At 44.7% G+C, this 57,350-nt stretch overlaps 1 protein-coding gene across 6 annotated transcripts; it reads left to right on the top strand.

The window, feature by feature from the left end:
* The first annotated feature begins 11,312 nt into the window (after positions 1-11,312).
* PATL1 (PAT1 homolog 1, processing body mRNA decay factor) lies at positions 11,313-45,683 on the top strand. Of its 6 annotated transcripts, none has more exons than XM_027562220.1 (20): positions 11,313-11,574; positions 13,507-13,618; positions 19,390-19,607; positions 19,854-19,934; positions 20,752-20,946; positions 21,328-21,399; positions 21,879-21,980; positions 22,437-22,526; positions 22,766-22,986; positions 24,562-24,651; positions 26,796-26,976; positions 27,436-27,559; positions 28,357-28,454; positions 28,894-28,953; positions 29,979-30,127; positions 31,549-31,708; positions 35,279-35,434; positions 37,297-37,388; positions 37,484-37,633; positions 37,947-39,539. In XM_027562220.1, the coding sequence occupies exons 1-20, from the start codon at positions 11,560-11,562 to the stop codon at positions 37,966-37,968; spliced, it is 2,388 nt and encodes a 795-aa protein (XP_027418021.1). In that variant the 5' UTR covers positions 11,313-11,559; the 3' UTR covers positions 37,969-39,539. The 6 variants fall into 6 exon arrangements, with proteins under 6 accessions (XP_027418021.1, XP_027418024.1, XP_027418025.1 ...); XM_027562219.1 differs by lacking the exons at positions 11,313-11,574; positions 37,947-39,539 and adding exons at positions 11,773-13,415; positions 45,467-45,683; XM_027562218.1 differs by lacking the exon at positions 11,313-11,574 and adding an exon at positions 11,773-13,415.
* Positions 45,684-57,350: the final 11,667 nt, after the last annotated feature.

The raw sequence follows: 57,350 nt of genomic DNA on the forward strand, positions 1-57,350 counted from the left end.
ACAGTTCAAAAGCATCAATTCTTTGGGGCTCAGCTTTCTTTATAGTCCAACTCTCACATCCATACATGACTACTGGAAAAACCATAGCCTTGACTAGATGGACCTTTGTTAGCAAAGTAATGTCTCTGGTTTTTAATATGCTATCTAGGTTTTTCATAACTTTTCTTCCAAGGAGCAAGCGTCTTTTAATTTCATGGCTGCAATCACCATCTGCAGTGATTTTGGAGCCCCCAAAAATAAAGTCTGACACTGTTTCTATTGTTTCCCCATCTATTTGCCATGAAGTGATGGGACCGGATGCCATAATTTTAGTTTTCTGAATGTTGATTTTTAAGCCACCTTTTTCACACTTTCATTAAGAGGCTCTTTAGTTCCTCTTCACTTTCTGCCATAAGGGTGGTATCATCTGCATATCTGAGGTTATTGATATTTCTCCCGGCAATCTTGATTCCAGCTTGTGCTTCATCCAGTTCAGCATTTCTCATGATGCAGTCTGCATATAAGTTAAATAAGTAGGATGACAATATACAGCCTTGATGTACCCTTTTCCCGACTTGGAAACAGTCTGTTGTTCCACAAAGGTACTGATCTTATAATTTTATGATCAACCCTGGGCTGGTTTCTTTCCTTCCTTCCCTCTGTCTTTCCTTCCCCCTCTTCTTTCCTCCTTCCTTCTCTTTCCTTCTCCTTTTTTTCTTTCTTTCTCTCTTATTATTTGTCAACTTGATGGTTTTACAGCAGCAACTATTTATCTGGTTTCCATTTGCTTATTAATTCATCTTTTTATATATTTACAGCCTTTAAATTTGTGTGAGTTTTTTTAAGATGCTTAAAGAACTTTAAGATTTATTTTTGTCTTGGTATTTTAAGTCAACACTTTCTCGTATGTGTGAAAAATATTTTAAAATTTTGTTAATGATTATATATATACATATGTATGATATGTTTATTATTATGGAATTCTGTGTTTAAATTTGGAAAATTTTCCATTTTTACAGTAAAGACATCCTGACATTTTATCCTGAAATCATACAAATATTCATTCATTTTTGTTCTTGCTGCTTCTGTTTGAAATTTCACAGGGAACTGATCCATCATTCTGCTATGTGCTGCGTGTTTATTCTGGTTTATGCTGTGCTACAGGGTTAACTTTCCTCCCAAAATAAGTAACCACTTGCTTTAGTGTAATTTTCAAACCATGTTTCCTTTATCCGTTGAATTGAGCTGTCATCTTTATCACACACTAAAGGCACATTTATGTTACGTTCTTGGCTGTTTACTTTGCTCCATAAATCAGTCTGTATATTCCTGCACCGATACCACCTTATTTTCATTCTATTTTATAATCATTTCATTGCAACCCCATGGACTATAGCCCCACCAGGCTCCTCTGTTCATGGAATTTTCCAGGCAAGAATATCGGAGTGGGTTGCCATTTCCTCCTCCAGGGGATCTTCCTGACACAGGGACAGAACCCGTGCCTCCTGCCTCTCCTGCATTGGCCAGTGGATTCTTTACTGCTGAGCCACCTGAGAAACCCCATTTTATAATCATTTACATCATAATATTAGAATCTGTTCATCTTTCCAGAAAACTACCATGATGAAAAGGTCTGCAGTTTGCCTTCACATAGGCTGTGCTGGTTTTAAAATACATCTACAAATTCTTTGATATATCTCTCTTTACAAGGTGGGGCTTAATCCCACTCTCTTTGAGTGTCAGAGTGTACTTAACTTATTTCTAGCAAAAAGAATGTGGCAGAAATGATGACAAATGACTTCTGAGGCTGGGTCATAAAAGATATTGCAGCCTCACACTCACGTTACTCACTCTAAGAGGACCTCCTGCGTACTGAGGACAATCAGGAAGCCCCATGGAGACGTCCACATGGCAAGGAACCACAGCCTCCTATGAAGAGCCAGGGAGGAATCGATGTGTTTGGCCAACAGCCGTGTAAGTGAGCCATCTTCGGTCCAGATCCTCCAGCCCCAGGGAGGCCTTCAGAGGACTACAACCTCCTAAAACAATGAGCCAGAACCACCCAGCTAAGCTGCTCCCAGACTGCCAACCTTCAGAAGCTTTGTGAGGTAGTAAATGACTTTTGTTTTAGGCTACTCTATTTGGGGGCTATTTTTTATGCAGCAATAGATAACTAACATGACATGACAAATCCCAGTGTCTAGGGAGTGATTGAAATTAACAGGGCAGCCGTTGATAGGTTGGGTTTCAGGAGGATTTTATGTGCCCCTTGCCCATATGCCACCATGGAATCAGGGCATACACCTACCAGAGATTTAGTAAGCTCCCAAATTACAAAGATTCCCCAGCCTCCTCCGAATATGTCCCTTCCTCACACACAGTTATAGTAAACACAGGTAGCGGTCCTGGTGGTGGTGGCAGTGACTTCATAAGGGCGGAAACATATTTGCCTTGTGAGATTTGACTTCTGTTTCCAGAGGTTTCTGAGCCTGTCTGATCCAAAGGGCCTGAGTTCCTACCTCTTAGTCCTTGTGACAGATTGTATTTTCCAAAAATGACCTTGATGTCACATCCCTTCCCACATGTTCTCCTCACATGATAATGTTGACACTTTTCCCCTCCAGAAATGGGGTCCATCTTTCCCTCCAACCTGGATGGACTTGTAACTAAAGCAGAAGTGATGTTTTGTGACTTTCTAGGTTGGATCATAAAAGAGACAAACCCCCAGCAGACCCTTCTGGGACACTTGCTCTTGGAACACAGCCACCATGCTGGGAAGAAAGTAAGAAACTGCAGAGAAAGCCCACAAATAAGTGCTGTGGCTGAAAACCCCACTGGGCCCCCAGCTGACTGGTAGCATCAAATGCCAGACAGTGAGTGAAACGTCAGATGATTCCAGCAACCAACCACTGAGTCACCCCCAGCCTTCAAGCAGTACCAACTGATGCCACCTGGAGCAGAGACGGTCCTGGCCAAACTGCAGGTTCATTAGCCAAATCAATCATGATTGTTGTTTTAACCCACTAAACCCAGGATGGTTTGCTACGCACGTTGTATAACCCCCAGTTCACTATCAAATCCTGAATGTCCTGTGTCTTATACCACACGTCTTGTGTTTTCTATTATAGGTATCCTCTCTTACTCAATAGGGAAGAAACGAAAGAAAACCGCAATGCAGACATCTTCCTGGTCAAAATGTGTTCCTGTCCACTAACAAGCGAGGGAAACAAGTGTGCCCGAGTGCTCAAGCACCCTAGTAACTTCATCAGGCTTCTGTATGATTGTTCGTGGACACCGCCAGGCTTTCAGTAGTAGTCGTGCAATGCTGGCAAATTCTCAGGCTTTGTTGAACAAGCTTCTCTTCCTTTTGTGAATTTCGCCCCCCAAAAGGAGATCCAGCCAAGGTCCCTCCAGTAACAACAGGCTCATGAAATAGTCTGAATCTCTCTCTGCTTCTCCCATGTGTCCCCGGAAAAGGCCGGAAACTAGCAGCTAACCTAGCCCTCCTCATTTGTTGCTGTTGTATAGTCACTGAGTCCTGGGACACTCTGTGACTCCACGGACTATAGCCTGCCAGGCTCCTCTGTCCGTGGGATTCTCCAGGCAAGAGTACTGAAGCGGGTTGCCATTTCCTACTCCAGGGACCTTCCCGACCCAGGGATCAACCCCACGTCTCCCGCGTTGGCAGGTGAACTCTTTACTGCCGAGCCACCGGGGAAGCCCAGCCTCTCTCATTTAGGTGTGGGGAAATATGGGAGTCTAATGCCAGAAACATGGTACCACTAAGCTCGGGCCTAGGAAAGCCAAGGTATCGGACAGGAAGTTAAGAGTAGGAGCTGATTAAGCTTTCATGGGATTTGCTCCCTCTCTCCTGACCCTCCCCACCCCCATTTCTTTAGCCCTAGCTATCGCCAGTAAAATGGGCAAAGCTATACTTTGAATGGGATGCTGCCATCCAGTCCAGTTCTGACGATTCTGCAGAAACCACAAGAAATCAAGGGAAGGAGGTAATACTAAGGGGCACTTGAAGAGCACCTGGACCTACAAGGTAGAGTGTGTGAAGACACTGCCTATGAACCATCTCTTTTCTATATGTTGGTTTACAACCAAAAAGAAGAACTCAGCAGTGTTTGAACAATTACACAGTTAGGTGCTGAAGCAGGTGCTGTGGAGAGAATGGAATGCTGAATAAGAAACAGTTTCCGGGAATTCCCTGGCTGTCCAGTGGTTAGGGCTCAGTGCCTTCACTGAGTTCAACACGGGTTCAACCCCTGATCAGGGAACTAAGATCCTGCAGACCAAGCAGCAAAAAAAAAAAAAAAATATATATATATATATATATAGGGTTAGGGTTAGGGTTATATATATATATATCATTCCTTTCCTGAGTGGTGTAAATCGGGGCTCCCAGCTGGACGGTCCAGCAGGAAATGACCAGCATCCAGTGAAGAAGCTGAAGCTTTGTCTGTGTTTGCAGCTGCTCCCCAGAGCTGTTACCACTGAGCTCTGCCTCCCATCAGATCTAATGAGAATGTAACGCCTGATCGTCTGAGGAGCAGCTGAGGCAGGGATGCTAGTGCTGGGGAGCAGCTGCAAATACAGATCATCATTTCCAGAGAGGCTTGACTCACAGGGACCACCATAAACCAGCTGCTTACACGCTTGTATCAAAACCCTATCAGTGAGTGCGAGTGATGGTGAGTTGTACAATGATATCACAATGTAAGAACAATAAAGTACACAATAAGTAATGCATTTGAATAATCCCAAAACTCTCCCCCTCTCCACCAGTCTGTGGAAAAACTGTCTTCCACAAAACCTGTCCCTGGTGCCAAAAAGGTTGGGGACCACTGGTGTGAATGATGAGGGGACTAGTACTCAGAGCCCCACCTCTGCTCTGCAGTGCTCAGCGTCAACAGGAAATAACAGGAGCAACAGCACTGTAAGCGCCCCCTTCTCTCACCAGTTCGGTAAGAGAAACATGTACAGCAAGACTGACTTTCTGCTGTCTTATCCTCTAATGCCATGGTCTACCCCAGCAAACCATCACATTTCCTCACCTCTAAAAGCCAGCCACTCACAGGAGATGTCTCTACAGCCTGTTCTTACTGCCAAGGCCTTGTCAGCACCAAGCTGCCCCTTCCGGGACCCATGGCCGGAGGGGGCGGGAAGCCTGCCTGTTTCCCTACTCATTCTCGATTCTCCTTTCAACGTCCCTCATAGTTCCACCTAGTGAAGTCTTTTTTTCCATCTTTAAATAGTATACAGAACCAACACTTAAATGTTAAAATGTTCACTATACCACCAAAAATCATTTTGGATACCCAACAATGGTTCACATATACCACGTGGGGCAGGCTGAAAACTGGTCTCCCAAATGGTTCCCCAGGTCCTAACCCCCAGAACCTGCATGTACTTTATACAGTAACAGGGATTTTTGCAGATGAGATTAAGGATCCTGAGATGAAGAGACTACCCTGGATTATGAATATGCAGTCCCCCCGCCCACTGTTACCACAGATCACTTTATAAGAGGGAGGAAGGAGGAAGGGAGAGAGAAATGTGACAACAGAAGGAGAGAGAGACAGATGGAGAGTCTGGGAGAAGCCATGCTCCTTGCTTTGAAAATGGAGGATGAGGCTACAAGCTAAAGGATGCACCAACCTCTAGACACCAAAAAGGTAAGAAAACAGATTCTCTCCTAGGCATCTCTGGCAGCAAGAACACAGTACTACAACAACTCAAACTACATTTGAGACTCTGACCTCCAGAACTGCAAGAGAATAAATGAGTGCTGCCTTAACCCATTCAGTTTGTGGTAAGTTGTTACAGCAGCCAGTGTAAACTAGTACACAACCATTCAGCACTTAACTCATGCCTAATAAACCACTCAGGCCATGATCAAAGCACAGCACATAACAGATTCTCAGCTTCTTATGTAATAAACTGTCGAATGTATCACAAGCTGTCACTAAGAGCACACGATCATCCGGAACTGGCCTCTGGAGACCGGATGCTCCACATCCCCTCCTCTGTACTCAGAAGGTACCTTCTGCCCACCTTTCCCACAGTGGGACCTATTTTTAAGGACAAGAGAATAGGATGTTGTTGAGACCACCTGGACGGGATGCATGACGGGACTCTGTTCAGAGCTCTACATCTTTTAAGATTCTGGAAGGTGAGTGCAGTGACCTATTTGTCTTCTGACTGCCCAAGACAGACTCGGTATGTAAGTTCTCCTGCTTTGTAGGTGCTTCCTACCACCTACCAACCTGCAGTGACTCTCTTCAGTCTCTCCTCATCCTCCGTGTCTGGGGACCAGTCTGTGAACCAATATGAGTATGGGCCATTTATTTATCTCATTAATGAGAAAACCAGCAGAATGGTAAGGCTGGTTTAAAACAAATACAAGAAAACATGTACCAAACCGAGTAGAGAAAAGAATGCTGAATAAGGCTCAAGTGTTAAATATACCAGTTAATATCTGAGGAGGCAGTTAAACTGTCCCCTTTGGGATTACCTTTTCTATCAAAATGAAATCATCTCAATTGGACAAAAATAATTTGCAATTTAGCAATCTTCTACAAAATAACATCTAATTTGTACCGAGTTTGGCACCTCACTAACAGTAAATACTAAGTCAAATAAAATTACCTCCCCAAGAACTTCAAGTTATCCTTAAGCAGGCTCATTAGACAATGTTCTTGTTACAACACAGAAAGGGCAGATAGTAACCTTTTCCCTTATTTCCAAGTTTGGTGTAACTTTTCTAAAGAGAATTCCCAGGTACCTATTAGTAGTAATAAACCACTCCAGAATCTTGTGTTTTAAACAACCATTTTATTGTATCACCACAGTTTTATGGGTCAGGTATTTGGGAAAGGCTCAGTTGAGTGATTCTTCTACTCCACATGGGGTTGAATGGGGTCACTCAATGATACTCAGCTGGTAGTTGAGTTGGTCTGGAGAGTCCAAGACAGCTTTATTCATCAGTCTAGTGCGACTGGTGATTTGGTTACAGCTGGACCCCTCTTGCTCTCCATGGAGTCTCAGAGCCTTCCCATGTGACCTCCTCAGCAAGGTAACTAGGCCTCTAACGTGGACCCACAATGTCAACCTTCTTAGAGACTAGACACAGAGCTGACACAGCATGCCTCCCCCCACCTCTCCATTGGTCAAAGCCATCACATCCAGTCCAGATTCAAGGAATCGTGGAAACAGAACTCACCTCTTAATGAGAGAACAGTCAAAGAATCTGTGGGCTCTTTTAATTTACCACAAGTTTTTGTCTTATACATTTTTATTTTCATTATATTGCTAATCTTTTTGTCTAAGGTCTGCTGCACCAAAGGTTCCCGTAACTTTCTAGAATGTCCGTTACAACTTTGTTGACTATGTAAGCAATGACCCTCTGGGCAGCCCACCACTCTTTTTCTCCCTCTCTATAACCCTCTGCAAGCACTCAAGGGTAATAAAGCAGTGGTTCTCAAAGTGTAGTCCCAGAACCAATAGCATCTGCATCACTTGGGAACCGTATAACTGTAATCCTTAGGTCCTATTTCATAACTTCATAAACTCTGGTGATGGGGCCCGGCAGCCTGTTTTAATAAACCCTCTTGCTGAGGCTGGGAACCACTATTGTAGAGCTGTACATTACTTAATGAAAATGAATACAACATCTGAAACTAGTCTTACAAAAAAGTACATTTTTACCACCATGTCTAGAGTCTGTAAATACCACAGTGGATTATTTACAACTTCTGAACAAGGACAGACAATGCCAAAGCATGGCAGTTTTCACTAACTGATGTCCTCTCTCTGATGTCAAAAGCCTTTTTCATACACCTGGCATGAAGGAGAGACTTTTATTCCATCCACTCAAGGGACACTCTCCAGAGACCTCATACTGTATTTCCCCAGAATTACTTGTGAAAATAATTTGTACCTTCTCCATCTTAAGAATGGGCTTGTTGGGACTTCTCTGGTGGCCTAGTGGATAAGATTCTGTGCTCCCAAGACAGAGGACCTGGGTTCAATCTCTGTTCAGGGAATTAGATCCCACATGCAGCAACTAATGCGCTGCAAATCCAAATAAATAAATATTTTTTAAAAAGAAAAGAATGGGCCTGTTATGTAGTTCAAAAAATACACTATTCACCTAAAGGGATTCTCATGAACCTCCATTAAAGACAGGCCTCACAGTGAGAAAAACAGGTAATTTTATCCATGGTCTCTATGATAACCTTGCTTTCTTTCACTTCTGCTCTTTATAATTTTTTTCCTTATTCTTTGAGATTATCCTATTTTCTATATAAACTGCTTTAGCTGTATCCCCCTTACTCCTTGGAAGGAAAGTTATGACCAACCTAGATAGCATATTCAAAAGCAGAGACATTACTTTGCTAACAAAGGTCCGTCTAGTCAAGGCTATGGTTTTTCCAGTGGTCATGTATGGATGTGAGAGTTGGACTGTGAAGAAGGCTGAGCGCCAAAGAATTGATGCTTTTGAACTGTGGTGTTGGAGAAGACTCTTGAGAGTCCCTTGGACTGCAAGGAGATCCAACCAGTCCATTCTGAAGGAGATCAGTCCTGGGTGTCCTTTGGAAGGAATGATGCTAAAGCTGAAACTCCAATACTTTGGCCACCTCATGAGAAGAGTTGACTCATTGGAAAGGACCCTGATGCTGGGAGAGATTGAGGGCAGGAGGAGAAGGGGACGACAGAGGATGAGATGGCTGGATGGCATCACCAACTCAATGGACATGGGTTTGGGTAAACACCAGGAGTTGGTGATGGACAGGGAGGCCTGGCGTGCTGCAATTCATGGGGTCACAAAGAGTCGGACACGACTGAGCGACTGAACTGAACTGAAAAATCTTTCTATGTTAATAAGTTTATAGCTTAGTTCTAAATGTTTCCTACTTCCCATTATGTTTTCTCAAGCAGATCATTAATTAGAGGCATAGAGTTCTTTTAAATTTCTGATTTCTACTGTAATCATCAGAAAACAGGATCCACAACATCAGGAATCAGCAAACTGTTTTTGTACAGGCCAGGTAGTAAATATTTCAGGCTTTGCTAGCCAAATGGCCTCCACTAAGTATGCAACTCTCCCTTGGTTCCCTAAAGCAACCAAGAATATGTAAATAAATAAGGACGGCTGCATTCCAACAAAACTTTACTGACAAAAGCAGGCAGCTGGCCAGATTTGACTGTGGGTCACGATCTGCCAGGCTTCCCGGGTGGTGCAGTGGTAAAGAATCCTCCTGCCAGTGCAGAAGACTCAGAGACTTGAGTTTGATCCCTGGGATGGGAAGATCCCCTGGAGGAGGAAATGGCAACCCACTCCAGTATTTCTGCCTGGAAAACCCCATGGACAGAAGAGCCTCCTGGGCTACAGTCCATGGGGTTGCACAGAGTCGGGCACGATTCGGCACGCATGCATGGGTCTACATGGCACCAATTCTTTGATCATTGTTAACCCACTCCAGTGTTTTTGCCTAGAGAATCCCATGGACGGATAAGCCTGGTAGGCTGCAGTCCACAGGGCTGCACAGAGTCGGACACGACTGAAGTGGTAGCAGCAGCATATGACATTGTGTAATGTTGTATGAATGCTTGGATTCTAATTGTCATCTTATACTTAGCCTGCTCCATTTCAAGCTTTAGGTCTGGCCCATGTAAACATTCACTTGTAAAACCATCACAGTGATTAAGAGATTGGATTTTTGGAATCAGAGAGACCTGGTTGCCATTGCTATGTGTGGTTTACTGTTAGTCTCTCAGTCTTGCCGACTCCTCTTTGCAACCCCATGGACTGCAGCCCAGCAGGCTCCTGTGTCCATGAGATTTTCCAGGGAAGGATACTGGAGTGGGTTGCCATTTCCTTCTCCAGAGGATCTTCCTGACCCAGGGACCCAGAGACGCGGGTCTCCTACACTGCAGGCAGATTCTATGCTGACTGAGCTACAAGGGAATGGTTTAGGATAAATTATTTGACATCTCTAATCCTCAGGTTGCACATCTGTACAGAAAATAATAGTACCCATCTCACAAGTTCAGAAGGTAAAGAATCTGCCTGCCAATCCAGAAGACCCAGGTTCGATCCCTGGGTGGGGAAGATCCAAAGGGAATAGGAAACCACCGCAGTGGTCCTGCCTGGAGAACTCCAGGCACAGAGGAGGCGTCAGCTGTAACATGGGTTACAGTCCATGGGGTCGCAACGAATGACACAACTGAGCGATTAACAGTATCACTATCTCACAAACCGCAATCATGAGGAGTAGTATTAGAATCATCGTGCCATTGAACCGCTACTCTATGAGACAGGGATCATTAAGTGCACTTTACAGAGAAATTAAGCCTCAGACACGTTTAGGTAATTTGCTCCAAATCTAATAGCCAGTGACAAAGCACTGCCTCCCACCCAGAACTTCCTGTTCCAAATTCACAATTTCCACTCCTCAGACTCTGATTAAGCTGGTCATCCTAACACGCAAGGAATTTATGCCACTCCTAAGGCGAGGCTGCACTCTGAGACACCAGGAGAAAGGAGTTGCGAAACGCCCTCCTTAATTCTTGGAATTAATTCTTCGCTGTGCGAGTTTAATCCTCGAGGAGAGTCCTGAGGCCGAAAGGGCAGGGCGGGCCGCGCTAGTTGAGGTAAATCTCCCCAACAGGCTCCCGGAAGCACGGCGCCCCGGGCAAACGCCTTCCCGGGCTTGATCCTCTCAGGAGCTGGTGTCACCCAGCGGCGCACTCAGCCTCGAAGACCGTGCTGCCCACGGCTGGGCTGCCCTTCTCTGCTCTCCCACTCCGCGCGCCTGGGGCCTAAAAATACCTCTCGGGTGGAACCTCCCTAAACAAGTCCTCGGCCTTTTTTTTTTTTAACACCCTCACCACTTAGACACACATAAATCACAGCCCTGGCCTGCTGTCGGCTCAGCGGGTGACATGCCGCTGCAAGTGGCGACGAACGCAGCCCCTTCCAAAGACCTGAACGTCTCCCCCCGCCCCTCCCCCGCATTCGGCGCAAACGGTCAGTCGTGAGGACCGCCCGAGCAACTCGAAGACGGTGTCGGACGTTGGAAAGACAGTCTAGGAATCTCCGTTTTTCCAGCCCAGGCTAACTTAAGCCTGGGACTCTTCAAAGCCCTGTCCTGTGACAATCACAAGGCTTTTCTCCGCCCCGTCGGTGACGGAAAACTCGTGACTGGAACCTGAGCGCCGGGCGAACGCAGAGGAGCCGGAGGGGGCGGAGCTACAAGCCTAGACCGCGAGGAAGCCCCCGACGGGCGGCGCGTGCGCAGTCTCTCGCCGCGGGACCTCCTTCCCGCCGCTGAGACTAGGAAGCGGGACGCCAAATCTGTCCCCGCGCAGCCGCCGCCGCCGGGTGCCGAGCGGGGCGGCCGCCCTCTCCGAGGCGCGCCTGCGCACGTCCCCACGCACGCTCCGGCGTACGGCGGCGGCCAGGGGTCGCGAGCCGGTGGAGGACCCGCGCACGGAGGAGCCCGGGGAGTCGGCGCCTCTTCCCTCCCTCTCCCATTCCCCTCCCCGCTCCCTCTCCCCCCCTCCCCAAGAATGTTCCGCTACGAGGTGAGCCGCCGCGACCGGAAGTGACCCCTCCCTCGGTCCCGCACAAGCCCAGCTCTCTTTCAGTCTCTCTCTCACGCGCGTCGGTCCCGCGCTCTGGGGAGGAGGGAGCGGCCGGGGGAACCCGCGGGACCCCGCGGAAGGCGTCGGTTTGGGGTCGCGGGTTTCAGCCGCGGGTGGAGAGCCAGCTTTGGGGGGGGGGGGGCGGGACCGCCCTGTCGGTGGCCGGCGGAGAGAGCTGACCTCTGTGTTGGGCTGGGGCGGGCCCGTGAAGTACCGTGACCACACAGCCCCCCGCCCCCGCCTCGGAGGAGCGCCGAGTAGAGAGCCTTGCACCCGCAGCCGGTGATTCCTGTGGAGGACTCACTCGGGAAAGGCCAGAGACGCGTTTCCCGCCCTGGACACGGAAGCGTCTCCCCCTCACAAACGGGCGATCGTCAGGTCCCGGGGGCCCGGACTTGCCTTCTGACTGGGGCCGAGGACTGTTTACTGAAGAGGACTGGGGGTTGGGGAGGGGCGTGTCCCGCAGGAGTTCATTGGGGGCGAGCGGACGGAGACGTGGGCTGGGGGAAGGTCCCGGGAATGCAGGACCAGTCGAGAGTCTTGGCGCTGTCGCTAACTCGCCGTGTGACCTCTAGCGACTCCTGATGCCTTGGACAGGGTTTCTGGGACTTGTAGAACTGACAGGGTTGGTCTAGGTGATCCCTAAGAGTCTCTCCAATTTGAGAAGCAGTGATTTGGTTCAGTAGACTTTCGTGATTTGCGAGTGCTTGGAGAAGTTGCCTCTGATGTGGAGGCAGTCGCTTGCTTGTTTCGTGTTGAGTTTGGGAGGACTTAAGATGGGTAGACTGGCCCTTGAACCTAACTTTTCGTTTGGGAACAGCCTCGCTGAGAGGTGGTCAGTCAAGGTATATCAGAAATGTGCCTGCAGAGAGAGTGGATTTCCGACCCTGAGTCTTTGAAAACTGTGGACACATAGACCTTCTATTTGATAGGAATGGCTCAAGATCAAACTGACTTTATGAAAATATGGAGAGAAGCGATGAGATGCAGTAGGCAAAATTCCCAAGAAAACTTGGAAAATTAATCAGCTGAAAAGTGAAATGAAGAGGGAGGGAAGGGAGTGTTTAGAACACACCTAGGTTGTTATGGTGATATCTAGCATTGTTTAGCAGTATCCAGTGTTTGTCTAAAACTGTGCCTCCTTTGAGCCTCACAACACCTCTGAAGGAGATGGTATTGTCCCTGCATTACCACTTAAAGAGACTGTGGTTTAAAGTCTAACACAGCCTGAGACACAATAGGTGCTCAGGAGGTATTGAATGAATTAATCAGAAGGGGTGTGGCTTGTCCAGGTTGGCATCTCTTGTAGGAGTAGAGACTGAGCTTGAACTCGTCACATCACAGTTTTTCAAGAGTTCACTGTGATTGAAAACTTAGCTTTCTCTTTTACCACTGAGTTTGAGCCTATAGGAAAACAAAATGTGTGAAGGAAAATGGAGAGAAAGCTTTAAAAGGGCTTAATAGTTGAGAACATGACATGAACATGGGAAAGATGAGAATTTCAGTGAAAAATAACTCAGGCAAAAAAAGTGTTCATTTTCAGTTGTCATTGTAACAAGTGATGGAAAGGAAGTTGCAGGCCTAATTTCTTGGTTGCATGAGGAAATGCTATTATTAGAGCCTTGATAAATAGAGAAATGGAAGTTTGGGGGGAAGAGGTTAAATAAATAGGAAAGGGAAGCTGACAGAAAAGGTACTGAATCTTCCAATGTCAGGGAAATTGGGGGATAGAAAAAATGCCATCTGTACAGAAAGTCATAATGAAGCTATTGTGTAGATTGGTAAGGTAAGAACATTTTTAGAACATTTTGAAAATGAGGTTGTGAACTTCCTGAATAGCTAATCTTTTTTTCTCTTTTTTTTTTTTTTAAGTCTTTGGAGGATTGTCCTCTGGATGAAGATGAAGATGCATTTCAGGGCCTGGGAGAGGAGGACGAAGAGATTGATCAATTCAATGATGATACATTTGGGTCAGGTGCAGTTGGTAAGTGACAGCTTTCTTTTATAATGTCTCGGTCTCCTGCTCTTTTCAAATGCTGTCTTTTATCAGCATTGATACTTTTGTCTTAGCAGGAATATCCTCATTCACAGAGTTGGCAGACTTCTATTCTTCACTCCAAGCATCTACCGTGCTCCTCTGGGCTTCTGTTTGCCTCACTTACAAAAACCAGGTGTTTTTCTAAGCCATGTCCCTCCCAGCTTTATGATCTGTGGCCCTCAGTTGACACTATGAGAAAATCAAGTGATTAGAGAAGTACACATTTTATAAAGGCTGAAAATAATCCTGCTGCTAAGTCACTTCAGTCGTGTCCGACTCTATGCGACCCTGTAGATGGCAGCCCACCAGGCTCCCCCGTCCCTGGGATTCTCCAGGCAAGAACACTGGAATGGCTTGCCATTTCCTTCTCCAGAAAATAATCCTAGAAGAAGTAAATATTTATTTGTGGAACATACAACTTAACTAGTGGACTAGGAGAAAACTCAGGTTTTGATATGTATGTTTTAAAATTTAGTTGATCAGTAGTATATAGCATGATCCTCTGTTGTACTGTAGTATATTCAGTTAAATAGAGTTTTTGATTCCAAGAATTTTGGTGATAGAAAGTCTTCATAAATTAGAAAAGTGCTGTGTACAAATGAGATTTTCTCATCCCTGGAGATAGATAATATTTCAGGAATTGGAAGAGGTTAAAAAATTAAAGAGCCAAACTAAACTAGAGGTCATGGTTATAATTACTGAGATGAGAAATTTAGGGGGCAAGTTTATATGATAAAGTTTGAAATTTGAGATTCTAGAACAAGCATACTAATAAGTTAAAATTAAAGTGTACTTAAAAGATGAATAGGTGAGGGAATTCCCTAGTGGTCCAGTGCTTAAGGCTGAACTCTCACTGCCAAGGGCCCCGGTTCCATTTCTGGTTGGAGAACTAAGATCCAGCATGTGCGAGGCCAAAAAGAGAGAGGGAGATGCGGCTATCTTTGCTTTGATGGTGTTGAAAAACAACAATGACCGCATTTACACTGGGATGTGTGAATGTGTGGAGTTTCTTTGAACTCTGTCTAAGCAACAAATATTCAAACTTAAGTAATAAGGAAGAAGAAGAGGAAACTTATCAGTATTGAGTAACCCCAAAATGTTGAATATCAAAAACAAAGAAGGTCTTTAAAAACGTCGTATTGGTTACTGGTTTTGCAGTGACCTAAATGACTTGTTTGTTTAAGCTTAGACTGAGTTAACTGGCAAAAATGAAAAAATGTTCTCTGTTCAGTCAGGGTTTAGAGAATTCACTGGAGAGCTAAAACTGCCACTTTTGGGAGCAGGAAGAGAAGTATTTAAGGTGGAAGCAAGGCTCATTACAAAAGGGAACTGAAGACCTTTTGGATTCCAGCCGTAGTTTAAGGGAAGACCTCGTCCCAGAGGATGATCTAAGATGCTGTTCTTTCTCCAGGGAGACCACAGGGAAGGAGGGGAAGAACAGAGAATGGCGGGAGCAGGGGGCTGATGGAAATTGCAGATTATATTTGAAACTTTAGTAAAAACCTATAGAATACAATAAAGCTCCAAACAAGTGTGTGCTTGCTTCTGGAACTCTTTCTCTCTTAAAATAGTGTACCGAATGTTACCATTTTGTAGCAAATTCGTCTGTATTAAAATGAAATATATTAAGACAGGACATAGCAAATGTCCTCAGTTTTGAACCTGGACTGGAGAGAAATAGTCTTGCCTTCTCCCTGACTTCCAGAGTGCTCGACAGTCTTTTTTTTTCTGAGTTTCTCCCAAGATAAGGAAAGTATTGCCCTAAAAGAATTTTAAAGTATGCAGAATTGTATTTTATGGGATGGAAAAGCAAAAAGTGCACACACATTGAAAAAGCCCCTAGGGTTACACAGTAAAAGAACAGGTGGTAAAAAGGTAAGAGCTGCGAAATCGCAGGTGGATAGGGCAGCCCGTTTCTGTACCCTGAGGCACAAGGATGGTTAAGGACTTCTTGGTCTACAGAGTCTGTAGTTGAGAAAAGATTTCTAAATGTGAGCCCTTAACATTGAGACAATTGTAAGGTTAAAATCCTAGTTCCTCCTAACACCTTGATATAAATAGTATACAGATTTATAAAAAGAACATTTCTAAGTCCACCTGTGACTTGTTTAATGTACTTCCACAGATGGGTAGAGAATTTAAACAAGGAGGTAGAATGTTAGACCTATGACATATGTTTTGACTTGATGGTTTTTAACTCAAGGAGTGAGTGTCTTGAGTAATACCTGTTAATACAGTAGTTATTTTAAGTCACTGGCTACAAATGCTCTGATGTCACCTTTCCGTAAGAAACTAGTCAGTGTCTTTGCATGGAAAAAAATATTTGCGTCATCTTTGAGCAATAAATGGGCCATAGTAACCTCAACTCATTCTCTAAAAACGAAAGCTTACACTTCCAAGGTACTTATTAGATGCTCGGGACCATTCTAAATGTTTTACATATATTATCAATCCTGATAGCAATCTTATGAGGTAGGCACTATTATTATCGTCATTTTAGCTAATGAAGAAGGAAAGTGTCAGAGAGGTTAAGTAACTATAAATACAATCAGTGTAAACTACAAGTTATGTTTAACAGTATTTGGGGAATCCTTGGAAATCTTCTGCCTCCACGTGGAAGGATCCTCATTGTTTCTTCCTCCTTTTTACTGATAACTGCTGAAATCTTTAGAGACTGAGATTGCTCTAAAGTTAAATTAACTCTACTTCTTTTTATTTTGTTTTTATTCAGATATATCCCAGAGACAGATTTGAAGGGAATTGCCACAACAAGTACGTGTTTATAAAAGCAGACAGGATTTTAGTAACTCACATCTGGGTATAGGTTAATTTTTTTTAACATTTGTATTTATTTGGCTGTACTGAGTCTTAGTTGCATCACATGAGAATCTTCACTGTGGCATGTGGGATCTAGTTCCCTGACCAGAGGTTGAACCGGGGCTCTCTGCACTGGGAGCACAGTGTTAGCCATCAGATCACCAGGGAAGTCCCAGAGTATAGGTTATAGTTAAAGGAAAATAGGTATCTCTTTCCCTTCATTTCTCTTGTTGTTTTCCCCTACCCTTTATCATTTTGGCGAGTGTGGGTTGAGGTCAAACAAACAAAGGCATGTTTAAGTAACTATATTTTTCAGTCATTCAAAGAAGATACAGAGTGAAGTGTCTTTTTACACCAAGGCCATGTGTGGCCTCTGACGTTGCTTCAGGTGATTTTTCACAAAACAGGAAATACATAAAATGATGATGGCGTTTTGTGGCATAGATTTCTTTACTTACATATTTGAAAAAGTAACAATTCACAACAGAGCCTTTCTTACAGAATATGGCTACTAATCAGTGTTTTTTAAATTAATTACTAAGGACAAATAGATAATCGTCTTTGATGAGACATATAGTAAAGCTTCCCTGGTAGCTCAAATGGTAAAGTGTCTGCCTACAATGCGGGAGACCCAGGTTCGATCCCTGGGTCGGGAAGATCCCCTGAAGAAGGAAATGGCAACCCACTCCAGTAATCTTGCCTGGAAAATCCCATTGACCGAGGAGCCTGGTAGGCTACAGTCCGTGGAGTCGCAAAGAGTCGGACATGACTGAGCGACTTCACTTCACTTCATAGAAAAGTTAGTAAATAGGATTATGAGAAGTGAATGGAAACTCTTCTACATTAGAATTAATCCATTAAGAAATCAGTTTCTTAAATTTGGGTAATAAATGTTTTTAAAACATCCCATAATTAGGGATCATAGACTCTTTTTTTTTCCCCCCTTTTTTTGGCATTGTTGAGTCAATAAGGTTGGAAAAAGCAGTTGGTCCTTCAGAGCATCCTAGCTTACTCTTCTTTAGCAAAGATGACACCAAGTATTAATGTCACAATTGATTTTTGATTATGCTATTCCTTGTTTTTTTTAATAACTGATAATTTAGTACTCTAAATTTTCATCTAAACTAGATTTTTCCCTTACTGTACATAGTACATTCAGATCTATCACAGCCCTCCAAGACTAGACAGTGGTTCTGATCGTATCAGATATCCTACTTTGTGTTTCTACTTTTAAAAATTTAACATTCCTGAAGAATTGTGGGGAAGTTTTGCTGAGTTACATATTTGTATAATGTTTAAAATTTTTTTTTTAGCAAACATGTATTTGTAAACAGGAAAAAAGAGTAAAGATACTTTTAACAAGTTCCATATGAAAGTCTAAATCTTTTTTTGAAGTAGCTACCATTTATTACACCCTTAGTATATACTAGACACTTTTTTTTTCTTTGCATGTTGTTTCCAGTCCTTCTCCTTTCTTTAAACGAGATATATAGAAAAATAAAATGGGGAGGATTGTCATTAAGGACAGTTCTTCAGAATTCTGTGTTGTGATGTTAGTTATAAAGAGAATTACCTATTGTCTGTGTTGGATTTGCAGAACATATAAAACTAAAATAGGAATAAAAATATGTAATGTATGCAAGAGAATACATGGGGTTTTGGTGGGTTAGATGAGGCAAAGGTAAGAATTGAAATGAAAAGATTATTTAGAGAAAGCGTCAGTGAGGAGGGAAAGAAAGGTGTCTGAATTTGAATGCTAAAGGCGAAATAGTAGCGCTTTTATGATGGAGGTAGAAGGGAATGATGAGTGATGTGGTTAAGGAGCCTGGAATGAAAGAGGTGATGGAGATGAGGTCTAGTTCTGGAGAAGCTGATAAAGGCTTCTGTAGATTTTCATCTGTGAAATAATCCTCTGTCAGCATAAACAATGAGAAAATAACCTAGGATCAGTGATACAGACTCCATAGTAGTGTACAGAAACGGAGACAGTTAAAGAAGAGAGCTGAGCCTCACCTTTCCCCTGACGTACTGCAGTAGCCTGCTAACAGACCTCCATTCTTCCCGTAGTGCGACCCCCTTCTCCCCAAATCTGTTTTCAGCACAGCAACCAGATCAATTCTTTCAGCAAGCCCAGCCACATCCTGACTTCTCGGGGTCCCATTTCAGAGCAGCTCTAAAGGACCCCCGAGAGCTCCCCCCAATCCATGCCAACCTCATTTTTCTTCTCCCTTCACCCGTGTTCGTTCCAGTCCAAACGCAGTCCTTGCTGCTTCTGAAAATTGTCAGTCTCTCATTTTAAGTCCTCTATACTGACCGTCCTTTGCCTGAGACACGCTTCCCCTAGATATCCATGTGGTGAACTTTTTAACTCTTGAATTTTTGCTCAAATGTCACTTCCCTTGTCTGTTTCTTACAGTGATGTATGCCATGCACCTAGAACAGTGTTTGTCACATGATAGATGCTCAAAACACACTAACTGGATGAAAGGAATGGATTTAAAAGCTTGTAAAGAAGATGACAGTTATCTAAGAGAAAGTCGTATGCTAGCATGAGTTTTTGCCTAAAATGTCACAGAATCTCAAAGCCACAGGTTGTAGTACACATATATATCACCAATTTAGAAATCAGTTTCAGAATATAATCTAGATGCCATTGCTAATGTATTAATCTGTTACTCTAAAAGTTTGAATTTTATTCCTGATAGGATGTTTGTTCTCAATAGTGAGAAGCCCACTTTAAATGTGCCCCCTTAATTTAAATCTTATTTCATGTGTCTAGGTGGAAATTTAACTTCCCACCTGTCTTCTGGAGTTGGAATTGTTTATTTGGTTAACAGAAGAATTTCATGAAACTTTTTATTCCAATATGAACTCTGTTTCTTTTTCTGATTTCCTCATAGATGATGATTGGCAGGAAGCACATGAGCGCCTGGCTGAACTGGAAGAGAAGCTACCTGCAGCAGTTAATGAACAAAGCGGCAATGGAGAAAGGGATGAGATGGACTTGTTGGGTGACCATGAGGAGAATCTAGCAGAGAGGCTCAGCAAGATGGTGATTGAAAATGAACTTGAAGACCCAGCTATCATGAGGGCGGTACAGACCAGGCCCGTGTTGCAAGTAAGTGGCTGTGAGCTGATTTACCATACTGAGAGAATTACACATGCCATAGAAATTTGGTGATATTATTCCTTATGATAGCAGTTCTAGAGATGAAGTTGGGGTATAAGGTATTTTCTAGAATGCTGTAGTTTCTTTATCCTCAACAGTTGCAGCTCTTTGAGAGCTTTGTTCACTACAAACTGGTAAGTTCCCCAGAGAGCCTGCACTGTTCCACACTTTGTATGTGTTTTCCTTTCTTGCTAGCCCCAACCAGGAAGTCTCAATTCCAGCATCTGGGATGGATCTGAAGTTCTGAGGCGAATCCGAGGACCACTGCTTGCTCAGGTATTAAACGTTTTCTCATTATATAAAATTCCTAGCATCCGCAGCCTGGCTCCTGTTATTGCCCTTCCCTTACTGGAGTGATGTATAGATGTATGTTCTCTGCTGGCCTCGTGTTGGTCACATCGTCCAGCAGCCATAGCTGAACCTCAGACTCCATGGTAATGCTCACTTGATTGTGCTTTCCTTTGAAATGGTTGAAAGGGAGCCATTGGAACATGAAAATTTTGGCAGCTTATGATCTCAATTTCAATTAAAGTCATTTTAGGGGCTTCCCAGGTGACGCTAGTGATAAAGAATCTGCCCGCAGTGCAAGAGTTGCAAGAGACACGGGTTCTATCCCTGGGCCGGGAAGATCCCCTGGAGTAGGAAATGGGAACTCGCTCCAGTATTCTTGCCTGGAATACGCGGACAGAGGAACCTGGCGGGCTACAGTCTGTAGGGCTGCAGAGAGTTGGACACGACCAAGCGACTGAACGCACACAACACACACACACAGTCATTTTTAGGCACAACTGTCAGGACAGAGCAGACCGATGTTGGCCAGTGGTTGAGGGTGACGGGAGAGGCGACTGCAAATGGGCAGCGCTGAGGCAGTTTGGGGAGTGACAGAACTGCTGAGTCTTGATTTTGGCGGCAAGTCCGTGACTCTGCATTTATCAGAATTTAGTCCTATACGCCACAGAGGGTAAATTTTATTGGATGTGAAATAAAACTAAATAAAAATTAAAAAAATAATTTCTCAAGGTATTGGGCGTCTGTAAAGGTGATGAAGAGATTTCAAGCTAGCTAATTTTTTTAACACTACTTCCTCAATTAGGAAATGCCTACAGTGTCTGTGTTAGAATATGCCTTGCCTCAGAGGCCCCCCCAGGGCCCAGAAGACGATCGGGACCTTTCCGAGCGCGCATTACCAAGGCGGTCCACCTCGCCTGTCATTGGGAGTCCTCCTGTTAGAGCTGTCCCCATAGGCACCCCACCTAAGCAGATGGCTGTGCCCAGCTTCAACCAGCAGGTACCTCTCCTCAACAGGCACTCAGCCCAGGATACTGGGAATCTGGGCAAAACTCTTTGGGAAATGTGCTACTGGGAGGAGGGTGGAAGTGTGGGGTAGGCATTAGATTAGAAAGAAAAATAGCCGATTAGAGGAGAAGTTAGCACAAACAAGAGACACATTCCCCAATGCCCTTTGCTGGTGCTGCTCCTGTTGCTGCTGCCTTTTAATTGGGGGAGAAAAAGGGTAGTTAACCACATTTAGTGTAAATATCCGTTTTAAAGTGTTTTACTGGCTGCCCAAAACCTTGGCAGAGAGGTAGCTGAAAGCTGGGGGGAGTGGGGACACACAGCATTGTCCACATCCCTTTTTACCTTTAAGATATCCCTGCTTTCCCTAGAGCCTGTGCAGTCCTGTTCCATAGACTTCCCTCCACCTGAAACCAGCAGCTGGAAAGGAAGGCCAATGTGGAAGGTATGGGGGGAGGGTGGTGTTGGTATGGCCTAGTTAGGCTCAATATCCTCTGAAATGGTGGAGTCACAGTGGACACAAAAGAGCTGAGCATGGCGGCCATATCACAGGGGCTTCAGAATAGGACTTAGTTAATCCTCCAGCTTTCTTATTCCATCTCCCTCACTGCTACCAAAACATATCCTCTTGGAGAGAATTTGCAAGTCAGAGTATCTGCTGGTACCTCCCTCAGATAGCATGGAAGGGTGGGGATAACTGGAGAATTAGCTAAATCTTCCTCAGTTAAAAAGTGGCACGTTGCTTGATATTTGTGAGAGGAAGTGACCGAAGGTTCTACACGTGGACCAAAGCCATAGCAGTTTGCTTAGAAGTAGGGCTTCGCATTGAGTTCTGTGTCTCTGCCAGTACTCGAGGGGAGGGGGTACAGGTGGAGGGAAAACTGGCTTCACTGAGTGCAGTTGTATGTGTGCTTGTCCTTATAGATTCTGTGTCCAAAGCCTGTCCACGTTCGGCCCCCAATGCCGCCACGGTATCCTGCTCCCTATGGTGAGAGGATGTCTCCAAACCAGCTCTGCAGTGTCCCGGTATGCCGCTCTGCAGCCTAGTGAAGACGTGCAGTGTGTGTTTTCTGATCAGTGCCTGGTGTATCGATACCTCCTAAATGATACATGTTTTTCATAATCTCCATACTTGAATTTCTGGATCTTAAGAGTACCCAGGTCAGGAAACATGGTTCATTGTGTTCAGCTATTTCTTACCTCAACTCATTTCGTATCTTTAAAGATCTAAACTTGATATGATCTGGTTTCGTGCTGTTACAGTCCTTCGTTCTCCTGCTTCCTTTTCCCATTACATAATCCTAGTGGTTCGTAACTCCTAGCTTTACTCTCCCTCACGTCCCTTCAGTGGACAGCTCAGCTCTACCCTTTGGGAGTTTTCCTGTCCATGTCTATTCTGCGTTTCTAGTGCGTTCCCCTGTTATTTCTCTGTTTTTATGGTATGACTAATGTTTTCGTTTCCTTTTTTTTTTTTTTTTTAAGAACTCCTCCCTGCTGGGCCACCCTTTTCCCCCTAGCGTCCCTCCTGTCCTCAGCCCCCTCCAGAGAGCACAGCTTCTTGGAGGAGCACAGGTAAGCGTAGGATTAGCTCAGCCTGTAAAGAGCTCACCTAACTTTCCTAGCGTTCACTAGCTCACATCCCCCCCCCCTTTTTTTTATTCTCGCTACTAATCAATTCCTACTGCCTCTTCTTTCTTCCCCCCATTACTTTCTCAAGCAAAGTTATTGATGGAAACAGTATTCACTGTTCTGTGGATGAAAGTAAGGGGACCTGCCAATCAACTAAATCCAAGATCTTGTTCTTCTTGCAGCTACAGCCTGGACGGATGTCTCCCAGCCAGTTTGCACGGGTCCCTGGATTCGTGGGCAGCCCACTTGCCGCCATGAATCCCAAGCTGTTGCAAGGGCGAATTGGGCAGATGCTCCCCCCGGCGCCAGGCTTCCGCGCCTTCTTCAGCGCCCCACCCCCCACTACACCGCCCCCTCCGCAGCAGCACCCCCCTGGCCCAGGACCCCACCTGCAAAACCTAAGGTATACAGAGAAGTGTGATTGCCTGTCCCTGGTCCGCTGAGTCTCTTGATTGTTGACGTTTAGTGATAGAAGGTAGCAGTCTCCTTGCTATTTTCAAATGATGTATTTTGAGCTGTTATTTGATCCTCAAGTTGCCAAACACAGAAATGTTGGATGGTCTCCAAGGTTTCATATGAATCACATTTCCCTCCAGTCATGTGCTTCCTGGGCTTCCCAGGTGGCTCAGTGATAAAGAACTGCCTGCCAGTGCTGGAGAGGTGGGTTCCATCCCTGGGTCGGAAAGATCCCCTGGAGAAGGAAATGGCAACCCCTTCCAGGATTCTTGCCTGAGAAATCCCATGGACAGAGGAGCCTGATGGGCTGCAGTCCTTGGGGTCGCAAAGAGTAGGGCACAATTCAGCAACTAAACAACAACAAGATGCTTCCTACTTACATTTGCACGTTAATAATCACCTTTTTCATTTCTTCTGAAGTTTCTTATGTCTCACGTATCCATTCGACACACACACATACATGCGTGAAGTGCTGCTCACCTAACAAGACTTGTCTTACACTACGGAGCAGAGAGGGGAGTCCCTGATGGTCCCGTGGTTAGGACTCAGTGCTTTTACTGCCATGGCCCATGTTCAGTCAGGGGAACTGAGATCCAGCAAGGTACATCGTGCAACCAAAAAAAAAAAAGAGGAACAGAGAAATAGATGCTGAGTTGTCAGCTAATCTCAGTGCTTAGCTACTTGCTTGCTTCCACTGGGATTTTACGATAGAGGTTTAAGTTCCTGCTTCAGTGAAATTGTGTTTTATATATCACGTCGTCTCAGGGTTCTCCTAAGAAGCAGAACCAGTAGGATATAAAGAAGATATTTACTTTAAGGCATTGGCTTACATGATTGTGGGGCTAGGAAGTCCAAAATCCGTAGGGCAGGCCAGCAGGCTGGACATTCTGTCGGAAGTTGTGGTTGCAACCTGAGGTCTGAATTTGTAGGGCAGGTGAGCAGGCTGGAAACTCAGTCAGGCCTTCCCATGTTCCAGTCTTGAGGCAAAATTCCTTCTCTGGGAAACTGGTTTTCCTTTTAGGGCCTTCAACTGATAGGCAAGGCCCACCCACATTATCTAGGGCCATCTTTCTCTCTCTTAAAGTTAGTAATTGTAAATGTTAATAGCATCTACAGAATACCATCACAGCAACGTCTAGATGACTGTCCAAACAACTGGGTGTCTGAGACAAGTCGACATATTAAATCAACTGTCACAGGTATATTCTCAGTGTCATTTCCAAATGTGAACTTGAGTACATTAAATTTAGTTAGAGAGCTCTCTTTAACAGTTAGGAGCAAAGAGAATTAAACTCGCTTACTGCTGATTCAGATTTTATGATTGTCTTCTTGGGAGTTGATAATTGTCTTTTGTGGAAGATATGATAATACAGCTATGTCTTCCTTATGAAAGATCTTCTTAGAGTAGACACCAACATTCTCTTGGGTGAACCTGTGTGAAGTTATCCAGTTATTGACCACATTCTTTAAAGCTTCAGGTCATCAGAAGGACAGAACTGAACATCTTTCCCTTTTTTCTTAGATCACAGGCTCCAATGTTTAGACCAGACACAACCCACCTTCATCCACAGCACCGTCGACTTTTGCATCAGAGACAGCAACAGAATAGAAAGTAAGTACTTAACCTTCTCTTTTGTGGTTTCTTAATTTAGGTTTCATTTTTGACCTATCTAGCTTACTTTTTAAGTAAATTTAATCAATATTGAGCTTATTTCAATTGGCTAAGTCAGGTTATATGTGCTATTTTATGTAACGCACAAGCTTTGAATGACTAGAGCTTATCAACTTATTTCCAAGTTAATATAATTCTGAAATGCAGTTTAGATCTGGGGTGGGGGGTGGTCAACATATTATACTCACTCCTTATCAAATTCTTCCCATACTTTTAACTACATTTTTATTTACCATCTCGGCTCAGAGATAATCTTGAAGTATAGTCTCTAACATTACATTGGGGTCTTATGTAAAGCCAACAGCCACTTTATTTTTGCCTCTGTTTCATCCTCATTCAAATATATATTTATATATGTGGCCCCAGCTGTGTACCAGCTACTGTGGTCAGTTTGGGGGATTAGAAGAAGAACAAGACATAACAAGCCCTTGCTTTCATGGAGCTTATATTTTATTATCATTCTTATACATAAAATAAGAGAATTAAACATAACTTTGAAGTTTTTACAGCTTTCCCTTTTATGGTTCTTTGTGTATAATTTCCTTTTTCTTTCAAAAAAAAAATTCTGGAATATTTTTTGCAGAGGTAAAAAACTAGTATGGGCCTTTAAGACACAAAAAATAAAAACCATAAAGGAAAAGATTAATAATACATTGACTGTTAAAATACAAGCTTCTCAGGCCTGCAGTTGACATTATGGTATTGTGCATTTCAGAATTTAAAAGGGTAGATCTCATGTTAAGCATCTTATCCCCCCAACTCCTCAAAAAGGGAAGAAGAACAAAGGGACCCAAGGAGTGGGTGTATCCGTCTAGTGCCTTTTTTATACTGATGGCATGACAAGTGTTTGCATTTTTCCAGACTTACTGATTTGTATACATTGAATTGTATGTTTCTTTGTACAGTAGTTATCACTGAATAAAGGTGTTTACAAATATTTTTTATGAAATTGTAAAAATATATTAAATTTCTGTATAACAAAAGGCATCAAACATAAGCATGCAGTTTTCCAATAGAGGAAACCTACATGGCTCATAAAAATGCAAAGATTTTCAGGCTCACCTGTATTGAGAAGAGTGCAGATTGAAATTAGATAATCATTTTATATCCTCAGACGGCAAAACATGACGTCTCTCAACACTCTCGTTGTTAGCAGGAGTGGAATATATGTAGCCTTTGGAGAGAGAATTTGGCAATAAACGATAAGGGTGACAATGTAGGTACATTGAATCCTAACAGTTTCACTTTTCAGAACATACCTGGGGGTATGTTATCACTGTGGACAAGTATGAAACACATAATGCTGATTAAGAATCAAGGAGCAGAATTTCATGCCTGATTCCATTTGTGTAAAATGGAACACTACTGTATGATATTTAAAGGTAGATGTACCAGTAATACAAGTATAAAAATATTTCATGAAGGATATGTATCAGAGTTAGGATAGTCGTTCCTATAGGAAAGAAGGGAAGCTGGAAACTGTGCTCTCGAGGGGCACAGGTGTGCCTTCAACTGTAAATGTAGTACTGTGTTACTTTAATATCACTTTTTAAAAATCTGAAGCAAATTTGACCAAACAATTTTTTCATTAAGTCCAAATGGTGAATAAATGGATTTTTGAATGTTTGCTGGACCTTTCTATGTGTTTAAAGTATATCATAATTTTCAACAAGTTTCTTAAAAGTATGTAGACTTGGAGTCAAGTTGGCTTGTGCTCAGACCTCACTGCTGCTAGGTGTACTGCTTTGGGCAAGGCACCTGATCTCTTCTGAGCTCAGTTTATCGTCTCAAGTGGGGAAAATAAACCTAGGGACCTCCTAGGGTTGTTGTGGGGCTTACACACGAGTCCATAGGTGAAGGTGCTTAGCTTATGGTGAGGCACCGGATCTTAGCGTGGTCCTCTGGTTAGGTACTGCATAGCTCTTTCCTCTCAAATTTTGTTAAGATTCTATTCTTTTTCACTCCTTGTTTAATAAAAGCAAAGGGGAATTTATTTTTTAGTTGGCCTGGTTTACTCCAGTATTGTTACAAGGCGTAATTCATGTGTCCTCTCGGAGTGCGTGTGACCTGTATTTCTTTTCCAGTCAACATCGGAATCTCAACGGTGCAGGAGACAGAGGGAGTCACCGGAGCAGTCATCAGGATCATATCCGAAAGGATCCGTATGCCAACCTCATGCTGCAGCGAGAAAAAGACTGGGTCTCTAAAATCCAGATGATGCAACTGCAAAGCACTGATCCCTACCTGGATGATTTTTATTATCAGGTATGTACTCTGTGCCAGTCTGAAAGATAAGTTTTGTCACTTACCCTGGTGAAGGTACTCAGTTAAATACTGGTAGAATTTTCTTCTGAGGTAGTCTTCAAGTGGGTAAGAAGTTTGTCCCGTTTTTCAAGCTGAAGAATCTCTCACAATATTCGCTGAAAGGTTTGCATATATGCCTTTTATTTCTAAACTTTAGAGACTCTCAAACCAATATTTTCAAATCTTTTTGGCATCAGTAATCTGGTTCTTAAAATTAAGAATCTTGGCAGTCTAATGTTTCCATTGATGCTAATTTTGAAGGCGGGATTTTTTGATAAGTTCTTCACAATCTGACAAAAGTTAAAAGCCAGTACATATAGAGCACGAGCAGCATCGCTGCCACTGGTATAAGCCGCTTCATGGTAAAGAGCGGCCGTGTGCTGCGCTTGCTGCAACTGAAACCGTCTTCTCGTGTGGTAGAATTACTTTGAAAAACTGGAGAAACTGTCAGCTGCTGAAGAAATGCAAGGTGACGGCCCAAAAAAGGAGCGCACCAAGCTCATCACGCCTCAGGTGGCCAAGCTGGAGCACACCTACAAACCAGGTGAGGTCGCGTCCCCACGCCCACGGCGGGGAGGCGCGCCGTGCTGCTGGTGGGACAGTGCAGCAGCAGCGTGTGGATGATGGGATGCAGACGTGTAAGACCGATGGCACACGGCACCGCTGTCCTTGACAGACGCGGAGGCCACCGATTCAAGTGCGGAGTGGATATTTTGACAGATGACCTTTTAAGTCCATTTCTACTTGAGATTCCGTGACTTTTTAAAATGTTATAGTTTCTAGTATCCATAAAATAGATAAAGGGGAAGATACTTCAGACTTTTTATTATTACAACCAAAAAAAAATGGGAAAGGATAGATTTTGTTAAGACATTGCCTTAGATAATACATAGATTTTTGTGGTGAATTTTTAGGTCTGGAGTAAAGACTAGAGAACATAGGACCTCCCTGGCAGTCTAGAGGTTAAGACTGTGCTTCCACAGCAGGGGCTTGAGTTCCATCCCTGGTCAGGGAACTAAAGTCCGCACATGCAGCACAGCGGGGCTGAACCCACCTCCCGGTGCAAGGCACAGAGGAGACACGGGTTCGATCCCTGGGTCAGGAAGATCCCCTAGAGAAGGAAATGGCAACCTGCTTCAGTATTCTTGCTTGGGAAATCGCACGGACAGAGGAGCCTGGCGGGCTGCAGTCCATGAGGCCACAAAAGTCGGACACGACTCAGCAACTAAACAACAACAGGCTGTGCAGTGGGGCCAGAAAAGAGAGACTGATGATCTTCTTTGAATGCTGTCTGCCTGTGTTGCTGGGTTTTTACTTGTTGGCAATTTTTTGTCCTTGCAGTGCAGTTTGAGGGCTCTTTGGGAAAGCTCACTGTCTCTAGTGTGAATAATCCCCGAAAAATGATTGATGCTGTTGTGACGTCTCGGAGTGAGGATGATGTAAGTAGCCACAGAATTGTGTGTTTAAGGAAGTCTGGGTCAGCACTGCTTCTTTGACGGTCCCTGGGTTGGAATCCTAAGGCAGCCAGGCAGGACCTGGGGTGGCAGGAGCCTTTGAACTGGGTAACCCTGGCTACAAACAGCATTAGCTGTTGATTCCAGTTTTTAAAACTATCGTTTTCTGTGTGTTTAAGATTTTCCTATGATATCTTCATTTTCCATTGCATTCTCCAATACCTTTTGCTTATCTGTGAATTTAGTTAATAGTTTATGTGTGGGTTTATTCAGTCAACTCCGTGAGCTTTGTCCACGTTACTTTTGTTTGATTATTAATCTTCACAGTCCTGTCACAAATAGAATTACCTATAGAATTTACCAGCAGTAAATTATTCTTAACATGGTTAAAGAGTTCATATTGAAATGTCTTGTCTTTTTTTAGGAGACAAAAGAAAAACAGGTTCGGGACAAAAGACGAAAAACCCTTTTCATAATTGAGAAAGTAAGTTTTAGAATTGCTAAAGTTGCTGTAGTTAGTTTCAATTAAGAGAACTGTGAAATGTATGTGTGCGCAACACGTGGGAAAGTGAACAATCGGTCAGTGTCCTGTGATCTTAATTAATGCACATGGCTGTGTAAAGTGCCTATTGTGTACAGGGCGTGCTGGGAGGGAATGTGGTTTACCTCACCTGTGGCCTCATGGAGAAAGCACTGCAGTTACAATTAGAAGTCCTGGGGTTTTGTCCAAGCTTGTTCAGTTAACAGCTGAGTGTTTTAGGGCAGGGCATCTTTCTAAGAAAATGAAAAGAAAAATTGTTCTGCCTGTGAATGGATTGTCTGTTCAGTCAGTTCACGTGTATTTGTTGACCGTTCCCTGGGTGCTGGGCACTGTCCCGGGTTCTACGGAGAATCAGCAGTAGGCAGCTCGTGTTGGACCATAAACACCGTGTTGTGGGGCATGGAGTATAGGAGTTAAGAGCGCAGACTCTGAGAACAGGCTCCAAATCACGTCTTTTTCATTTCTCACCAAGCCTGTGACTTGGGGCAAGTTATTTAACCTTTCTGTGCCGTCTTTATCTTTAAAAATGAAAATGCTGAGAGTCTCTTCTCACTGGGCTGTGGTGAGTACTCCGTGAGTGAGTATCTGCACGGCGCTTGGAGCGGGGCCTGGGACCCTGTAGTCGTTAGCTGTTACGTGTTCACAGATAGAGGCATCACGGGACGCAGTGGCGCCTGTTGTTCACGTTACTAACAGTGCCGCTGCTGGAAAATTTGGAAAGTGGAGAATCGTTTCCTCACCATCGCCTGCTGGATTAGCGGTCAAGAAGGGACAGGGAACAATACCTGAAGGCGGTTGTCTTTTTTAAGTTGTTTCACAGTGTTTCTCTGGGTTAAGAGAGCAGGCTCTCCCTCCTGCTGTCACTTCCATGAGCTTTCACTCTTAAGTTGTTGTCTGCTCGTCCTGAACGGCCAAGCTGTTCACCTGATGTTCTGAGTTTGCTGAGGCCGGCTTTGTCTCTCCCTTAGACCTATAGTTTACTGCTTGATGTGGAGGATTACGAAAGGCGTTATCTCCTAAGTCTGGAAGAAGAGCGACCTGCCCTGATGGATGAAAGAAAGCACAAAATTTGTTGCATGTATGACAACTTAAGGGGGAAATTGCCTGGACAGGAGAGGTAAGAATTGTGTCCTTTGGTAAAAACGTTAGTCTCGCTAGATTCCTTTGGGCTTTATACATTCTACCCTTACCCTTCTTTACCATTTCAGTAAGCTCAGAGTCTTTCCTTTTGGCCTAACTCAAATGCCGCTCCATATAAAACATTTTAGAATCCTTTTGAGCCGGGGAGGAAAATCGCTGTATCTTGAGTTCGTTTATTTAGCAAGTACCTCTTCAGTATCTGTTAGGAACTGTGCTGGACACTGGAGACAGTGGGAAACAGTATTTAGTTTCTTTTGTTGAGCTTAGAGACTGTATCTAGTTTATGCTTGTGTGTTGTGTGTGTGTTAGTCACTCAGTCGTGTCCGACTCTTTGCGACCCCACGGACTGTAGCCCACCAGGCTTCTCTGTCCATGGAATTCTGCAGGCAAGAATACTGGAGTGGATTGCCATTCCCTTCTCCAGAGGAACTTCCCAACCCAGGAATCAACCATGTAATCTTTATGTATTTTGTTTCCTACTAAGATGGAAAGTGTAAACATTCATACTTTCTTGGGGTTGCCATACAATTCTTATTTGCTGTGGAAGCCAATCAGTCTTCCAGTGAAGACTAAACTTCTTAGTATGATTTCTCTGTCTGTCATCTCTCTCCTACCCAGTATCTGGAATAGAATCTTGCTAATGGTAAATGTTCTAGAAATCACAATATTTATTTGATAAATGCAAGAGGACACTCCCTTTGTCTTTGCCCATTCAAGAGAATTGATGATTCTTTTAAGCTAGGACATATGCAAAACAAAACTTTTTGAAAAGGACCTTCTTTTTAGCACATCTTTTCCGGAGTTGGACTGACAGGGAGCTTGGTTGAATAAATCTGGGTTTCTCCATAGATTGGACTGTTATGCAGCCAGTAAAATCTATAAAGTATTATGTATTGCCATGGAAAAGTGTTCATAAGAAGTTGTCAAGTGAAAAAAGTCAAGTAACAAGCCATATAAATTATATGGATCCCCCCTTTTTAAAAAATGAAAGATAAAAATATATAATACACAGCAAAAATGCCTTCAAAATGATAACACTAGTAAATTATCTCTGAGATTATGAATATTATTTTTATATATATATATTTCCAGATTTTGCTGTTTTAACTATGTCATTTGTGTAGTTACTTAAAAGTTAGTAAAGGAAATCAATGCCTTTGGTTTGATTAGTTTTTTTACTGTACAATTTTTGAAATGATTTTCAATATTCATGAAACTCAAAGAATTTACTTTTTATTATTTGGTTGAGAGTTGGTAAAGTAATTCTCACTGCTTTGTAGTACAGATCATTGCAGAGTGAAAATAAATGCAGTGTGTTCATCTAGTAACATGTAAGAGGAGAAAGGGGGTTTTTCTATTGTTCTTGCTGACCTAAGTTGGCATTTTCTTCCCCCACAGGCCGAGTGATGACCACTTTGTACAGATCATGTGTATCCGAAAGGGGAAGAGAATGGTAGCCCGGATTCTGCCTTTCCTCTCCACAGAGCAAGCAGCTGACATTCTCATGACAACAGCCAGGAACCTCCCTTTCCTCATCAAGAAGGACGCACAGGATGAGGTGACCCGCCACGTGGGGTCCTCTTTCCTTTGGGTCTTCACAGTGGATAAGATTTCTAGAAGCCAGACTTCTTATTTTTCCCCCTTATCCCTTTTGTGTTCTTTTACCTAATCTTTGGCTCAATCGTTTGAGTATTTAAAGCAAAAACTTTACTCCAAGCCTGTATTTTTAATGCCACTTCTTTATCCAACAGACCGTGTTCCTAAACATGAGGAAAGCAGTAATTCCATCTTATGTGGCACAGTTGTTAAGCTGTGATCTGTATTAGAACTGCTTTGGAAGCAAATAGTTCAGCCCTACCCCAGACTTGCTGAATTGGTGTTTACAGAGAGAAGACCAGGCCCCCAGCTGGGCCTGACTGCTCACTATTTGCCATTCATGATCCTGGTTACCTTATTGGATATAAAGTATCATTCATGGGCTGTTATTAGTGGCTTAACACTGACCTGTAGACTTGAATGGTGTCCCACAAGAACTGGGCCAGTGCTTTTAAGCAGTTTAAACTGGGCTAGAATTTGTGGGTTTCATTTTCTTTATTATTAATCATAGTATTTTAAATTTTATTTATGTTTGACTGTGCTGGGTCTTTGTTGCTGCACGGGCATTCCTCTAGTCGCGGCAAGCAGGGCCGCTCTAGTTACGGTGCTCAGGCTTCTCTTGTTGCGGAGCACAGGCTCTTGGGGGTGTGGGCTTCAGTAGTTGGGGTTCACTGTCATAGTTACTCCAAGGCATGTGGGATCCTCCTGCACCAGGGATCAAACCCACGTCTCCTGAACTAGCAGGCACAGTCTGTACTGCTGAGCCACTGGGGAGCCGTGGGCTAGAATCTGAAGCATGAGTATCAAGTTTGTAAGAACTGTTCTCTGCTTATTCCTATCACGATCCTTGAAAGATTAGCAAAATTCGAAATAGTATTAGAAGTTCAAAGCAAGAAATTGATACGGTTAGCGCAAAGGGCTAATATCATTAAGTATGAGATTCAAAGTAATAGAATTCATGCGAATGAACCCGAGTGAAATTTATTCTTTTACTCATTTATGAGTGAAAATTATTCTTTCTGAAATAATAGAATTGAAAGAATTTCTTTACTCAGCAAATACTAAGCACTTCTATGTCCCAGGCACTGTTATATAGATCCTATAAGTATAGCACCTAATTCTTGGTGCTAGGAGTTAGGAACCCAGAGAGGCCTGCTGTAGTGGAGCTTACGTGCTAGTGAGGAAAACTTGGTTGAATATAGAGGCTAAGATTTTACCTGTATGTGTTAAAGAGTAATAGACCACATCTCTAAATACTGTTTGTTTGAAGTAATAGCAGGTTCCAGGTCTGAGGCATAAAATGTACAAGATAATCATGGAGTATCATGTCAGAAACCAAGAAGGCTGAAAGATTACTATGGTTCTGTGTAAAAGACGCACAGACCAACTTGAAGGAACCTCCTTTCTGTCACAATGGGATAATTTGTGTCAGAAACAAAAATTAACACCAGTGGATTGCTGTAGATCGGATATGTTTAATGAGTTCATAATGATATGAAAAAAATGTAGAGATTGCTTGGTCATCAACTCATTATTCTGAAAAGTGGTAAGTAAAGGAAAAGAAACATTTATCCTGCCTCATTACAGCCAAATGTCAAGGAGACTAGAGTGTTGATATTAGGAAGTTCTCCTTTATAGAATTTCAGCTAATAAATTCCAAAGAAATGAGAAAATTGCCGTTTTACAAGCTCCTAATGGAAAAAATAGTCTGTCTCAGCAGCAGCCATTACTGGAGCTGAAAGCGTGGGCCAGAGGCGAATGGGGATTTTCTCATTTCTTTGGTTGGGGCAGGCTGGCCACACCTGAACCCCCAGACGACCGCCAGCCCCACTGAGGGGAGCAGTGCAACTGCGTGCTTCCTGACCCCGCGCGGAGGGAGCGCTTAGCTCTCCATGGGTGTCCTTGCTGCGCACCACCCTGCCCCCTCTGCTGAACTCGAGTTCAGTCAAACCTCTGATCCTAATTACTAGTTTTTATGGGGGAAAGACTGAAGATTGGGTCATTCTTAAGTGATACCACAGAGGTGCCATTAGCGAGATTCAAACAATGGGACAAATGACCCAGTTTCTTCAAATAAAATGGCACGAGAAAAGGAGATGGGCAAGTGACAGAAGACCTGTTAACAGATTCTAAAAGCCTTAGAGCCACCATGCAGCGTGTGGATCCGATTTGAATCATCGTTAGAACAAATCGGCTCCTAGACATTTCTGAGACAGTTGGACTAATTTGAGTTTGGAGTGGATATTAGATGATCATTAAGGAGTTAAACTTCCACAGGTACGATAATATTGTGACAGAATTGAACTATTGCTATTTATGACAAAGATGATGTGACATGGGAAGAACATAGATTTAATGAGGTTGGCACCCTGTTACTGACTGAATTGTTGAAGTTGGGTTGTGGGTACGTGGACTTCACTATACCGTTGTGTGCACTTCTGTGTGTGTTTGAAAATGCTCTGGGCTTCCCAGGGGGAGCTAGCGGTAAAGAACCCGCCTGCCAGTGCAGGAGACGTGAGAGACACGGGTGCAGTCCCTGGGTCGGGAAGATCCCCTGGAGGAGGGCATTCTTGCCTGGAGAATCCCATGGACAGAGGAGCCTGGTGGGCTACAGTCCATAGGGTCGCACAGAGTTGGACACAACTGAAGTGACTTAGCACGCACGCAAGAATGCTTTAATTTTTAAAGCTCTGTTTATTTAGAATAGTCTATCATGAAAAGGAGTCTTCTCTATTCTTGAATGCTACTTAAAGTAGAACCAGCCTTCATTTTTTATGCTGTGGACATTGAGTGCTGGAAGCACCCTTGATTTCAAGCGTCATAACCCAGTTAACACCAGTAGCTCTGTATTTTAGTTTCCCAGCCTGGGCCTTATGGCAAAGCAGAATGAGTGAACTAGCAGGCTGGAATCCAATAGCCTTGAATTCTGGTTCTGGCTACTAGCTTTGTAACCAAAGTCTGGGTTTCTGATCACTTAGCTTCTCTGATCTATAAACATTGATTGATCATTTCTCTGTTTCCTCATTGAGCTTTTATAAAGATAAATCAAGATACCATTAAGTCTGAAAATACTTCTCAGTAACTCTCTGACTCTAGGAATTTACCTATGTTAGACTGCCTCGCACAGCAGTTACGCTGGCAGTTTACTCACGGCTTCTCTGTGTCTTGGAGCCTGAGGGTCTGTCCTCTTCACCATGTGCTTTTAGCCCATAGTGCCGGTACAGTGTGAGCATCTGAGTACTTGTACAGTGAATACCGATGTTCTGTCATGTATCTTGCTCTGTATTTGAGAAGTGATTTTGCCCCCTTGCTTCACACAAGTAATGATGTTCCTGTACGAGTGGAAAAAATTCTCAGCAGTTACCGTGGAATCTGCTGCTGAGATGCTGACAGTATCTGCCAGACTTGTCAGGCTCCTTTGTTACATCTTGCCTGGGGCAGTGGGTACCCCTCCGTCCCTGCCCACTAATGGGTATAGCTGAAGTAGCAGTTAACCAGACTGTGATGGCCTGTCCGTTCTGTTTTTCGGTAGGTGCTGCCATGCCTATTGAGTCCCTTCTCTCTCCTCCTCTACCATCTTCCACCAGTGACCGTCACCAGCCTTCTGCAGCAGCTGATGAACCTACCTCAGAGTGCAGCGGCCCCAGCTCCGTCCAACCCGCACCTCTCTGCCGTGCTCCAGAACAAGGTGAGCCCTGAGCCCTGCGAGCCTTCTCAGTCCGAGGTATGGGTACAAATGATGGCCGCTGTGGCCGTCTTGGCGGGAAACAGGAGGGTGAGGGGGTTGGAGCTGTAACCTCAGCGGGGAGCTCCATTAAGCTCGTGGTGACAGAAGCTGGAGATGGTAGTGATTTTCACAAGACAGGGTGCTCTGTACCTCACATGGAGAAAACCCGGTGTGTGTCGGGGTACAGACTCCTTTGGTCCCCCGCTGTGCCATCCCAGCAGCAGCTGCCACGCTTGCGTCCTCAGTGGGTGTGGAATTTAGGGCTTCACTCTGCATCAGGAGAGGAGGGTTTAGAGGGCTGAAGGGTGTGGGGGAGCTGGCCTCCTCACTTGGAGCTCTAACCACCGACTTCTACTTAATCTCAATGGCCAGCTCTTAGTCTCACGCCACACCTGAGTGCAGGGAAAGCTGGAAACATCTCTGAGTTCACGCCATTGTCACCACGGGTGAAGTCAGATCTAGTAGGAGGAGAGAGGATTAGGTAGGTAATGAGCAGTCTCTGTCATAAGACATCCCAGTTCATATTTCGTTTATATCAGATTAAAGATCCAGAGACTCCCAGGGGAAGCATAAATATAGAAGGAGAGTGATAAGCTTTTAGACAGAGCAGGTTTCCACTCCTCGTCGGCCGCGTCCTAGGTTTGTGACCATGAACAGATCATTTTGCTTTGCTGAGCCACGGTTTCCTGATCTGTAAAGTGGAGGTGATGGCAGCGTCACTTAGACGAGCAGGCAGCTGTGAATGTTGCAGTTTAATGCTGGGTACACAGTGGCGCTCACTCGGGACCATCCGTTAACAGTAAAGGGAAAAGGAGACTGAGGTGGGTTTTCTTCTGGCACCTGAAAACCTGGAGAGCCTGGCTCGAAGGGCAGTGAGCGCCTCAGAGACTGAGAGGGTGGCGGTGCCTTGGGACGCAAGACAGGGGTCCCAAAGTTGTGTGCCTTCCTCGTTATTTGGTCTCTTGGCTTTAATTTTGATAAAGGCAGTCAAAAAGCCTGAAGTCAGACGAGATTATGTAACCTGTTGTTTTTCTGACAGTGACATGAAGGGAACTTTGTGGAAAGGCAAGGTTGTCCTCTGTGAGGTGAACTCAGAAAGGGGGGGTGGAATCCCAGAATCTGCCCAGCTTCTCGTCACGGGCCGCGAGAGCCACGATTCCCGCGTTTAACCTCAGTTTTGGCCATGTTTGTGCCCCTTTAGGGTCCACGTTTTCTGCTCTTACTGCCCACGGAGTAAAATAAATATTTATATATCTCTCTGCAGCATGTTGCTAAATTTTAACAGTCCTAGATATGGTAGATGAATCTGTTTATCCTCTCTCTTTTTTTATCTTTTAAACTCTCATTAACACCCTCTAAGCCTTTATATTTCCAGATACGTATGTCATTTTTTAAGGAAATGTTTTCTTTATAGCCTAATCCTTCCATTTCTTTTTATTTTCCCACAGGGCTTTAACACCTGTTTTCTTAATTCAAACTCTATTTTTTTGTTTTTTCTATATACTTTAATTTTCTGTATCAAAATTTGTCTTCATGTAACTTTCCCTTCTATTTCTGTTCTAGTAAATAGGAGAAAAGCTACCCCCTGCCCATCTTGTGGCAGGGAAGAGTCCGCTTTTCATCGAAGGGTGGGATGGGGGAGCCGTTGCCCTTGAGAGAGCCTGAGCTGCTGAGTCTGGAGGGACCCCTCTGGGCTCTGCACGGGCTCAGAGCAGCACGGCGAGGGGTGCCTGCATTCAGCGCCGCCCCCTCGACCGCCTGGCCCCCCGTCGGCCGGCGCGGTGTCTCACGCCCTCTGTCTCCTCTCCTTTCTCCTCTCGCAGTTTGGCCTGTCCCTGCTCCTCGTCGTCCTGAGCCGCGGGGAAGACCTACAGAGCTCAGACGCCGCTTCAGAATTGGCGCAAAGCAACCCATGGTCAGTCTGGGCCATGTTTCTTCTTTGAAGTTCTTTCAGGTCCTCTTTTTCATTCCTTTTCTTACATTATTATTATTATCGGTTTTCCCTGTTAGGACGGAGGTGATGTTTGTGGCAACCCGAGAACTTTTGCGGATTCCCCAGACGGGCCTGGCCAAGCCAATCTCTATACCCACAAACCTAGTATCCCTCTTTTCTCGTTACGTTGACCGACAGAAACTGAACTTGCTGGAGACAAAACTGCAGTAAGTTGGAAACAGGAGAATTCCACGTCTCACTGAAGTTGGCACTTTAGAAGTTACGTTGAGGAGGCTGGGGGTGGAAGGGGCATAAGACGTCATGAATCCAGTGGAAGAGATTAAAGACTTCTGTGAGATACACGAGTGTCTGCTGGGTGTAAAGCACTGTGGCCACAGCAGAACCCGCCCAGTGAAATTCCAGCTGGGGTCCAGATCTCTCAGTGACCGATAGGAGAGGTCACACGGGCTGGGGTTCTGGTGCAGATGACTGCTCTCTGAACTCATTCACACGGGTCTCCTCTCTCTCTTTGTGCCGTAGGCTAGTTCAGGGGATACGGTAAAGGCCTCCACGCACGCCCTGTGCCTCCTCTTGGCTGCCTCCCGCTCTGCTGCCATCACCCATGGAGTGTTGTTTTAAACGAGGGAGGGAAGGGAGCTCACTCCCCAGAGCGTCTGGTGGGACCGAGTCCCATTCACAGGGGTTGCCTCTGAATGCCAGGTACTCCCCACTGCTCTGTGAAATGTGGCTGGGTTCACACTTCTGCTGGTTTTCTTACCTTCCGTGTGACAGTCCTGCATGTCCCACCTTACTCGATTCTTCTCCATACTGCCTTTTCTTTGCCCTTGAGACACAACCATAACCTCTCCCTTCATCCCCCACCACCGCTCCAGCTCAGAGTAGGTTGTAGCCTGCCACAGAATTCCTTCCCTCATCGCCCCTTATTAATATGACTGTAGGAAAGCTGATGAAGTAGAAATATAAGTATATATGCGTGCACACACACCCCGATACGTATGTTTATGTGGTCTCCAAAGGGTCCTTAAAGAATGAGTTTAGACTGAGAAATTTACTTGGCACACCATCCCTTCTCTAACCACAAACCAGCTGATGTGTTTTTAATCTGTTCCTCATCCATCTTCTGATTAATTTGGTGGGTTCTACTTGTTCTAATAAAATGTAGGGTATGCAGCACGTGTAATAAACTCAGAGCTCTCAGTTGGCCGGTGCCCAGCTCTCAGCTGAGCCGTTCCTTGTCTCCTCCCCACTCGGGTTTCCTTCGGTTCTGTCCACCGCGGTGGAAACGGCACACAGTTAGCCTGGGTCCTGCTCCAGCCGCGGCTACTTGAGCCCGTGCCTTCAGGTGCGCGGAGGCTTGTGGGAGACGGCCGGCCTGGAGCTTCCACCGCGCAGCTTCAGCGCGCTCGTTCTGTCTTCCTGAGACCGCTGCAGTAAGCCATTCTCTGACGTCTCCTTCCCTGTTTGTACTTGGTGTCCTGGGGGGACCTCCGCACCTCCGAACGTGAACGCAGGCCGTCGCTCCGCCCCTCGATCCCTCTGCACCGCACGCGGAAGCGCTGCCCTAGCCCCTTGGTGCAGCCAGGGCCTGGGTCTGTGTCCGGCCTGGGCGGCCTGTGCCCCGGTCACCACCTTCTCCTGCTCCGCAGTCACCACCCTCTTCTTCTCCGCAGTCACCACCCTCTCCCCACTCCGCAGTCACCACCCTCTCCCCCCTCCGCAGTCACCACCCTCTCCCGCTCCGCAGTCACCCGGATGCGGGCCCGGGTCACTGGTGATGCCAGCCCTGAGCAGATAGCATCTGATTGATCTCACCGGCCTGTCCTGAGCACACCTCGCTGCTCTCACGTTTCTGAATGTAGGAGGGAGGGGGGCAGGTTATGGTATTTAATACGCGAATGAACGTTTTGCACATAAATGTATCCTACAGCAGTGAGGCCCTCCTGTTCTCCGCCTGTACTTCTCCCCGCTGTGCCCTGCGCGCCCCCTCCTCCCCTCTGCCATCACCCCCTGCCTTCCCTTCACAGCCGATCAAGTGAAGGCTCGATGATTATCTCTTCTCTTCTGTGCTTTTATCTTTTTTGTTTGGTTTTAATTAAAAAGTTTCTAAATTTACATTTTTATAGGGTATTGTAAATAAAAACAAATTGTATACTTGAAAAAAAAATATGTGCCAACATTCCTGCTTGTTTCTCCTAAACATGCCTTTTAATGTGTTTCTAGCGTACTTAGATAGATCAGCAGACCTCTTGGTGCTGGGGATTGGTGAGGATGGTATCACGTGATGTTTTTATCTCTTATTTTGTCATAAGGGAGACAGATAAAGATCTTAAGTTTACATAACTTTCCTTAAAAAACCTAGGGTATGGGCCTCCCCTGATGGTTCAGTGACTGAAACTGCAATTCCAGTGCAGGGGAAACGGGTTCGATCCCTGGTCCAATCCTGTGTGCCATGAATAAATAAATGCATATTTTTAAAAAGAAAAGCTAGGATGCTTTCAACAGTCACTGCCCTCCACCCCCAACTTTTAACTGCAGAGCAGAATTAGAAAATTCAGTGGATAGACCACAGTTCACCTTCCTCATCTCTAGGCAGCTGAGAGTTTAGTTAAGAAACTTCACAAAGCCCAGTTTGACCTTAAGCTGCCCTCATGGTTAGTATTTCCTTAGCTTTCATTTATATCTTCTCAGAAGAGGTAAGAAAAAATTGGTAATTCTTTTTTTTGGGGGGGGGGGTAATTCTTTGTAGTAAATTCATGTTAGCTATTTCAAACTTAACACAGCATCATTTGTAATAGGAAAATTAGAAATAACCTAAATGCTCACTAGTGGCTAAGTAATAATCTATGTGTCATGGACAGGTATAATATTTAATCATGAAAAGTGTTTACGGTCTAGTGTGGGGGAACGCAGAAAGTATATATGCTTGGAATGCAGTTCTTTTATGAAAATGTATATGTGATGGGGAAGAAATTGGGAGAATATGCTTCCCAGGTAGCTCAGTGGATGCAGGAGATAGAGATTGAATCCCTGGGTCGGGAAGATCCCCTGGAGGAGGGCATGGCGACCCACTCCGGTACTCTAGCCTGGGGAATCCCGTGGACAGAGGAGCCTGGCGGGCTGCAGTCCGTGGGGTCGCAGAGAATTGGACGCGACTGAGCGAGAGAGCGCTCCTGCAGGTGTTCCCCTGAAGACGTGCATCTCTCAGCGGCAGGACCACGGGGAGCTTCCTTTTGCTTTCTTTTTTCTCCAAATCTTCCGTAGAGAGCAAGCATTGCTTATATTCTGAGAAGAAATACTATTTTTGAAGAGCTTAGTTACATCAGAAAGCACTTGGAGTATAAAGTTGAGTGTAAGTAAGTCCCTTATATGTATATGACTTCATACGGGCACGGGGAATGGAAGAAGGGATACAATCCCGGGCGATTGGAGGGCGGTGGCTGCCTCTAAGGGGGAGGCTTGTGGAGAATTTAGGTGATGGTTCCTCGTTTCCATTGTCCAGATTGTCTTCAGTCTTCATGTATTGCTATTAGAACCAAAAGGGGGTTATTCTCTAAAAACTGCTACAAATCACAGCCCCCTACCCTCTAGTGAGAAGTGCTAGTAGGGCAAGAATGTCCGATACAGTTGTGCTTGATTTCAGAGCCTGTGTATTTGACTTTGAAAGATGAATGGGCTGAAAAAAGTGTGAAAGCAAGGCAGTTATCCTATGAGGCGTGGTCAGGTATTGCACTGTTAAACGCTTAAAAACTCCACTGTTAAACAGTTGAGGAATCAAAGGACCACTTTAAGTCCAAGCCATATCTCCCAGTGAGTTTCTATATTTACAGAAATTGCATTTTTTCCTCACTGACTGCTGAATCAAAATGGGTGGGTCTCAGCTCCATCCACACAGAAAATCTGCTCAGGTCCGTTGTGGCCTGAGTACCAGCCAGCTGGCTTTCACCAGAGCTACCCTGTCTGTCCCAGGAAGGCCACGATGACCTTCTGAGTTTGATGCAGACCACCAACTGCCCTCTCCCTGTGGAGAGCAGTGAAGTCCTTTGTGTAAAAAGTCCAAGTGGGGAAATAGTGGAAGACATCTTTACACTTCTCCTCACCCAGCTATGTTTAAGTATGTTGGCGTGATCCTTAAGAAAATAAAACGGGTTTCAGGCAGCAGGTCTAGTGTGTTAAGGCCACAGGTAGCGTAGTTTTGGCCATTAACCTTGAAGTAGAGGCGCAGTTGTGAATAGATTGCAGGTCACCTAACAGCCTCAGCTTTGCCTTTTATCTTGAGAATGTGGCATGAAAGACTTCCAAGGAGCCTGTTTACTCACTGTGACTCTAGCTCCGCAGTTCAGCCAAGTTCGAGCCAAGGTAACTGTTAACCGAAATCAAGCCCGAGACCTAGGAAACGTCTGGACGGGGACGAGGTAATCAGTGATGTGTGTACTTTCCCTGTTGTGAGTAGAGCATCTCTTAAGTCGCTTATGATTTAGTACCGATCTAAAGGATTCCACCCCCAGAAAAAGCCTGGCTGACAGCCTGATACGTTGTCCTCCAAGTGGTTTCTCGACGCACATGCAGTGCACATTGTGGTAGATGCTGGGTTTCCCTGATGCATCGTGGATGTGCTTACATGTCCACAGAGAGGCACCTCGGTTTATTTAGAGATTGCGCGGTACTCCGCCGCACGCCGTACTTTAACTGCTCCCCTGTTAACAGATTCCATCCTCAGGTAGTTTCGCCAACTCATTCTTGTTCGTCCAGCAGTGAGCAGAGGTAAACCCACCATGGCCGTTCAGTTGCTCAGTCGTGTCCGACTCTTTGCGACCCCATGGACTGCAGCACGCCAGGCTTCCCTGTCCATCCCCATCTCCTAGAGCTTGCTCAAACTCACATCCATTGAGTCAGCGGTGCCATCCAACCATCTCATCCTCTGTCGTCCCCTTCTCCTCCTGCTGTTAATCTTTGTGACACCAGGGTCTTTTCCAATGAGTCAGCTCTTTGCATCAGGTGGCCAAAGATATTGGAGCTTCAGCATCAGTCTTTCCAGTGAATATTGAGGGTTGATTTCCTTTTGGACTAACTGCTTTGATCTTGCAGTCTAAGGGACTCTCAAGAGTCTTCTCCAACACCGCAGTTCAAAAGCATCAGTTCTTAAGCGCTCAGCCTTCTTTGTGGTCCAACTCTCACACCCCTACATGACTCCTGGAAAAACCATGGCTTTGACTATGCAGACCTTTGTCGGAAAAGTGATGTCTGCTTTTTAATATGCTGGCCGTGTTCCTGTAGCTCTTTTTATAGTGTACAGAGAGCACTGACGTTCATTTTATAACTCAACTCTTCTCCATTACCCTTTGAAATATTAGAATGGGCAGCTATAATTGTACAGTACCCAAACGAGATTAGCAAGACCATCCAGCTAATAAGGGCTCCGGTTTAAGACCGGAAGTTTCAAACTCCATATCCAGCATCGTGGCTACAAGAAGGCTCCTGCTTCTGGATAAATGTTTCATGGAGCAGCAACTGAGAAGCTGCAAGCATTTAAGGACACATCTGCAAACTCTTCTGATTGGGTTTTAATGCCGTTATTTCCAGTAGGCAGATTAAATAATTCCCTCTCAGTAGTGTCAAAAATGTGATTCAGGTCTTAACTATCGGGGTCCATTACAATATACAAGGATCAGAATTTCAGAAAGGCAGCTGTCCAGCATCTGTGTGGTCCTTTTGGTTTAAGCATTTTGAAGAGGAGATTTTAAAAAAGATTTGCTCCCACACTTCCATCTCAGTATTTGGAAATGCATTGTTTATATGAGATACATTCAGCCCCAGGCAGTCAGTTCACTTGTCAGTTCCCTGCACTAATACGGGAGCTCCACGAAGGCACCAGTCCTCATTCCCTCCCGCACCCCAGTTCCCAGCACACAGGCCACACCAAGCAAGCATCCAGCTGACATCTTTTCATAAAATAGTTGGGCCACAAAGAAACAGCTTGACAGGATTATTCAGATCCTCAAAACCAAGAGGACAGACCTTAATGGTGTGAACTCACCTGTGTGTGCAAGGCCCATTCCAAACACATTGTCACTCACTTTATCACAGCAACCCCTAGGTCGGAAACGATGTGACACAGCAAGCAGACAAGCTGTTGTGAATGTCCAGCGTTACTAGGCACAGAGGTGACAAAGGCTCCGCTCTGGGGGGTCGTTGGTGCCAAGCGCTAAAAGGAGAGCGCAAGAGGATGGAAGAGTGGAGAGATGGGGCTCTGTACTGTAGACAGGCCGCGGAAGGCCTGGGCGAGAAGGTGACACTGAAGCGGACACATGGACACTAAAAGGAGAGCGCAAGAGGATGGAAGAGTGGAGAGATGGGGCTCTGTACTGTAGACAGGCTGCGGAAGGCCGGGGCGAGAAGGTGACACTGAAGCGGACACATGGACACTAAAAGGAGAGCGCAAGAGGATGGAAGAGTGGAGAGATGGGGCTCTGTACTGTAGACAGGCCGCGGAAGGCCTGGGCGAGAAGGTGACACTGAAGCGGACACATGGACACTAAGACGACGCCACGCGGAGGGCTGGGCGGAGCATCCCAAGCAGGATGAAGAAGGTGACCTCTTCCCGCTACGAGAATGGGTGGGGAGTTCTCAGGACCGTGACAGGTTAATGTCGCTGGAATGGAGTGACCACACTGCCTTGAAGGGCTTTACTCACATTGCCGCGGAAAGCCTTCGCAGAGTCTGTAAGGAAAAGCTTGGCAGAGTTTTTAAGGAAAAGGACAAAACTATTTTTAAAGTCACTTTGCTGGGTAGGGGCTGGGGAGGAATAAATTAGGAATTTGGGAATAACATGCACACTACTGTATAAAATAGATAAAAAAGCCTACCATATAGCATAGGGAACTACGTTCAATATCTTGTAATAATCCATAAGGGGATAGAATGTGAAAAAGACGTTGAGTACATATGTGGATGTGTATGTATGCATGTGTCACTGCTTCAGTTTTCCTGTGCTGCAGAAACAACACTAAGTCCCTACCATTCAACAACGGCCGCAAAGCCCAAGGTGTGGCCCTAGCACCCCGCCTCAGCGTGTGACTGTCTGGGGACAGCGCCTTTGACAAGGGGTGGAGGGGTAGTCAGGGAGTTTGAGGTGGACATGTACAAGCTGCTGTATTTAAAATAATAACCAACAGGGACCTACTGTTTGGCACAGGGGACTCTGCTCAATGTTCTGGGCCAGCCTGGATGGGAGGGCAGTCTGGGGAGGCTGGACCCATGGCTATGTGTGGCTGAGCCCCTTCACATTCACCTAAAACTCACATCATTAATCAGCTACACGCCAATACAGAATAGAGAGTTCAAAAGAACAAAAAAAGATGAATTTGAAATGAAGTCATAAGTAAATAAATGAAGTCATTAGGGTGAGTTCTAATCCCGTATGAGCAGCGTCTTTACAGGCAGCAGTGATGGGAGCACAGGCACAGGGAGCCTGCCTGTGAAGACCCCAGAAGACGGCCATCTCCACAGTGAGCCGTCGGGAGAAACCGGCGCTGCTCACACCTGGACTTCAGACGTCCAGGTGCCAGAACTGTGAGGAAACACACTTTCATTGTTTAAGCCACCCTGTCTGTGGTACTTTGTTAGGACAGTCCTGGCAAACTAGCAAGTGTCAAACATCTTATCATTGACTTTTTTTTAATTTTTAAAAATCCACAGGATAGTAGAAGAATATATATCCAGCTGTTAACAATGGTCATGTCTAGAAGGTGTGGTTAAGGAGAATTTCCTTTTCTATATTTGCATTTCTGAACCCTTGTATCTTTTATAATGAATAGATTTTGGTTTGTATTTAAAGGAAGGAAAGGGAGAGAGCATGGACATGATTTGTCCAACACTGTAGTGAGTGAGTGGCAGAAAAAGAAAACCTGAATCACAGTCATTTCCCAATGTTTCTCCATCTAACAGAGAAGCAGACACCTTGTATGGAACTTCCAAAAATGCTCCTTAAAAGAAAGGAAATACTTATTTGTCCTCCTTTCTTTCCTCTTCTTGCTGCCTAGAATGCAAATACAATGATTGGAGCTCCAGCAGCCATCTTGGGGCAAAAAATAATCTCAACGACAGTAACAGTGCACAGTGGAGCAGAGAGAAGGAGGCTTTGAGAAGACTTCAGTGAACTACCAAACCAATCCTGAGCTGCCTACCTCTGAATTTCTTTTATTATTATTTTTTAAATGTCTTTAGGTGTGAGAATAAACTCTTCTGTGTTTAAACCAACATAAGTTGGGCCTCTGTCCCCAGTGACTCAGCGGTAAATATCCATCTCCAATGTGGGAGGTGCAGGAGACTCAGGTTCAATACCTGGGTTGGGAAGATCCCCTGGAGGAGGAAATGCAACCCACTCCAGTATCCTTGCCCGGAGAATCCCATGGACAGAGCAGCCTGGCGCACTGCAGCCCACGGGGTCGCAAAGAGTTGGACACGACTGAAGTCCCTGCACTTGTACTTGCAAATAAACCTAATCTGAATCGTTACAAAGGATTTTTTTTTCAGCCATTCAACATGAGAGTTCATTAAGTGCTATTGGGGAAAAACATTTTTTGAATGATCTTTTACAAAAAATTATTACAAATTTGAAGGAGTTCTTCACACACAGCCTCCGTTTTCTCTGAAGTACAGTGCATGATTAGCTGGTATGCAACAGAAGGCTCTGTATAGCCTGAAGAGGTTGGTTAAAATCTTAGTATATGCCCCTGGGAGAAAGGGGAACAGGGGCAGGCTCATGATACTTTTTAAAGATAAAAGTATCACAGTAGTTCTGTTACATTTAAACCAAACACCAGTTTGTTGTGTTTATGAAGCCGGATTTAATTCTTTGAATAGTTTCTGTCCTTAAGAGAAGAAAAGATTTCCAGGCACCAGTTATATGAAGCCTGCCAAGGCTGAAGACCTTTTCGTATCTACGTTGGAATGCTGGCTTTGCTTTTATAAGATATTTTGCTTGTTTGATTCTCGGTTTTTAAAATTGTAGGTGGGGCGGTACAACAACTGGCACAGTGACAAAGAATAAAGGAAATTGCATTTGTAGATGTGCTTAGCATGCAGTAAGAGTCGACGCTCGCTCGCTCTACTCGTCTGTTTGTACTTCATACGAAGTCCCAGTATTTGCAGGTTTGTCATACCCCCAGGAAGATGTGTGTGGGTCCCACTCGGGTGAGTCACGTGCTGTAAAGATAGACTTGTGGTAATGAATACGTAAGGCCCCTACATAGGAACCTTTAAGTTGTGAACTTTCAAAGACATGAATGTGCCCAGGGGAGGGATGGAGAGAGACAGGAGGAAGAAGAAGTGAAGAACCCAGCAGATTCAGGACAGGAAATGGCCAGGGGATTGCCTTTGTTTGAGCCACAGTGTTAGTTTCTCGGGCCCTCAGGCCCAGGATCCAAACGCAGAACGGTGCACAGGGCTGCCACAGGCATGCAGAATGTAATCCAGCACTGCCGAGTCACCTAAGACGGGGAAGAGAGACCCCCACAGCCCTGGATCGCTCTTCTCAAGAGGGTAGGTATGAAATTGAATCCAGCGAGGGACCAGGACCCATGCCGTCAAGGTCAGGCATGAACATGCTTGCAGCTCGCCCCTCGTCTCCTACTGCTGCCCACCCTTCAGCTCTGCCGTCTCCACCCTCATCTTCCTCCTCCGTCAGTGACTCTTCCCGCCTGTTCGCTTGATGCCAGCCCCTGCGTGCCAGCTGTTGTTTACTGTACTACTGTACTGGAGGAGGAAATGGCAACCCCCTCCAGTACTCTAGCCTGGAAAATCCCATGGATGGAGGAGCCTGGTAGGCGACAGTCCGTGAGGTCGAAAAGAGTGGGACATGACTGAATAACTTCACACTCACTGTACTTCTAAGGTACTGTACTGCACTGCAAGATTAAAAATGTTTATTTTTGTCTTTGTTTTTTATGAATTATTTGTGTGAAAAGTATATAAACCGACTACAGCACAGTATGACAGCAGATTGTATTAGTTGAGTACCTAGACTAACCGTGTGGTACTTACAAATTGGATTTACAAATGTGCTCTCAGAACAGAACTCACTTGTACGTAGGGGAACTTACTGTAGTGTTGATCAGTCAATAGTGCCCCCTGCTAAGAAGTTAGGGATGTGAATTTCCCCAGCTAGTATGCAGCTCCCCTTTTAAAAATTTACAATCAATCCCTGTGTGATCGTCTGTAAAATACACAGAGAATGTGGTCTTTGCTCTCTGGTCGCACCCAGTTCCCTTGTAAACCACAAGCAGAGAGTTGAGTGACCTCCCCTGAGGCTCCGCTGGGGAATCTGTCCTCACTTCTGCACTTTCCTAGTTTCAGTAAATTTCATCATCCTGCTGCGCAAACGTGAATGCGAGATGAAGACCAAAGGGCTGGGAGGCAGTTCTGGCTCCTTCCATGTGCCCCGCATGCTATGACTGTTCTGCGGAATAAGCACCCAGCTGTTTTGTCTCAAGATTGCACACCTGCAACAGACCAACCCAAGTTCAGATTTCCCCAGAGCTGAGGCTTCTGTTGTAAGTGCCTCTTGGTTCAACTTCTCCCTCTGATCCTGTTTCCTTCACCCCCTCACAGGTGTTGTCCCTGGGAGCATGCCTCAATTAACTTACGAGGCGAACCTGACTTAAACAAACTAGAATTTCTGCTTCATTTGGTTGGGGGACACAATGTTGTCCTTTGAAATCATGAATTACTTTTTTCCAGTAAGAATTTTTTGTTTTGATTATAAAAAAGGTAAAACTGGGAAACCCAATACCTGGACTGATCACACTGATAAAATCTGCATATGAAACTATTATTTGGCAACAGTTGGGAGAGCAAGCCAGTGACAATGTGGAGAATGACAGAAAAAAAAAAGCATGAAAGTTACCCAAGTATGTTTAAAGCTAAATCCACACAAAAACATGCACAGTAATGTTTATAGGAGCTTTACTCACAATAGAAAAACTTGGAAACAACCAAGTTGTTCTTCAGTAGGTGAAAAGATCAACTGTGGCCCATCCAGGCAATGGAATATTAGTCAGTGCTGAAAAGAGATCATCTATCAAGCCATGATGGGCTTCCCTGGTGGCTCAGTTAGTAAAGAATCTGCCTGCAATGCAGGAGACCCAGGTTTGATCCCTGGGTCAGGAAGATTCCCTGGAGAAGGAAATGGCAACCCACTCCAGCATTCTAGCCTGGGAAATCCCATGGACAGAGGAACCTGGCGGGCTACAGTCCATGGGGTCACAAGAGGTCAACACAACTTAGGGACTAAACCACCATCAAGCCTTGAGTAAAACTCTGCAGGATCCATAAGACAGGAAAAGTTCTGTTTTCACTCCAATCCCAGATAAAGGCAATGCCAAAGAATGTTGCAACTACCATACAATTGTGCTCATTTCACGTGCTAGTAAGGTTATGTTTAAAATCCTTCATGCTAAGCTTCATCAGTACTTGAATCAAGAGCTTCCAGATATACAAGTTGGGTTTAGAAAAGGCAAAGGAAAATAGAGATCAAATTGCAACATTCATTGGATCATGGAAAAAGCAGGGGAATTCCTGAAAAACATCTGCTTCATTTACTATGCTTAAAGCCTTTGACTGTGTGAACTGCAACAAACTGGAAAATTCTTAAAGAGATGGGACTACCAGACCACTTTACTTGTATCCTGAAAAGCCTGTACTCGGGTCAAGAAGAAACAAAACCAGACATGAAACAACTGACCGGCTCAAAACTTGGAAAGGATCATGGAAGGCTGTGTGTGGTCACCCTGCTTATTTAAGTTCTATGCAAAGTATATCATGCAAAATGCCCAGCTGGATGAATCCCAAGGTGGAATCAAGACTGCTGGGAGAAATACCAATAACCAAAGATATGCAGATGATACCACTCTAATGGCAGAAAGTGAAGAGGAACTAAAGAGCCTCTTGATGAAGGTGAAAGAGAGTGGAAAAGCTGACTTAAAGCTCAACATTTAAAAAACTAAGGTCATGGCATCTGGTCCCATCACTTTACGGCACATAGAAGGGGGGAAAATGGAAGCAGTGGCAGATTTTTTTTTTCTTGGCTCCAAAATCACTGTGGACGGTGACTGCAGCCATGAATATGAAGACGCTTGCTCCTTGGAAGGAAAGCTATGACAAACCCAGGCAGCATATTACAAAGCAGAGACATCACTTTGCTGACAGTCTGTCTAGTCAAAGCTATGGTTTTTCCAGTACTCATGTACGGATGTGAGAGGTGGTCCATAAAGAAGGCTGAAGAATTGATGCTTTCTAATTGTGGTGCTGAAGAACACTCTTGGGAGTCTAACTGTGGTGCTGAAGAACACTCTTGGGAGTCTAACTGTGGTGCTGAAGAACACTCTTGGGAGTCTAACTGTGGTGCTGAAGAACACTCTTGGGAGTCTAACTGTGGTGCTGAAGAACACTCTTGAGAGTCTAACTGTGGTGCTGAAGAACACTCTTGGGAGTCTCTTGGACTGCAAGAAGAAGGTTAGGACCAGTTAATCCTAAACCAGTCGAATCAGTCAAACCAGTTGATTTCCAAGGAAATCAACCTTGAATATTCACTGGAAGGACTAATGCTGAAGCAGAAGCTCTAATACTTTGGCCACCTGATGCAAAGAGCTGACTCATTGGAAAAGGCCCTGATGCCGGGAAAGACTGAGGGCAAAAGGAAAAGGGGGTGGCAGAGGATGAGATGGTTAGATAGCATCACCAACTCAATGGACATGAATTTGAGCAAACTCTTGGAGATAGTGGAGGACAGAGGAGTCTGGCTTGCTGCAGGCCATAGGGTTGCAGCAAAGAGTCGGACACGACTTAGCAACTAAGAAACAGCAACAAAGCATCAAGCCATGAAAAGACATGGAAGAACCGTAAATGGATGTGACTAAGTGAAAAAGGCCAATCTGAAAAGGCTGCATATTGTGTGACTCCAACTATATGACGTTCTGAGAAAAGGCAAAACCGCGGAGACAGTAGGAAGATCACTGGTCACCAGGGCTCCAGCAGGAAGGAGGGAGGGATGAACACGCACAGAGGATTTTGAGAGCAGGGAAACTGTTCTGTATGAAGAGGCAGGTTTGTTTGACTCGGCCGCGCCCCAGGGCACGTGGGCTCTTAGTTCCCCCGCCCAGGCTACAGCCTGTGCCCCTTGCCTTCAAAGCATGGAGTGTTACCCACTGGGTCGCCAACAAAGTCCCAAAACTATGGTGTATGAAACTATAATGGTGTATACATGTCGGTACATACTTGTAAGACTCACGGAATGTACAGTATCAAGAGTGAACTCTAGGGATTTCCCAGGTGGTCCAGTGGTTAAGTCTCAGGGCTCTCACTCCCAGGGAGCCAAGATCCTACAAACAATGCAGTGAGGCAAAAAAAAAAAATTTAAAAACGGGGTCACTGTCCTAACCCCGGGGATTCCTAGGCAGTGCTAGTGGTAAAGAACCCGCCCGCCAAAGTAGGAGACAAGAGACACGGGTTCCATCCCTGGGTGGCGAAGATCTCCTAGAGGAGGGCGCGGCAACTCGCTCCAGTACTCTAGATTGGAGAATCCGGTGGACAGAGGGGCCTTGTGTGTCACAGTCCATCCGGTCGCAGAGCGTCGCACATGACTGAAGTGACACAGCACGCACGCTGCACACCTTTAGTTGCTTCCCTTTGCTCCTGAAATGAAGCCCACGCTCCTCAGGAGGCCCTGCAGGCCTTTCGCACCTGCCTTCTCCACCTCTAACCCCTGTGCCTCAGGTACTGCCTCTCTTTTCTTTCTTCACAGAAGAAAGACTATCCCCATCCTTTCATTTCTCTTTCTAAGTCCTCTCCAGCCCCCAGGTGCTTCAAAAGAGTTTATCCCTGTTTGGGACAGGTTGCACCTGCTGTTCTTTCCCAGCGCCCTGGTGGTCCTCCAGGTTACTTCAGGTATATCGTTACCGTCCATATTTTCTCTGTGCAAGTGTGTGCGTGTGCACGCAGTCACGGCCGACTCTTTGCTACCCCATGGACTGTAGCCCACCAGGCTGCTCTGTCTGGGCAATTTTCCAGGCCAGGAGTACTGGAGCGGCTTGCCATTTCCTCCTCTGGGGGATCTTCTTGACCCAGGATGTAGCCCGCATCTCTTGCATCTCCTGCATTGGCAGGCAGATTCTTGACCACGGCACGACCTGGGAAGCCCATGCAGATACTGCATATACTATATATATTCATTTGTATGCTTCTGGTTTAATACCAGAGCGTATCCATACATTCATTACTCTGCCCCCAACACTTGACGAAAGCCTGGGGATTATACGGGAGATGCCCAATTCATATTTGTGAAATGATGAACCTGCTGGGCTTGAGACGGAGCAGGACTCTATTGCCTCCCCTCCAGCATGCCTTTCGCCTGTGGAAAACCTTAGTCAAAGAATATGTTTAATCAGAGAAGTGAAAGATGTGAAAACAAAGGGAAACAGTCAAAGGAGACTAAAGAATAACAATGTCATTGAGCAAAGTCAAGGACTTTAGTTCTTTCCCAAGGGCTACAGATAATATTCAAAGCCATATCCTGTGAGCTGTCTTATCGATACTGAAACACCAGTTGGAAACTGAAACACCAAGTTAACTACACGATGATCAGACTGTACCCAGGACGTGAGCAGCCACAGCTCCGAAAACTGGCCTCAAAAAGTATAGGAACAAACGGAACGGAACGGACGATTAACCGGACCTAAAACAACAAAGATGATGCTGCTCAGACCACCGATGAGCAATCTGAAGAGGACTGTTCGAGCTGACTGTGCTGTTTCTGCATGTAGCACGCCCGGCCCCCTGCTCTGTCTATAACAGCTCTCACTCCCTGCTTGTAGGGGCGGGGGCTGGAGAATCAGCCTCTGGACAGATGTCCACCGCCCTCCCTGCACCCCTGGTCGCTGGCATCTGAAATAAAGCAAACTTTCCTTTCCACCAACCTGGCCTATTTATTGGCTTTTGTTCGGCAAGCAGCCGAACCGCTCACCCACTCGGTAACAGGCTGTGGGCTGTCATGAGGAAACCAGAGATGAAAGAGATGCAGGTCACACACGGGGAACTCACCCCGAGGAGGGGTGGCGTGGTAGGAACACAGCTACAAAGCAAGACAGTGAGCATGACAAGGAATCCCGAGTCCCGAGGAAGCGGTGGTCTTCTGGGCAGAGAGCTCAGAGCAGACTCTGTGGAGGGAGGGAAAGGAGAGCGCAAAGGTGGTGCAGACACAGGGATCAGCTTGGAGCATGGAGTGCATCAAGGCAAGAGAGGTGGAGAGGCTAGAAAGGAAGGGACACCAGCTGGTCAAAGGCGTCTCTTGGCAGGCAAAGAAGTATGGGTGGTGCTCTGGAAGCATTGGTGGGCAACAACATTAACTCAACTCAGCCTTTTAAAACCTTTAAGGAAATGTTTTCAGATACACAACAGAAGTAGGAATAGTAGTACAATACACACCTGTGTACTTCTCACCAACATTCAACAATTAACTTTGTGTGCGTGTGCCAAGTTCCTGCAGTCGTGTCCAACTCTTTGCGACCCTGTGAACTGTAGCCCGCCAGGCTCCTCTGCACCTGGGATTTCCCAGGCAAGCATACTGCAATGGGTTGCCATGCTCTCCTCTGGGGGATTGAACCCGCTTCTCCTGGGGCTCCTGCATTGCAGGTGGATTCTTTTCTGCTGATCCATTGGGGAAGCCCAACCTGTGTCTACTTGCCTTTATAAAGGAAACCAACCCTGAATATTCATTGGAAGGACTGATGCTGAAGCTGAAACTCCCAATACTTTGGCCACCTGATGCAAAGAAGAAAAGATCCTGGTGCTGGGAAAGATTGAAAGCCAAAGGAGAAGGAGGTGGCAGAGGATGAGATGGTAGCATTACTGACTCACTGGACGTGAATCTAGGCAAATTCTGGGAGATAGCAGAGGACTGAGGAGCCTGGTGTGCTGCAGTCCATGGGGTCTCAAAGAGTCGGGCACAACTTAATGACTGAACAATAACAACAGTCTGCTTTTATATATAGGTATATAGATGTGTTATGCTAAGTTGCTTCAGTCATGTCAGATATACAGGTACATATATGTAAATGTGTTTGTGTGTGTGCATATCAAAGTTTATTACTTTGGGAGGGGGGGCTTTCTTTCCTGTTCTTACCATTTCAGAAGAAATTGACAGATTCTTAACTCTTCTCCAAAATCTGTTTCTTTTCGTTCAGTTTTATTGAGATCTAATTAATACAGAGCACTGTGTAAGTTTAAGGTGTACAGCACAATGATTCAACTTACATACATCATGAAATGATGACTACAATAAGTTTAGTTAACATTTGTCATCTCATAGATACATAAGTAAAGAAATAGAACAATTCTTTTTTCCTGTGATGAGCACTCTTAGGAGTTACTCTCTTAACTTATATGTAAGGTAGAGCAGTATTAATTATATGTGTCACGTACATTACAGTTTCTAGGACTCATCTGTCTTCTAACTGAATGCTTGTAACCACTGGCTACCTTCACCCTAGTCCTCCCCCCACCGCCACTGCCCCCTGCCACAACTGTGATCTGCTTTTCTATGAATTTGTTCTTCAAGTATAATTGACCTCAACACTGCTAGTTCCTGTGCAACAAGATGGAGATTTGATACTTCTATAGATTTCAAAATGTTCACCACAAAATGTCTAGTTACCATCTGTCACAATACAAAGATGTTACATAATTACTCTATTCCCCACACTCTGCACTTCATACCAATGACTAATTTATTTTGCAACTGGAAGCCTGAACCTCTTAACCTCGCGGCTCATTTCTTCCTTCCCGCTCCTGTCTCCCTCTGACAGCCACCTGTTTGTTCTTGTATCTGTCACTCTGTTTCTGTTATGTTTGCTCGTTTTTTTAGATTCCACAGGTAAGTGGTAAGTACTTCCTTTCATGTCTTTCTCCATTTACTTCAGTAAGCAGAATACCCTCTGGGTCCATCCGTGTTGCAAAACGCCATCCTTTTTATGGTTGAGTAATAGTCTATGTTTTCTTTATCCAGTCATCTCTCAGTGGGCCTCTAGGCTGTTGCCATGTCTTGGCTATCGTAAGCAATGCTGCAGTGAACATGAGGCTGCAGATTTGTTTTTTGAATTAGCGTTTTCGTTTTCTTCAGGTAAATACCCAGGAGTGGGACTGCCGGCTCACGCGGGGCTGTTCCACTTTCACGTTTCTGAGGAGCTTCCATACTGTTTCCCGTGGTGGATGTACCAGTTCACATCCCCACCAACAGTGCACAAGGCTTCCCTTTTCTCCACACCTTTGCCAGCACTCGTTACTTGCTAAATATTTTTTTAATAATAGCCATTCTGACAGTGTGAGGTGATAAAACATGGTGGTTTTTATTTGCCTTTCCCTGATGATTAGGGATCATCAGGGGAAAAGATGATATTGAGCATCTTTTTACATGTCTGGTGGCCATCTGTAAGTCTTTTTGGGAAAATGTCTATTCAGAGCGTCTGCCCATTTTTTAATTGGGTTGTTTGGGTTTTTGAAGTTGAGTTGTAGGAGTCCTCTGTATATTTTACATATTAATCTCTTACCAAATATAGTTTGCAAATATCTTCTCCCATTCAGTAAGCTGTCTTTTCATTTGGTTGCCAGTTTTCTTCGCTGTACAAAAGCTTTTAAGTTTGAGTAGGTCCCATTCGCTTATATTTTGTTTCCCTTGCCTGAGGACACATACCCTCCAAAATATTGCTAAGACTTATGTTAGAGAGCATACTGCCTAAGCTTCCCTTTAGAAGTTTTATGGTTTCAGGCCCTACATTCAAGTCTTTGATCCGTTTTGAACTTCTTTTGTAACATGGTATGAGAGTTTGTAGTGGTAGTCCAGTTCGATTCTTTAGCAGGTAGTTTAGACATGTTCCCCAAAACCATTTATTGAAGAGGGTGACATTTCTCCAGAGTCTAAAGATGCTTTCATTCATAGCCATCATACAGTATTACACTGAACAAATGTAATAACTGCCTAACATCATCTAATACTAGTCCATTTTCAAATTTGCCCAGTTATCCTCCGATGTCTACAAGAACAGTTTTTTTGTTTTTGTTTTGTTTCAGAATCAAAGTCAAGCATTTGTTGGGGAAGTCTCTTTTAAAAACATTTTTTTTTTTTTAATTTACAACAATCACCACATGACTCTGTTACCACATCATTTTTCCTTAATCTTTCTATCTTATCTTCTGTAAAACCAGTTGTCTTATAGACTGTCTCACATTCTTGATTTATTCAATTGTCTCCTTGGGGGGTGTTGTTTAACTGATTCCTCCAGCCTCTGTAAACTGAAGGATAGATCTAAAGGCTTGACTGGACTTGGGATCAAGAAAACTTTGGCAAGAAAACTTAATTAAGTGGAGCTGTATACCTCATGCTGCAGCACACAAGTTCAGTTCAATTTAGTTGCTCAGTCATGCCAACTCTTTGCGACCCCATGGACTGCAGCACACCAGGCCTCCCTGTCCATCACCAACTCCCAGAGTTTATTCAAACTCACGTCCATAGAGTAGGTGAAGCCATCCAACCATCTCATTCTCTGTCGTCCCCTTCTCCTTCTGCCTTCAATCTTTCCCAGCATTGGGGTCTTTTCCAATGAGTCAGTTTTTCTCATCAGGTGGCCAAAGTATTGGAGTTTCAGCTTCAACATCAGTCCTTCCAATGAACACTCAGGACTGATCTCCTTTAGGATGGACTGGTTGGATCTCCTTGAAGTCCAAGGGACCCTCAAGAGTCTTCTACGACAACACAGGTCAAAAGCATCAATTCTTCGGTGCACAGCTTTCTTTATAGTCCAACTTTCACATCCATACATGACTACTGGAAAAACCATAGCCTTCACTAGATGGACCTTTGTTGGCAAAGTAATGTCTCTGCTTTTTAATATGCTGTATAGGTTGGTCATAGCTTTTCTTCCAAGGAACAAGCGTCTTTTAAAGCAGCAGATAAGGGATCTCATAAAAAATGTTGGCTGTCCCAGGGTTAATGATAACCCAGTTGGTTAACGGGGTTAAAGTGGGGACAGCCAGATTTTCCTCAGTGTAAAAGTATGTGTTTCTCCTTTGTGTACAGAGGGATGTATTTAGCAATACAACTTACATTTTGTAGCTGTTTAGTTTATCAAATATGTTCATATATGCATTTAATCAGAACAATATCCCTATAATGTTTTATTCCTTTTTAACAGAAACGAAAACTGAGGCTGGGAATGCTTAAGTAACTTTCCTAGTCAGAGGGCCAGTAATTAGCAAAGGCATGACTCAAGCATAAAGGGGTTCTCTTTAGTTGAGTTAAAACAATCCTCTAAGCTACATCTACTGCAGATTTTCAAAGTGCATTTTATCTTCAGAATTCAATAAATGTCTCTTCTCTTAAAAACGTTTTCTAAAAAAGGATATTTTTATTTTCCTGATACCATGAAGCACATTGCCAAGAAAAGGCGATTTGTTTTCCAGCCAGCAGCTATTTCTATTGTCCAGGAAAACTAGCAAAATGTAACAGACGCCAGGTTCCCGCAAAGCTCCATTTGCTAACAAGAGTTCTAAATGTTAAATGAGTTACTGAAGTTGTGACTTTCACAGATGTGTGAACAAAATAAGTGTATCTAAAATATTCTGTGCAAAGTTAAGCGTACACACGTGCGCTCATGATGCTAAAACCAACAAGGGCCTTTAGGACTGTTAGAGACATGTCCAAGTACAAATAAAGTCAGGTCCTGGCAAGTCCACTTACGCCTCACAGCTGGGTCAGCAACTAGTGGGACAAAATCAGGAGAAGCATATGACAGTCTAGAATCAAGAGATAAGGTGTGTGGTACTATGATGAGCAAACCAGGCAAGGGAGTTAGATGGTGGATTCTGGAGGACACTGGG

The sequence above is a fragment of the Bos indicus x Bos taurus genome, chromosome 15 (assembly GCF_003369695.1).
Source record: "Bos indicus x Bos taurus breed Angus x Brahman F1 hybrid chromosome 15, Bos_hybrid_MaternalHap_v2.0, whole genome shotgun sequence".
Classification (NCBI taxonomy): domain Eukaryota; kingdom Metazoa; phylum Chordata; class Mammalia; order Artiodactyla; family Bovidae; genus Bos; species Bos indicus x Bos taurus.

Bases quoted from the DNA above. Each gene is read 5' to 3' on its own strand.
- PATL1 (XM_027562218.1), top strand. From the start codon at position 13,371: ATGCCATCTGTACAGAAAGTCATAATGAAGCTATTGTGTAGATTG. The intron at 13,619-19,389 runs GTAAGTGACAGC...ATTTCCTCATAG, and splicing joins ATTTGGGTCAGGTGCAGTTG to ATGATGATTGGCAGGAAGCA. The intron at 30,128-31,548 runs GTAAGAATTGTG...CTTCCCCCACAG, and splicing joins AAATTGCCTGGACAGGAGAG to GCCGAGTGATGACCACTTTG.